The sequence below is a fragment of the Tiliqua scincoides genome, chromosome 5 (assembly GCF_035046505.1).
Source record: "Tiliqua scincoides isolate rTilSci1 chromosome 5, rTilSci1.hap2, whole genome shotgun sequence".
NCBI lineage: Eukaryota > Metazoa > Chordata > Lepidosauria > Squamata > Scincidae > Tiliqua > Tiliqua scincoides.
In genome coordinates, this window is record NC_089825.1 from 104,195,200 (window position 1) to 104,265,702 (window position 70,503).

Below are 70,503 nucleotides of genomic sequence, written 5' to 3' on the forward strand. Positions count from 1 at the left end.
AGTAGGATCCTCCATTTCTGCAGATGTTACCCCTTCATGGTGCAATCATCACACAAGTACACCCTTTGGCTGGAGCACTGTCATCAACTCAACTATGCCTTCACTATATATTTCTATATACTTTTACTATATACTATATAGACACTATATACCTTCACTTCAATATATTTTAACTTAGGGCGCAATCCTAACCCCTTATGCCAGTGCTTTCCAGAACTGGCATAGCGGTGCCAATGGGACATGTGCTGCATCTTGCAGTTGGGTGGCACTCACGGAGGCCTCATCAAAGTAAGGGAATGTTTGTTCCCTTATCTTGGAGCTGCATTGCCCTTATGTCAGTGCTGGAAAGCACTGACATAAGGGGTTATGATTGCACCCTTAGACATTTCACAAGATCAGACTTGTGGCCTCCACAACAGCAGACCTCTTCCAGGAAGGCTCTTGAGTGCCTCTTTCACATCTTTGTTTCTCAGAGAATATACAATGGGGTTAAGTACAGGGGTTACCACTGTATAAAGGAGGGAAACCAACTTGTCTTTTTCAAGAGAAGAACTTGAAGTGGGCCTGATATAACTATAAATGGCTGAAGAAAAATAAAAACTAACTACGATGAGATGAGAGGAACACGTTGAGAAAGCTTTCTTCTTTCCTTCAGTAGAGTGGATTGTGAATATGGCCCTCAGGATGAAAAAATATGAAGTTAAAGTCAACCCACAAGTGCAGACCCCAAAGATGACAGCTGCCCCAGAAGTCAGAGTCTCATTCAGGCTGGGGTCTGAGCAGGAAAGCTTCAATAGTGGGGGAAGATCACAGAAGAAGTGATTAATGATATTAGATCTGCAGAAGGACAATTGAAGCAAAAAACCAAGATGAAATGTAGAATTGGCCAGTCCAACAACCCATATGCTCATAGTTATTCCAACACACATGTCTTTCCTCATGATGATTACATACTGCAAAGGATGGCAGATAGCAGCATAACGATCGAAAGCCATAAATGTGAGGATGAGAAGTTCGGTCACTAGAGCCCAAATGAAGAGGTAGACTTGTGTAATGCAGCCGTAAAAGGAGATGCTTTTTCTGTGGGTTCCAAGATTCTGGAGCATTTTGGGTGTTGTAACTGAGATGGACAACACATTCACTAAGGACAGGTTAGTGAGCAGGAAGTACATGGGAGTGTGGAGTTTCTTGCAAGTGCATATGGCAAGGATGAGAAGCAGGTTCCCAGCTAGTGCCATAGCGTAGATGAAGGCAAATGCCCCTAAGAGCAGTGACTGTAGTCCAGGTGAACTGGTTAGGCCAACCAGTATGAATTCTGTAACTGATTGATTATTTGTTTCAGAGTGTCCAACAGTGGTGACCTAGACAAATAAATTATGTGATGGTTACTTGGTTAAGAAGAGTAGATAGATTAGGTCAGGGGTCCTCAAACTTTCAACTTTAGGGATGCTGGACCTTTAACAAGTGTATAGAAGAGAGAATTTCAGCAGGTGTAGCTTGTCATCTGTGGGATGACAAGTTGCACCTGCTGCAATTCTCTCTTCTATACACTTGTTACAGGTCCAGCATCCCTAAAGTTGAAAGTTTGAGCACCCCTGGATTAGGTCAACTGATAATCTCTAAGAAGATGAAATCTCTCTCTCTCTCTTTCTCTCTCTCTCAGGGACTAGGAGAGGGAGATAAAGGGGGTAATTTGTACCCCCTTTTGTGCTCAGGGTCAGAAGGGGGTCCCAGGAGTCAAAGATGAGACCCAGAAAGATCCTGGGATGTCACATTTTCCTATCTCACTTGAACTCACTGCCTGCATATGATACTGGGGGCACAACCACAGACAGTTGCTGCTGCAAGCCAGACAAACTGGGCCCAGGAATACAGCCATGACCCTCCTGAACACAGTGCCAAATCAGGGAGGAAATTGACCTTCTGCATTCGCTCTTTGGGTTGTGGATCTGCTAACCATGAAGGAGTGGGTTGGAGCTCAGGAATCCAGCTGCAGAGCTACAGCTGCTGCAGAAATTCATTTTGGTGCACACAGGACACTGTCCATTCTAGTGTGAGCCTAAATATGATGATGCTAATGTTCTGCCATGGATTTTCTATGTTTCAAAGATTTTAGAGGGACTTGACTTGAACTCGCTGTGTGTTTGATTTTCCACATTACTTAATCTAGCTGCCAATGCTTCATGGTGGGGTAGACCTGGGCTCCACATCAAGAAACCTGGAAGACCTGGCCTACAAAGACTATTCTGGCTGTCAGCACCCACCCCTCTCTTATTTTTCCCCTGTTCTGCTTGCCACTATTTCCCCCCTCCCCCTTTGGGAAGGGACCCAAAGAAACTTTGTAGCCCCTGATAAAATTGTTCTCAGAGGCCCTGCTCTCTCTCTATCTCTCACCAACCCACCCACCCACACACAGAGAACTGTGAGACTTTCCAAGGAAGGCAAATGAATTAATATAGAATTCATATATTGAAGGGGATTCTGCATATCCTGAAGATTCCCCAATTTTGGCATTTATTAACAAATCGTAGGATATATTATTAATTTTATTATCATGAAGAATATTAAAATAGTGATTTTCAATTTTTAAAAAAATGATCACACAATAATTTCGGGGAGCACAATGACGAAATGAATGGTTCTCTGATCGAGAGCAGTTCACAATCGAAGAAAAGATTGAAAAGAAACACCAGCAAATAGTCATTACTGAAGACACTCTGTTGGGGTAAATACAGATAGTTGCTCCTCCCATGATAAATATAAGAGAAACAGCACTTCACACGGTCACTTGTTCACCAGTCTTGTTCGCCACTTGGCAGGAGTAGTTTTTAATCATAGTGTAGTAGCCACTTTGCCATATGTTTCACTGCTAAGGAAATATATATATTTTTAAAAAAACGCACTGGTCTATTATCTAAAATGATTACATTTATCTCCAATGTTATTTTTATTTTTAATAAATCTCTTTAAACTCAGTGGGATTCAAAGAGCCTGTTCCTATATTTTGCAGAAGTTGGAGTAGAGGCAAATTAAAAAAAACTTACCAACATTCCTTTTTGTTCTGGTTAGTTTTTGCCCATATGTTTCCTCCTCTGCATATCTTTGAATAATTTTTTATATGGTATCTGGTAGCTGACAGGGACCCCATGCAACAGGTGTTTCATCAGACCGATGACTGATCCTAATTTGTCTGATGCTGTTATAGGCACCAGATGAACCAAGTTTCAAATCTTTATGGAAATAATAGTGCCACTGGGAATAAACCTTTGTGGCATCACCAGGAAGGAACTTCTTACAATTCAAGTTTCTGATTTTTTTTTTTGATGCATGTGAGATTTTAGAATCCTGATACATTATCCACTTTGATTGTCTTCTTAATTGCTTTTGTGTACTCTTTACTTCATAGTATTGCCCCATGCTCTCTACTTCCCTGAGCAGTGAGAAGTTCCAGGGACAGTACTACCAAGTGTAATTTCCTTCGGGTAAGAGAGATCACTTGAGACTTTACAGTATAGCACCTTTGCAATATTTTCTTATGTACATACATACAAGGAATGGATGTGGGGGCAAAGAAACTCTCCTTCAAAGCCATAATCTGTTATCCCATCATAACAATCAATTTTGACGCCGCTGCAGTCAGTGGTCCTGCTGAGGACAGAATTGGGCTGCCTTTGTCATATGGTGGACTAATATGCTATGAAATAGCATATGAAATATGCTGTTGTAAATGTGCATGATGGAAATGACTAGAATCACAATTGTACTTAAGCCATTTCTGCCCAAAGTTGCAAATACACAACAGGGGCCAAATTTGTATACCTGTGGGTCGGGCAAAAATGGGTTAAGAAAGGTCTACTAGCTAATAGAGAATTTCAGCAGTTTCAAAGCTAGCTTTCTAGCTAAACAGCTATCTGACGTACGGCATACTATGAGAGGGATAAGGTAAATCCACACATTGTATATGACTGAAGGAAAAGCACCTTGACTGAACTAGTTTGAGACACAAACAGGCCGGGAAATGTGAAAAAAGGCTCATCTCCCTGGCTGCCTCTCTACCTAAAATCACACACCTCTATAGGTGATGTTCATTTATCAAGGCATAGGGATAAAAGAAAATCCATGCTGGATAAGGCAAAAGACCCATCTAATCCAGAGTCCGGCTTTTGGGAAACTCTCAAGGAGGAGAGAAAGGCAGTCTTTGCACTGACTGTTATTCCCATATCACCACTGAGTCCAGACACAGCACATACTCATCATTAGATCTGATATTCCTGAATGTGTTCAATCCTCTTTTAAAACCATCCAGGCTAGTTGCCATCAAGACATCACCTGGCCATGAGTTCTATACACTAATGATATGCTACATGCAGAGGTAAAAGTAAAACCTGTGCAGTCTGCTCCAAGGAAGCAGCATGGTAACATCTCAAAATTCTTAACAAAAACTTTTCATTAAGCAAGAACACAGGTTGGGCATCCATTATCCAAAGTGCTTGGCACCAGTGTTTTGGATATAGGATTTTTCAATATTCTGGAATCCTTACATATACCTAATCAGTTATATTGGAGATGGGGCCCAAGTCTAAAGATGAAATTCATTTATTTTCATAGAGACCTTGTTCACATAGCCTGAAGGTAATTTTATACAATATTTTCTAATAATTTTGTGCAACCCGTCACATGAAGTAAGGTATGGAATTTTCCACTCGTGGTGTCCTGTTGGCTCTCAAAAAAGAATATATTGTGCACAACATTGGAAAACGACAGAAATACGGCTGGTTGGAGATTGGTAGATAAAGGTTGTGGATTGAGCAGAAGTGGATCAACTTACAATTTTACTTAAAGAGAAGTCATTGATTACATTTATGAACAACTGGAAACCACACATTGATTTTCTGCATACAAGAGAAAAAAAATGATAGAATGATTTCTGGATTTGAGGATTAGAGAGAAATGAAATAAACTATTGAGAAGAGTCTAAATAATTAACCAATAAGAGCCCAATCCTGGGCTTTTCCCAAGGTGCTGTCCCTTGGTGCCATTGGCATTTTGTGCATTATACATGTAGTATTTGTATCTTATGTATGTAGATATGGTGTTGTTTTTGTTGCTGTTTGTATTGGTTGTATTGAGTTGGTTCATTTGCTATCCTTTGTATTGATTTATAAATTAAGATGCTAAAAAAAGTTATGTGTTTTGGAATACTTTGGGTTTCAGAATTCTGGATAAGGGCTGCCCAACCTGTATTTCATATTGGTGCACCAAATAAACTCACACCACAACCTAGGAACATTACATTATTAACAAACATACATGTTAGGCTTTGTGGACTTTTTTATTTTATTTTTACCTCTGTAACTACATGTTTCTTTAATAAATATCTTGTAACTTTGAAGACATTCCCTTAGTTGTCTCTTCAACAGATTCTCGCTAATGGTGTTCTATCCACCAAGCCAAAAAGATTCCATGTTTTCCTGGCTGCTCTTGAGGGAAAATAAAGGCTACAGAGTGCTGAGTTACCCCAATCCCCTTCAAGACAACACTGTGCTCTAACTAATTACCCAAGTAAATAAGTTGAGCACCAATTCTAAAAGACCCCATAAAAAGACACACAGAGAAACATTCGCACACACTGTATTGCTACATTTTGTGATGTATTTTTGTGTAGTATTACCTACTTTTTCTAAACAGTTTTCCCATCGCTATCTTCATCTCTTTGTTTTTTAGACTGTAAATGATGGGATTTAACATGGGAGTTAAAATGCTATACTGGATTGAGGCCACCCTGTCCAGGTCCTTAAGGGAAGGGGAATTTGGCTTCATGTACTGGAAAAAAGCTGACAGATAAAACAAGCAAATGACAATGAGGTGGGAGCTGCAGGTGGAGAAGGCTTTGCTCCTTCCCTTGGCTGACTGAATCTTCAGAATGGCAGAGATGATGTAAATGTAAGAGACAAGAAGGAGCAAGATGGATGGTACACCAAAAACAAAAGTAGAAGCAAACAGAACCGTGTAATTAAAGAAGGTATCACTGCATGTCAAACTCAAGACAGTAGGAATTTCGCAGCTGTAGTGGCTGATTGTGTTGAGTCGACAGAATCGGAGGTTCAGCAAAGGCAATGTGTTGGTCACAGCATCCAAGAAGCCCATTGCCCAGGCTCCACCCACGAACTGTCTGCAAAGCTGCTGTTTCATGATGGCTGAATAACGCAGTGGATGACATATAGCAGCATAGCGATCAAAGGCCATCGCAGAGAGAATCAAAACCTCAGTACCACCAAAAAGATGAAAGAAGAAGATCTGTGAAAGGCATCCTGACACAGAGATAGTTTTCCTCTCTGCTATCAAGTTTTGCAACATTTTGGGGGCTGTGACAGAAGAGTAGCAGATGTCGACAAAGGCCAAATGGCTGAGAAAGAAGAACATAGGGAGGTGGAGGCTAGACTCAGTCCTGATGACCAGAATGATGGCTGAATTGCCTAATAATGTCACCACATAGATTATGAGAAATACCACGAACAGAAATATCTGTGCCAGTGGATCACTGGAGAGTCCCAACAGTATAAACTCTGTTATTTTGGTTTGATTCTCCATAGTGGACAGCTGAAAGATCTGTACATGCAGAATAACAAACGGAAGCATATTAAACATACTAATATTTTAGTAATATTTGTTACTAAAAATTCATTTGTCCTGTTGCATACAGCAGTGGTTCTCAAACATTTTAGCATTGGGAACCACTTTTTTAGGGTGACAATCTGCTGGGACCCACCAGAAGTGATATCTTAGCCAGACGTGACCTTATCAAGCAGGAAAATTTTTTAACAATCCTAGGCTATAATTCTATTCACACTTACCCAGGAGTAAGCGCAATTGACGATAATTATTAAAAACATATACATAGTAGCCTATCAAAAGTACAGATTTCTGACATTTGTCCAAATGCAGTCACATAGCATGGTAGCATCAAGTCTAACAGATTAAAAATAAAATTTTGAAATTAATGGGGACGCACCAGAAATTGGCTCATGACCCACCTAGTAGGGTCCTGACCCACAGTTTGAGAAACTCTGACATGCAGTTTTCAGGTTCACTGTGTTCAATGGTACTTGCACTCTACAATCCAGTCACTGAATTGTAGCCTTTGAGTAATGCTCCATAGCTTTGTGGAGCAGGGTTCCCAACTGGGCCATGATTCGGATACAGTGGCTGACACGTTCTGTTCCACGTTCCGTATTGCAGAGACCAGCACTTTAGAGGCCTTGCGGATTACTGAAGTCTATCAAAGTTCCATCCAAACTTTTTATGGGATAATGCATTAGATACATGCAAGTTGCCCGTTGCAGAAGTCATACATCTCAGCCAGCATTTCAGTGTGACAGGAGGAAATACAAGATGATTATAACTACCATCTATTCATATTATTCTGCTGTAGCTCTCAAGGGAGGGAGGAGCTGCAGCCATAAAAATATGCAGTTATACCACTAATAAGCTACACAACAATTAAACAAGAAAGAGTGCAATCCACACCCAGAGCTGGGGCAGAGAGGTATTCCCCTCTCTGCCTCAGCAGTACTATGCTGCCCCATCAGGACATGCAAGAAAATCCGGCCCGGAGTTTGAAGCGAGTAGTGTTTCATTTTTGTCATGCACAGACATGGTCTGAACTGGGAGCCGCATCCCATGCTTTGACTGCTCTCACAGCAGCCTAAGAGATTCAGCAATGTGGTAGGTCAGCCATCATGTAGGCTGGGGTTTCACAGAGCCTCAGCTTGATGGACCTGGCGAGGTGAACCCCTTCACAACGCAGTGGGATTGCAGATCTCACCCTCTGAGCTGAATCCATCCATACAAAAATCCGAGGAGAAGGTATCAAAGTCCAGCTGCAGATATTTCACTCAATCAGCTTTAAATATGTTTCTACAAACTTCCATTTTGTATTTCTCTACCTTCTATATTCAGTGTGAAATTTTTTTTAAAAAATCCACAGAATGGTCACAGAATCCTAAATAGATGTCTTCTAATACCATTTAGCAGTCGATGACCCTCTTTTACTCTTCACATCTCTTGATTCCCTTTTTAAAACATAATTGTTCTTACATTTGTACCTGTAATTCCTCCTTGTTTCCTTTGGGACATATCGGAGAAACATTCATAATTTGCCCACACTGGTTCAGCGGTATTCATGGGGGAAATACTTTGGTAATCTTTACCCTCCTTATGGGCATTTAACTTATTTGCATTTTGCAACCAATGATCCCATATAGATTTTTATTATTAGCACGATCGCCCCCTTTAAGGAGGTGATCGAAGTTTGTTATGCCTGACCAGGACACGAGAGCCCCTCCCCAAGGGGGAGGTGTAGAGGGCTGGGTTGGGCAGTTACGGTGGTCCTTTAAAAGGGGACGAGACCCAGCCCTCTTCCTCTTTGTGCACGTGGGCACTGTGGGAATAGAGTGGACCTGACCCCATTCAGCCACCTTAGGACCAGTGCAACTCCCGAGGAGGCCTCCTGCGATGGATCTCATGTGCAGCGTGTTTGATCTGTAAGGTGGGAATGGGGGTTTGGACAGGCTCTGCCCAAGGAAGGATCAGGTGCAGTCCAGGCACACTTTCCTGGGAGTAAGCCCCGGGAGTGCAGGGGGACTGGCTTTCTTGCGAGTAAGCCCCAGGGAGTTTCCCACTTTCCTGGGAGTAAGTCCCGGGAGTGCAGGGGGACTGGCTTTCTTGCGAGTAAGCCCCAGTGAGTTTCCCACTTTCCTGGGAGTAAGCCCCGGGGATGGCAGGGGGACTTGCTCCAAGCAGATATGCTTGGAGTGTGCTCTCAGTCCCTGGCCTGGTGGGCGGAGCCGCCTTCTAGCTCAGAGCCAGGACTCCCTGCTGGCCTTGCCCAGGTCTCCAGCGCACGTGGCGCTCCTGCTGCTGCTTCCTGGGAGGGTACCCACAAGGGTTGCAGGAGAGGGACGCTGTGAGCGCAGGGCTCCTGCCTGCCCAAGTAGCAGGTCGCAGTGCGCTCCACATGGGAGCAGGCTCTGCATCGCAGGAGCCCTCCCGAAGGCGCAGGTGCCTGACCATGCAGATGCAGGACTGTTGCAGCTCCCTGCATGCGGCTGGCAGGCAAGCCCAGGGCTCCCAGCGCGCTCCACGTGGAAGCAGGATCTACATGGCATGGAAGCAGGCGCCTGGCTGCACGTGGCTCGAGCTGCAGGACTGCTGCAGCTTACTGCATGCGGCTGCAGGCCAGCACAGGAGCCCTGATCCCTGTTGCATGCAGGATCACGCACATGGGGAGTCGCCATGGGAGGCGGCGCCAGCTCAGCGCCTCCACATCACCCACTTTCATGCGAGTAAGCCCCAGAGACCATAATGGGGCTTGCCTCTGAGGAGCCAGGCAGAGGTTGAAATGCTGGGGCTGCAACCCCAACCACGATTGCCAGGGAGGAAGCCCCTTAGACTATAATGGGGCTTGCTTCTGAGTAGGCATGCAGAGGCTTGGACCATAGAACTGCAGTCCTCGCCCCACTTTCCAGGGAGTAAGCCCTTTGGACTATAATGGGCCTTGCTTCTGAGGAGGCAGGCAGAGCCTTGGACTCTGGCCGTAATCCTATGCCCCATGGTCTATGGGCCTTGATTCTGGGGAGGCAGGCAGAGCCTTGGACTCTGGCAGTAATCCTACACACACTTTCTTGAGTGTAGGCCCCATGGTCTATAATGGGCCTTGATTCTGGGGAGGCAGGCAGAGCCTTGGACTCTGGCCACAGTCCTGGAAACACTTTCCTGAGAGTAGGCCCCATGGTCTATGGGCCTTGATTCTGGGGAGGCAGGCAGAGCCTTGGACTCTGGCCACAGTCCTGGAAACACTTTCCTGAGAGTAGGCCCCATGGTCTATGGGCCTTGATTCTGGGGAGGCAGGCAGAGCCTTGGACTCTGGCCACAGTCCTGGAAACACTTTCCTGAGAGTAGGCCCCATGGTCTATGGGCCTTGATTCCGGGGAGGCAGGCAGAGCCTTGGACTCTGGCCACAGTCCTGGAAACACTTTCCTGAGAGTAGGCCCCATGGTCTATGGGCCTTGATTCCGGGGAGGCAGGCAGAGCCTTGGACTCTGGCCACAGTCCTGGAAACACTTTCCTGAGAGTAGGCCCCATGGTCTATGGGCCTTGATTCCGGGGAGGCAGGCAGAGCCTTGGACTCTGACCACAGTCCTGGACACACTTTCCTGAGAGTAGGCCCCATGGTCTATGGGCCTTGATTCCGGGGAGGCAGGCAGAGCCTTGGACTCTGGCCACAGTCCTGGAAACACTTTCCTGAGAGTAGGCCCCATGGTCTATGGGCCTTGATTCCGGGGAGGCAGGCAGAGCCTTGGACTCTGGCCACAGTCCTGGACACACTTTCCTGAGAGTAGGCCCCATGGTCTATAATGGGCCTTGATTCTGGGGAGGCAGGCAGAGCCTTGGACTCTGGCCACAGTCCTGGACACACTTTCCTGAGAGTAGGCCCCATGGTCTATGGGCCTTGATTCCGGGGAGGCAGGCAGAGCCTTGGACTCTGGCCACAGTCCTGGAAACACTTTCCTGAGAGTAGGCCCCATGGTCTATGGGCCTTGCTTCTGAGGAGGCAGGCAGAGCCTTGGACTCTGGCTGCAATCCTAGACACACTTTCCTGAGAGTGGGCACCATGGTCTATGGTGGGCCTTGCTTCTGAGGAGGCAGGCGGACTCTGGCTGCAGTGCTACACACACTTTCTTGGGAGTGGGTCCCATAGTTGAGCACTTCCTTTGCTTAAAGTCTCAGTCATCAAGTTTCTAGTCCACAATGAGGATTTTTGGTGGCTTGCTGAATGGCTGGGCAGGATTCTGGGCCTTTGTCCCCAATAGACAATGAACCAACATGGTAAAGAGATTTTCTACTTTGTTAAATACATAGGGTTGCAAAAAGGTTACAAAGGCAGCAAATGCTAGAGGCATAAAAGCTTCTAGGAAACATCAGCATAGAACAGCAGAGCTGACTGGCTAACTCTATTGATCTCTGACTCTCACCTGGGTCATCTTCTTTTGTGGATCCTCAGTTACCTAAGAGGCCACATGGTCCTGGTGGGGCAGGATGTGCACCCACCACCTCTCTCACTAGAGACAAGGAACAAAAACCCTGTCCTTCAGAAGTGGGGCTGGAAGCTCGCCCTCTCAGCTCTTCCCTCCCCCCTGGAGATCTACAGCTGCATTCCATCCTTGATGGATGGGCGTCTTTCTGGCTGCCCAGGTGCTACATTATCACCTTCCATTGAATTGTAAATCCTGGCAGCTAGGACTGCAAGCCCCTTGCAAGCCTCTTCTGTGTTACTGGGTTACTGTGGTTCAGGCTTTGCAATGTTACTAGGCCTAAACTGTGCATATTCATGACAATTCTGAACAGGCACACAGAGACTCGGTCATAGGGTTGCAGTCCTTGCCCACTTTATGGGGAGTAAGCCCCTGGGGGATAATGGGGGCTTGCTTCTATTGGGGCATGCAGAGGCTTGGAGCATAGGGCTCAGATCCTGGCTCCAACTTCCAAGGAATAAGTCCCAGGAGTATAAGGGGTCTTGTATCCGGGTAGACATAGCTGGACTTAAGGCTACAATCCTGTCCACACTTTCCTGGGAGTGTATTCCATTGATTTTAATGGGACTTAATGATGAGTATACGGGCATAAAATGAGCTCCAATGAGTGCAAGCCAGTACAGATACACCAGCCCAACCACCCGCAACAATCTCCTCCCAGGCACCTGACCTCCTCCTTGTTAATACTTCATCAGTTTTGGAGGATATTTAGAGGCATATGGGGAGCCCCTGGCCATCTCGGATTGCTTACAGCATACACTCCATCTATGTGGGAGCTGCTTTGAAAGCTGCCTGGCCAGGCTTCAGCACCCAAGGAATGGGGCAGAGTGGATGGGGCATTTAATATGTGAGTGTAGCATTTAATATTATGTTTTCCCTGGGCATCAGCAGGGCATTTAGTAACTCGCTTGGTGGGCATGCCGCCCTTGCTCTTTGAGAGAGGAGATATGTGTGCCGCCCCCTACACCTTTAAGGGAAGAGTGGAGTTCTATTACCAACCTGCTTAACAGGCATGCTACCCCTTCTCCTTAGGGGAGGATGATAAGAACATAAGAACAGCCCCACTGGATCAGGCCATAGGCCCATCTAGTCCAGCTTCCTGTATCTCACAGCGGCCCACCAAATGCCCCAGGGAGCACACCAGATAACAAGAGACCTCATCCTGGTGTTCTCCCCTACATCTGGCATTCTGACTTAACCCATTCCTAAAATCAGGAGGTTGCGCATACACATCATGGCTTGTACCCCATAATGGATTTTTCCTCCAGAAACTCGTCCAATCCCCTTTTAAAGGCGTCTAGGCTAGACGCCAGCACCACATCCTGTGGCAAGGAGTTCCACAGACCGACCACGCGCTGAGTAAAGAAATATTTTCTTTTGTCTGTCCTAACCCGCCCAACACTCAATTTTAGTGGATGTCCCCTGGTTCTGGTATTATGTGAGAGTGTAAAGAGCATCTCCCTATCCACTCTGTCCATCCCCTGCATAATTTTGTATGTCTCAATCATGTCCCCCCTCAAGCGTCTCTTTTCTAGGCTGAAAAGGCCCAAACGCCGTAGCCTTTCCTCATAAGGAAGGTGCCCCAGCCCCGTAATCATCTTAGTCGCTCTCTTTTGCACCTTTTCCATTTCCACTATGTCTTTTTTGAGATGCGGCGACCAGAACTGGACACAATACTCCAGGTGTGGCCTTACCATAGATTTGTACAACGGCATTATAATACTAACCGTTTTATTCTCAATACCCTTCCTAATGATCCCAAGCATAGAATTGGCCTTCTTCACTGCCACCGCACATTGGGTCGACACTTTCATCGACCTGTCCACCACCACCCCAAGATCTCTCTCCTGATCTGTCACAGACAGCTCAGAACCCATCAGCCTATATCTAAAGTTTTGATTTTTTGCCCCAATGTGCATGACTTTACACTTACTGACATTGAAGCGCATCTGCCATTTTGCTGCCCATTCTGCCAGTCTGGAGAGATCCTTCTGGAGCTCCTCACAATCACTTCTGGTCTTTACCACTCGGAAAAGTTTGGTGTCATCTGCAAACTTAGCCACTTCACTGCTCAACCCTGTCTCCAGGTCATTTATGAAGAGGTTGAAAAGCACCGGTCCCAGGACAGATCCTTGGGGCACACCGCTTTTCACCTCTCTCCATTGTGAAAATTGCCCATTGACACCCACTCTCTGCTTCCTGGCCTCCAACCAGTTCTCAATCCACGAGAGGACCTGTCCTCTAATTCCCTGACTGTGGAGTTTTTTCAGTAGCCTTTGGTGAGGGACCGTGTCAAACGCCTTCTGAAAGTCCAGATATATGATGTCCACGGGTTCTCCCGCATCCACATGCCTGTTGACCTTTTCAAAGAATTCTATAAGGTTCGTGAGGCAAGACTTACCCTTACAGAAGCCATGCTGACTCTCCCTCAGCAAGGCCTGTTCGTCTATGTGTTTTGAGATCCTATCTTTGATGAGGCATTCCACCATCTTACCCGGTATGGATGTTAGGCTGACCGGCCTATAGTTTCCCGGGTCCCCCCTCTTTCCCTTTTTAAAAATAGGCGTGACATTTGCTATCCTCCAATCTTCTGGCACCGTGGCCGTTTTGAGGGACAAGTTGCATACCTTAGTCAAGAGATCTGCAACTTCATTCTTCAATTCCTTAATAACCCTTGGGTGGATGCCATCAGGGCCCGGTGACTTATTGATCTTTAATTTATCAATGAGGTCTGAAACTTCTTCTCTTTTAACCTCTATCTGACTTAACTCCTCAGTTAGGAGGGGCCGTTCGGGCAGCTGTATCTGCCCGAGGTCTTCTGCCGTGAAGACAGATGCAAAGAACTCATTTAATTTCTCTGCCATCTCTAAGTCTCCTTTTATCTCCCCTTTCCCTCCCTCACCATCCAGAGGGCCAACCGCTTCTCTGGCGGGTTTCCTGCTTCTAACATATTTGAAGAAGCTTTTGTTATTTCCCTTAATGTTGCTGGCCATGCGTTCCTCATAGTCTCGCTTGGCCTCCCCTATCACCTTCTTACATTTCTTTTGCCACAGTTTATGTTCCTTTTTATTCTCTTCATTAGGGCAAGACTTCCATTTACGGAAGGAAGCTTCCTTGCCCTTCACAGCTTCTCTAACTTGGCTGGTTAGCCATGCGGGCACTCTCCTGGATTTAGTGGAACCCTTCTTTCTTTGCGGTATACACCTCTGCTGGGCCTCTATTACTGTTGTTTTAAGCAGCCTCCATGCACTCTGGAGAGACTGGACTCTTTTTACCCTCCCTTTCAACCTCCTTCTAACCAGCCTCCTCATTTGAGGGAAGTCCGCCCGTCGGAAGTCAAGGGTTTTTGTTAGAGATTTGCCTGGTATTTTCCCCCCAACGTGCACGTCAAAACGGATCGCAGCATGATCACTGTTCCCCAATGGCTCAGTAACGTTTACATCTCTAACCAGGTCCTGCGTACCGCACAAAATTAAATCCAGAGTCACCTGTCCTCTGGTGGGCTCCGTGACTAGCTGCTCTAAGCCACAGTCATTTAGCACGTCAAGAAATCTGGTTTCCTTATCGTGACCAGAACACAAATTGACCCAGTCAATATGAGGATAATTGAAGTCCCCCATGATTACAACCCTGTCCTTCCTTGTCACCTCCCTGATCTGTTTCCTCATTTCAAGGTCCCCATCAGATTTCTGGTCTGGAGGATGATAGCACACCCCCAGTATTACATTGCTGCACAAGCCTGGTAATTTAACCCACAGAGATTCTACGGTGGAGTCGGACCCACCTTCAATCTCTACTTTGCTGGATTCTATCCCTTCCTTAACATAAAGGGCCACCCCACCTCCAACACGCCCCTGCCTGTCCCTCCTGTAGAGTTTATAGCCCGGGATTGCGGTATCCCACTGATTCTCCGCATTCCACCAGGTTTCCGTTATGCCCACTATGTCAATATTTTCCCTTGTCACCAGACATTCCAGTTCTCCCACCTTTGCTCATAGACTTCGGGCATTCGCATAAAAGCATTTATACACAGAATGCCCCAGGATGGGCTGCTTATTCGCTCCTTTGTCCCCGCATCCTCTCATTGTGCCAAACCGTCTATCACATCCCATCACCCTACCTTTCCCAATTTCTTCTCCTACCCTGCCTTTGTCTTGTTGTTCTCTAACCTCCCCATCCTCATCCCTATGGGATGAGGAGTCCCGAACCGGATGCCCCTCGGCTCCTGTCGGCCTTCCCCCAGGGATCAGTTTAAAAGCTGCTCTGCCACCTTTTTAATGTTATGCGCCAGCAGTCTGGTTCCATTCTGGTTCAAATGGAGCCCGTCCCTCTTGTACAGGCCCCGCTTGTCCCAAAATGTTCCCCAGTGCCTAACGAATCTAAACCCCTCCTCCCTACACCACCGTCTCATCCACGCATTGAGACCCCTGATCTCCGCCTGCCTAGCTGGCCCTGCGCGTGGAACAGGTAGCACTTCAGAGAACGCTACCTTTGAGGTCCTGGCTTTCAGCTTCATGCCTAAAAGCCTAAATTTGGCTTCTGTTATGATGATCTGTTACCAGGCTGCTTAATGGGTGTGCTTACCCGACTTTGGTGGGGTTGGTGGTGTTCGGTCAACAATGTGCTTACCAGGAGTACTACCCCTACTCCTTTCAGAGAAGGGGGGTGTTCTGGTGCAGACCCACTTAGTGGGCATAATGCCACTAAGCCTTTGGAAGAGGGGAGGAGGTTTCTGTTAACAACCCGTGTAGTCGTTTCTCCTTAGAGAGGGGTGATGTTTCGTTACCAGCCCACTTAATGGGTGCACTGTCCCGGCTCCTGGGTGAGGGGCAATGTTTGGTTACAACCCCCCTTATGGATTTGTGGCCCCTTCTTCTTTGAGAGGGGGCGTTCTATTAGCAACCGTTTAATGGGTGCTCTGCCCCCACCCGGGAAAGGGGTAATGTTCTGTCGACCAGTATTGCACGGTTCACTTCAGTGACTCTGGTGTTCTGGGCATTCCCCAATCTGTGGGGGAGCAGCGTGGAAGGGATGCCTTGCTATAACCTCTCTGCTTTCATCTTGCAGGACGCTGTGGTGGCCCAGGGCGTGTGTTAAGCTGCGGCAGCAGCAGCAGCAAGGATACCTTGCATTAACATCTCTGCTTTCAATTTGCAGGACACTGTGGTAGCCCTGTACGCGTATTAATCTGCGGCCACTCCATGGTCTTTTTGGGCCCGCAAGAGGGCGGCTGCAACCCCCCCCTCAGATCGCACTTGGGCCTCAGCCCGGCAGTGCAGGTCACTTGGTTAGCCAAGAAGGGGATGAGATGGGGCCAGCTGCTGCCCGCGTTGATGAAGTTACTGAACCGCCAACCGGACGTTTTGGGTGCTCCACCTGGGCGAGAATGACCTTTGCAGGATGTCTGGTCTGGCTCTGATGAGCAGAGCCCGTGAGGACATCAGCACCCTTATGCGTTGGCTGCCTGGTACCGCCTTGGTCTGGCCGGACCTCTTGCAGCGTTGTGGATGGCGAGTTCCAGAACACCTCGGTGCGTTTTTGGTGCGACAACCAGGCAGTGGTGGCCGTAGTGAACTCGATGTCTTCCAAATCCCCCAGGGTCATGAGGCTTGTGTGGCAGTTCATATTGCAATGCCTGCGCATTAATGCTCTTTTTGTAGCTCAGCACGTCCCAGGGGTTGAGAATTGCATCGCGGATGCTTTGTCTTGATTTCAGGAGGAACGATTTCGGGAACTCGCCCCTGGGGCGGCGCCATCCCCGGACCGCATGCCTCCTTGGCTCTGGGACCTTGGCTTACAGAAGTAAACGAGGTCATATGCACCTCTCTGGCGCCCAGCACGCAGAGGGGCTACTCAGAAGGTAACTGAGTTCGCTGATTTAAGACTGACAGCCGGCTTGCCCAGCCTGTGGCCAGCAAAGGTTGAGCGCCTGCTGCTTTTCCTTCTACACCTGCAGCGGTCAGGAAGGGCGGTTAGCTCCCTCCCGGGCTTCATGTCTGCCATAGCTTTTGTTTCAAAATCAGGGGGCTACCCCGATTTCACTCAGGACTTCAGAGTGCGGAGGATGCTGGAGGGTTTCGCTAAGAGAACACCCCCTGTCCGGGACCACAGGCGCCCCATCACGCCAGAGTTGCTCAGGGGTATCGCAGGGACCTTCACGAACCTTTGTTCATCGCCATATGAGGTTCAACTTTTCAGGGCAGCATTGCTTACAGCCTTCTTTGGTGCTTTCGCCCCAGCAAGTTCCTGGCAAAAAACAAGTCTGATAAATCAGCGCGGGCCCTCCTGAGGGCGGACCTAACCTGGGTGCCCGGAGGAGTCTCAGTTAACCTCAGGCAGTCCAAGACGGACCAAAGGGGCATTGGTTGCTCGGTGACCCTTAGGGAGGTGGTGGGAATGCCATTGTGCCCAGTTGCGGTGTTAAGGGAGTATTTTGCACTCTCGGGGGAGCGCTCAGGAGCCCTGTTCCAGCATAGGGATGGTTCTCCTCTCACGCTGTTCGTTTTGGGCAATTTTCTCACGAGCCCTGGGGGTTTTAGGGTTGCAGCCTAGGGAGTTTGGCTTACACTCCCTCCGCATTGGCACAGCCTCCGCAGCAGCTGCCTTGGGGCTGTCAGGGGAGGACATACAAAGGCTAGGCTGTTGGCGTTCGTCAACCTACAGGCGCTACGTGCGCAAATGACGCGTATAGTATCCGGGCATACCCCACCTGTGGGGCGAACAGCGAAAAGTGGATGCCTTGCAATAACATCTCTGTTTTCATCTTGCAGGGCGCTATGGTAGCCTGATACGCGTGTTAATCTGCGGCCACTCCATTATCTTTTGGGCCCGCCAGAGGGCGGCTGCTACTCCCCTCGGAGTGAATCTGGGCCTCAGCCCGGCAGTGCAGGTGGCTTGGTTAGCCAAGTGGGGCATGAGATGGGGCCAGCTGCTGCCTGCGTCGATGGAGTTCCTGAATGTGAACCCCCCACCGGACATTTTGGTGCTCCACCTGGGCAAAAATGACCTTTGCAGGATGTCCGGCCTGGCTCTGCTGAACAGAGCTCGTGAGGACATCACCACCCTTATGGGTTGGCTACCGGAGACCACTTTGGTTTGGTCAGATTTCTTGCAGCGTCGTGTGTGGAGGGGGGCTTTCTGCTGCGCTAAGGTTGAGAGGATGCGCAGGAAAGTTACCAGGAGTATTGGCAATTTGGTGTCTCGCGCTGGTGGCAGGGTGGTCCTGCATCCTGCGATTGTGTTCTCGCTGCCTGACATGTATAGGGGCGATGGAGTTCATTTGTCAGAGAGAGGCGCAGACATCTTTCTTAAGGACCTGCAGGGCGGCCTTAAGTCGCTTCTGCCCCTGTTTGGGAGCGGGGGGGTCAAGCGCTAGGCTGACCCCTCCTTGTGGCAGGTGGTGCGGGTTTGGAGGCGTGAATGGGACTCTGGCATGCACCTTCAGGCGGCTCAGGCAGGGCAGAACCCTATTTCAGTCCTCAGTGGCTTGGCGGCACGAGGACTTGGACGGGGCCCTGGCCGGGATAGCAGATCCCACCTCAGAGGCTTAGCGGCTCGAGGTGGCGCAGGCTGCGGTCCAGCTGCCTTCCCCTTAAGGTATAGACATGGACGAGACGCGCCGTCCCAGCAGCGGGGCGCGACTCAGAGTCGGGTGCATGCCCACCTGGGGGCAGAGGTTTCTGGTACCGCCCAGAGGTCCCTCCCCACACCACAAGGGGCTTTCGCTGCCTCGGATACTGCAGGTCTCAGCCTCTGCTCCTCTTGTTTATGTTAAATAAAGTGGCCCTTTCTCCCATATCTGTTGTCTCGAGTGTTCATTGGACAGTGCGGGAACAATTCATTATTATTATTTATTAGATTTGTATTCCGCCTTTCTCCCCGAAGGGCACACAAGGCAGCTAACAATCAATTTAATTATTAAAATAATGCTAATAATGCTAAATTATAATGCTCCGATTGTTCATAGATGGTGGGCAGAGGGCGGTTCCAGGGACAGGCAGGTGGGGAGCAGGAGGCGGGGTTGGGATCCGACTGTTATGCCGGATCCCAACCCTGTTTCCCGAGCAGCATGGAGCAGCTTCAAGCCACTCCGCTGTCCTCAGACTTGTGCCAGCTCAGGAGGTGGTGCAAGTCCAAGGAGACCCATAGGGGCTGCAGTGGCTTACCCAAGGATAAGGGGAAGAGTTTCCTCTTACCTCTTGTTGAGCTACTTTGGCACCCTATCTTGTGCTGGATACAACGCAAGCCTCCTTGCTTGCCTGTTCCAGCACAAGATAGGTTTGCGCTGCGCATGTGTCAGTTTGATAGCCCAATAGATATACAAGATGGAGGGGACGTCATCCAATGGTCAGAAATGCCAAAGGCCAAGGTTGCCTATCCATTTCTGCATAATCATAGTCCCAACCACCACTCTTTCTTAATCTTGGTTCACCTTCCACCTACACCTATCCATCTTTGTGGGGTTATGTGCCCCCACTGAACACTCCCCTGGAGGAGGTCTGACCAGCCCTGATGATTCCCAGACATTAAACCTTGATAGTCTCCAGATCCCTGCAGGCCTGGAGACCCAAAGAAACACCCTCCTTCTGCCTCAGAGAGTTTTTCTTCAGGTCTGTAACAGGGCTTGAGGAGGAAACGTGTCTACATGAATTTCAAGAAGCTAGACAGCATCTGGCTCAACATTCTGTATATGGTCAATGAACTGGTGCTTGTCACACCTCCAAGTTCTAACTGAGTGTCAACGCTTCTGTCTCTACGCTTCTTTTGGGGGCCCAAAACACAGTGGACTGCTTGCAAATCAAAGCATGTGAAGGTCCCTTCTGCCTGCAACCTGTCGTTGGAGACACAATTAGGTTTCCAAACTGCAGCAGTGAGCGACTGTAGTCAAAGACATATGGAAGATGTTTATCCCTTGGACAACCACCATCCACAATGTATATCCTTTCTTAGGCATAGGAAAGCAGTAGCTGCAGCAGTAGCTGCCCCAACCACAAGAAATGTAAACTAAAGACGCTGAGGTCGCTACTTCAAGCTTCAGTGCAACACTTAACAACAGACCAAAATTGGTACTGGGTCAAGATGTTCCCATCACATGTCTCATATATGTCAATGAACACTACTCTTATGTCTGCCAAAAATGTGTGAGTCAATATTGGCTTCCACTCAGTTTCCTTAGAGCAGTCACTGAGCCAGCCCTCCAATATATGTCAGTAACAATATTGCCTATTGTGTTGACATATTGAGGCTTTGGCCTCTGGGATATTATCTAATAGAGTGACATGCAGTTGGGTAGGCAAGGTAGGCAGAGCCTCAACTGACCCAGAAAAAAAGGGACCCAATAAGTTAAAAAAAATGTACCTTTTGCCTTTCCCAAAGTTGTTCTCTCTGCTGCAGCATACAGTTTGTTTAAAGCAACACACACACACACACAGAGAGAGAGAGAGAGAGAGAGAGAGAGAGAGAGAAGGAAAGCTGCCAATCAGTTCATGGTGGCTTGCAAGGGACAAAATAGGTAGGGATGCCTGTGCAATCATGGAGAGCTACATCTGCTTGCCCAATTACAAAAAAAGGCAGCACTTGTGTCATCAGTCTCTGGGGAGGCATCAAGAAGAGTTGCCTCCAGCAGGTTGGGCTGTATTCATAGCTAGCTACTGGAAAAGAAGAAAAAAAAAAGGCAGAACGGCTGACTAGCCAATCAAAAAATAGCAGGATGCCTGCATCAGCAAGCTCTGAGGAAGCAGCATGAAGAGTTGCTTCCCTTCTGTTAAAAAAAAAAAAAATGCCTGAGAGGCCTCTGTGATATGCAGAACAATCACTCTAATGGAAAGTAGGAGAAACTTTGGGCATAATTTAGAGCAGGGGTGTCCAAAGTTTTTGGCAGGAGGGCCACATCAGCTCTCTGACACTGTGTCAGGGGCCGGGGGGGGAAATTAATTTACATTTAAAATTTGAATAAATTTACATACGTTTACATAAATGAATATATTATAGATGAACTTATATGAATGAATGAAAGTCTTGCAATAGCTCAAGGCCTATAAAAGGCCTTGCACAAAGCAATGCCAGCCTTTCCTTCACTGCCACTGCTGCATCACAGATGTGAAAGAGCAAGCAGTGGAGGGAGCTCTCATCCCACAGCTCACAGGAGAGGTCAAACAGTCGCCCTCACACTGAGAGAAGTTGCGTTGGGCCAGTGCGGGCTTCAACAAATTTCCGAAGGGCCAGAGACTCATTGGAGACTGGGGACTCCCTGAGGGCCGCATTGAGAGGCCTCGAGGGCCGCAAGTGGCCCCGGGCCGGGGTTTGGGCACCCCTGATGTAGAGGAATAGTCAAGCAGTGTAATGCACTAAAACCCCTTAAAACTAGATTTTTAAGTTCACGTGTCCCCAATTCATTGTGCTGAGATCTGACAAACATGTTTTCATTTCCCTTTTGGGTCCAAATGTTTTCTTGAACAGCCCAATACTGTAGGGACATAATTGGGAAACCTGTCATTACTTCCAGTTGCTAAGCTTCGTTCTTCACCTTGCGAAGCTCCACACGGAATTTCTGAGTTGGCAGACAAAATCAAGAAAATGGGTTGACAACTGATATAAAATGTCGCTGTGACAGTTATGGGGTGAGGGACCCTGGAGAGGGAGGAAGGCAGCAATCGGAACCAAATCATTTGCCCTTCATCCAACTTAGCTTTGAGACTGCAGGAACTTCTGATGTTTTATGAGAGTCAAAGGAAAAGGTTATAATCCGAATCCAGAGATGGAAAGGATGTTCCTAATGCTGTTGTTTTTTCTGCAGCTGCCTGGGGGTGACAGCAGGAAACACGCTGAGGCGTGTAACAGAATCAATCCCTTCCAGCTGCCTTATGAGTATCACAAACCGGGAGACGTCATCCTTGGCGCGATCGTGACTCAGTTTGGCTGTGAATTTGATGACGTCTCTTTCACGGAAGATCCAAACTCAAAGAGTGAGAACGAGTTTTTGTACGGAAATAAGTTTCTTTCTTCCTGTACTTGGCTAGGATGAGGCACAGAACAGAGACACCACTAATGAGTGGCACAAGCACAGAAGATCTTCTGCTCAATCTCATTTACTATATGAACCACAGGGCCCAATCCTATCCAACTTTCTAGCACTGATGCAGCTGTGCCAATGGGATATGCACTGCGGGGGGGGGGCAGTCATGGCGGCCTCCTCAAGGTAAGGGAATGTTTGTTCCCTTACCTCGGGGCTGCATTGTGGCTGCATCAGTGCTGGAAACTTGGATAGGATTGGGCCCATAGTCCTCATAGTCCATGCTAAGAATTTAGAATACTTAAAAGAAATTGATTGATCTGTAATAGCATTAAGTTTCTTTCCTTTGTGCCCCTTCCTTTTCTTTTTGCTTTGAGCAAAGATGCACATCCACAAGAATTCACGCTTTTCCTTTGCTTTTATTATATTTCAAATTAGATTTTACCAATGAGACAGCAATGCTCAGCTATAAGGGTTACTAATATGAGAGGAGGATGAGGAGCTGACCAGGTTCCTGCATATAGCTGCAGCTCACAGTTCAGGATTTTGGACAAACCTATTTGTGGTTCTCTTCTGCAACCAAAAAGACAATTGACAAAAAAAAAATGATTCTTTCATTTGACAATTCTGCATAATTCAGAAATTCATGGATTTCAAGTGAGCGAGAAAGAGAATATTTTTGTGTAAAAATCCCACTAAAATGAACACTTAATCGAAGATGGTTTGTATTTATCCTTTACTTTGAGGATTTGTCTAAAGAAAAGTTGCAAGCAAATATGGCCTAGACATGAAGAATGCAATGTGATTCAAAGTTTGGAAAACAGGGCTATTGAAATTATTTCCTTTTCAAGTTTGCATTTTTTGTCTTCCATGTATGCTTCAATCCACTGAACTCAATTCCATACTCTCAAACCAGTCATTCATGTAGGATTCAATATCTCTCATGCACATTATTTTATTTTTCTAGTGGAAAGACAAAGGGCTACCTGCAGGTCCTGTCCTTCATATTTGCTGTCAAGGAGATCAACAAAAACCCCAAGATCTTACCCAATATCAGCCTGGGTTTCAAAATCTACGACAGTTATCTAAGCGAAAGGATGACTTATCAGAACACTCTGAACCTTCTTTCCAACCAAAAGAAAATGGTACCAAATTTTCAATGTGACAAACCCAAGAATTTGATAGCTGTCATTGGAGGTCTTGACTCAGAAACATCTCGCTATATGGCTGTCATCTTAGGCCTCTACAAGATTCCCCAGGTAGAATGAATGGATGAGCCATGAATCATTTCCATCTGAAAGAATTTTTATCCTTTTAGCATATCCCAATATCTGCCTTTATTTTTATCTATTAAAAAAAGTGAATGAGAGAGAGAGAGAGAGAGAGAGAGAGAGAGAGAGGTAGACTATACTAAAAGGAAAGGAAATCTGGAAGAGCAACAATGTTTTTCATATACATGGAGCAGGCGGCTTGATATGATTTCTTCACATCTAAAAACATCTGAAAACATCTGAAAGTGAGAAACAGTTTAATATAGGAAGAGTCTGTTTATTGATGTCCGCACAACAAATAGATTTTTTTTTGTTGCATATGATTCCAGCTAAAATTGATGCCCCAAAAAGGAATGGAGTCACTAAAAAGAAAGCATAAAACTTTTGTGGTGTGGAATTGCAAGGTTACTGTTTCTTAATTTCAAGTTAAAATGCATAGTCTGCTCTTAAATAGATGTGCCTCTCCCCCACCCCCATAGCAATTGGGAGTAAAGACAGATGTAGGAGCTGCTCTGATTGAGTTTCTCCTGATATAGTGTTCCTAAGTAAACTGACATGTTGGAGAGGGGAGTCGGCATTGTAACAAGCAATTAATGTGCACACGCACATATAGAAGAGTATAAATGTCTCATGAACACCTGCTGTTTCAGCTAAAGGTAGTAGCAATAGGGATCTTAATGGCATCAGTACAGTTTAGGATTAATTCTGTCTTTTTTTTTGGGGGGGGGGGGTTAGGTTGCTTATTGTGTATTAGCTCCAGTGATAAATCCTAGTATCCAGTTCCCTTCCTTCTACCGGATGGTCCCCAATGAAGAGCATCAGTACAGAGGGATTGTACGTTTACTTCTGCATTTTCAGTGGACGTGGGTTGGGCTTATTACAGCAGCTGATGATAATGGAGAAAGGTTTGCGCAGAGACTGGAGTCACTGCTGTCCCAGAATGGCATTTGTTTAGCCCTCAATCAGAAAGCACCAGCTATATCTCGAGCTCGAGACACATTGACGTCCTTTGAAGTCCTCCAGGCCACGGCTCGTTCAATAATGAGCTCCAACGTCAACGTATATGTTGTAAATGCAAGTCACCTGACAACATTTTTTTTGAAGTGGTTGATCTATCTGCATTCCTTATTCGAAGGTATCACAAAGTTTTCGAATGGTAAGGTGTGGATAATGACTGCCCAGTGGAATTTTGCAGCAGAGACACTTCACAGGGCAAGTGATATACAGGCCTTTGATGGGGCCTTGTCTTTTTCAATTCACACCAATGAAGTTCAAGGGTTTGCACAGTTCGTCCAGAGTTTACAGCCTAACTTTCCAAAAGGGGATGGTTTTCTCAGGATCTTCTGGGAACAGGCATTCAACTGCTCGTTTTCGAAGGCTGATCAAAGCAGAGAGGATACCAATACGTGCAGTGGGCGAGAGAAATTGGAGAGTCTTCCTGGGACTCTTTTTGAAATGAGCATGACTGGTCAAACTTACAGCATCTACAACGCAGTCTATGCCATAGCACATGCTTTGTATAAGGTGTACACATCCAGGTCCTATCTCAACTCAGTGTCTGAGAGAGGAAAACGGGATCATCTGGATGTACAACCTTGGCAGGTAACATTTCACATTGAGGATTATGCTAGTCTCCTGGCTAGTCTACTGTCTGTTATAACTTCATGAAGGGAATACTCCAGCACACACAGAAAGGCACACTGTATTCCCTTGTTCTTCAGCAGACCCAGAAATGCACACAACATCCACTTCTCATCCCAAACGTCCACATCTCTCATGAACAGATGCCACTTCTCTTCCCCAGAAGTACTACTCAGCATTTGTATACTACTTTCAGAGTGTGCAAAGCCCCAGACAATTCTTGTCTTGATGGAATCATTGCAACATACCTGTAACGTCAGCATTGTTAAGCCTGTAATGCAAAGGGTAGCCCAATCCTAGCTAGTACTGGCACAGCCAGACCTCCTGGCCTGTGCTGTATCCAGTGCAAGTTGGAAGCTGGCTAGAGGTTCTCCTTACCCTGAATATCACCCCAGTCAGCTCTATGAAGCTATTCGGATCTCTGCCAGGTGTTTAGCTGGTGGAAGTCAGAGTGGTCCCATATAAAGTTGCCTGGCCTGGGAAGGCCTGGAATATGGCAAAGGAGGCCTCTGCTGATCCTGCCCACTTCCCAGGCAGGATCTACCCCTTGTTCCACCCTCCCTGGCACCCTTAAATACCCCCTTCCCACCTCCCCACCATATCCCTGTACCACTCAATGCCTTACTTGCTTGTGCTGGTGGCCAGGGGCTCCGAATGCAGCACTGGCAGGGCATTGCAGACTGCTGTGCCAACTCTGCTTACTTGTGTGGTGTCACAACATACCTTTTGTGGAGCACTGTTGCAATTTGCATTGGACTGTGCTCTGAGGAGATGTGTGCTCTTCTGCCACAGAGATTCACCTTTACAGCATCCCAAAATGCCAATCTGGAACCGTGTGTAGGCATATGCTTCTGGATATCACCCCAGAGGCTGTGCAGGACTTTTCCAAGAAGTGGTGGCAAAAAGAAGCCTCACCAGCACTGGTGTGTCAGCAAGGAGGGTGATATAGGGTGAGTGGGAGGATTGGGGGGGGATGGGGGCATGTTGGAGGCAAGAGGGGGTGCACCCCATCATGCTTGACTTGTGCCAGATCTTATCTCTTCCCAGAGTCACTTGATATGCCCCCTTTGTCTCCTGAGACTTGTGCACCTAAAACATATCCCTCCCTTATCCCTCCCAAGCCTCTTAAGCACCTCCCCACCACCACTGCAGCATGAAGTGCAGCCTGTTTGGCTGCACGCTTGGAGGGGGGAAAGGTTTGGATTGGGCTATAGGTTTCTGAAGCAGAACCCAATCCTAACTGCCAGAAATATGATGAAATGAGAATCAGAATAGTGCAATGAGCCAAAAAGTTGAGAAACCCTGATATAGGGCGCAATGCTAACCAATATTCCAGCACTGACCCAGCTGCAATGCAGGCCCAAGGTAAGGTAACAAACAAGCCCTTACTTTGAGGAGGCACCCCTTGACTGCCTCCCACTGCAGGATGCAGCGCACACCACATTGGCAAGGCTATGTCAGGGCTGGAAAGTTGGTTAGGATTGCGCTCTTAGAGGGCTAAGGGCTAAGTTGTGAACTCATCACAAATACTAAGATTCACATGGAATAAGATTGGTTGAATCTGCTCTATAGGCTGTTCTTGGTGTTTAGTTATTTGATTTTTCTCTGTAAACCGCTTTGTGAACTTTTAGTTGAAAAGCGGTATATAAATACTGTTAATAATAATAATAGATACTTGGGAAGGAGACGCAAGACCCAATATAACAAACTTACTTTCAATAGGATTTTACGTATGAGACATTCATCTGTATAATTATATATTGTCTATTGATTCATGTTGGATACAATTAATTCCACATATAGCAGTTTGACACACAAATGAACAAAAAATAAATGAAAAAAGGATCAGACATGCACTCACAGTTAACTGTCTGTACTACTTTGTAATATGTGTGTTTGCTTGTTTCAGTTTAGCTTCACCCTTTCCTGAGGAGCATCTCATTTAACAACAGTGATGGGGACCCAGTTTTCTTTAATGAGAATGGAGAATTGGCAGCAGGATATGATATCATCAATTGGATTACTTTCCCCAACCAAAGCTTCTTACAAGTAAAGATAGGGTGGATGGATCCACAGGCTCTACAGGGCAAAGAGTTCACCATTAATGAGAAGGTCATCACATGGCATTACATGTTCAATCAGGTGAGATTTAAGTATGTGCAGGGGGGTTCGGTGGGGCGGGGGAAACATTTTCTCTGAGCGATGAATTTGGAAACTGATTTGTCTTTTTTGTAACTGCCCCTTCAAAACTCAATATGAATATCTGTTTTCTTTTTCAGAACTTGGATTCTTCTGCCCTTCTGTTGAATTTCCCCAAACCATCCAAGTTCTGACCCTTCCATTAAATTATATCCTATAGACTTTGTGCCTTCTCCATGAGTAGGAAATGCTGTTGGTGTCACTGCTGCTCTTGTGTATTCTTCCACATAATACTTTGTAGTTAAGATACAGGGTGACCAGATATAATGGAGAACAGAGTGCCTGTAGCTTTAACCATTGTATAGAAGAAGGAATTTTGCCAGCTGCCGCTTTTTAAACTCTTCCATGTTGAGCTGCACCTGCCCAAATCCTCTTTCTATACAATGGTTAAAGGTATAGGCACTCTGTCCTCCACTGTATCTGATCACCCTGTTAAGATATGAGAGTCAGACTTTTTCTTCTCTCCTTTGAACAGGTGCTGCCCCTTGCTGTCTGTAATGACAACTGCCAACTAGGTTACAGAAGAAACACCAAGGAGGGTCAGCCATTTTGTTGCTACGATTGTGTTAAGTGTGCAGACGGGAAGATTTCAGACCAGAAAGGTATGAGATATTAGTGTTGTTGAGATATTCCAAAAGTGGAGAAAGTGGTCAAGGGCTCAGTCCTATCTAACTTTCCAGCGCTGGTGCAGCCGCAATGCAGCCTGGAGGTAAGGGAACCAACATTCTCTGCGACTGCCTCCCCAGTCACAACCCACTGACACCACTACACCGGCTCTGGAAAATTGGATAGGATTGGCCCCTAATGGTGCTGAGCAGGAAGGAGACCTGTTCTTCTGGCCAACTAGCATTCAAAGTATTGTGTTCTTGGCAACCTGAGGCTCCTGAATCATCCCATCACCCTGGAAATGGTCTGACTAATGCTTGCTAAGGAGTAGGAAATCTCTTCTCTTGGGTCACCAATATTTAACAAAGAATACTGGAGTCAAGGGATACTATGGAGGGACATGAATGCACATGTGTTACCTAAACAAACATGGGGCATACCTAAACACTGATGAAGAAGCAGCTTCATGTGCACACTGCTATGGTTAATGACAATTTGCACCTGGTAGCTGGGTGACCTCTGACTGCCTACTATGTGAATAATGTGGGGTACAATCCTACTATGCACTGGAACAGGCAAGCCAGGAGGCTTGCACTGTATCCAGTGCAGGATAGGGGCCAAAAGCAGCTCGGCCAGTGGCAAAGGGAAACTTTTCCCCTTACTTCTGGGAAAGGCGCTCTTTCCCCTGTAGGTCTCCTCAGACTTGTGCTACCTCTTGGCGCCTCCTGCTCCCTGCCACCCACCCCCAGCGCTGCCCACCACCCGCCCTCCCCCTGCCCAGGAATGCCTCCTTCCCGCCCCCTCCCTGCCTACCTTAGAGGTTTTCATCAGCCCAGCCGGGCTAACACAAGCCTTGGTGCCTCCGTTGGTGTGGAGGCTTGTTCCAGCCTCTGCAGGCCGGCACGCCTCTGCACACTGGCCTAGCCGACTCCTGAGGAGGTGCAAACGTGCCTTACAGCACATTTGCAACCCTCCTGGGCCGATGCAAAGGACTCACATTGGCCCAAGTCAAGGGCTGGATTTCTCCCATAGTTGCTCTACCTTTCAGGCATGAATGTGTTGCAACTAGGGATGGCAGGGACTAGGGAGATGGTCTCTATAGAAATGACATCTTGTCATGGTGTGAAGTGGAAAATGGAGTTCCTTTCCTAAGCTAGTGATTCTCATCTTACTCTCAGTGAGAGACTCGTTGAACACATGCTGTAATTTCAATAAAAAACTACTGCTTATGGTGATCAAATTCAGGGTCTTGCAAGACTAGAGAGTGAGCTACTGATAAATTGATGATCCAACAGTGATTCAACTGCAATGAATTTAATTGCTTTCACAGACTTGTATTTCCACTTTTCCATAACTACGATTTCAATATTTTCAGAGTGACATGATTCCTGGAATGAACAAGCGAGACTGGGGATGAATACACTAATTTCATGGGTTTAGGATGATATATACAGACATGCTGAGAAAGCCTAATCCAGGGGTATCATACAGAGGGCTGAAGTTATCATTCAGGGCACCTGCTGAGGGCCGGATATGATGTCATTAAGCAGAAAGTGACATCATTAAGCAGCTGATGGCCAGAAATCAGCACTTTGTTCTCACAAAAAACTCATTAACTGCAAATGACAGAAGAGAAAATACCAAACCTTGATCATATTTCAAGATATGGGGGTGCCCAATTTTCATGTAGGCTACTTTTCAGCAGTTAGCACCTCAGCACTACTCAGCAGCTGAGAGCCTGAGGGCTGGATAAAAAGCTTCCAGGGGCCTCATCCGGCCCCCGGGTCTTATGTTTGACACCCCTTGCCTAATCATTTGCTTTTTTTTCAGACATGGATGATTGCTTCAAATGCCCAGAAGATCAATTTCCAAACCAGAACCAGGATCAGTGTCTTCCCAAGCTAGTCAACTTCCTTTCATTCTTAGAAACTTTGGGAATGATTTTGGTTTTCTTAGCTCTCTGTTTTTCTCTGCTCACAGCTTTGGTGCTGGTTATCTTCATTAAGAATCACAATACTCCAATCGTCAAAGCCAACAATCGGGATCTCACCTACTCTCTCCTCCTCTCCTTATTGCTTTGCTTCCTCTGCTCCTTACTGTTCATTGGTCGCCCTCAGAGAGTGACATGCTGTTTACGTCAAACATCTTTTGGTGTCATCTTCTCAGTGGCTGTTTCTTGTGTCTTGGCCAAAACCATCACTGTGGTTCTGGCTTTCACGGCCATCAAACCAGAATCCAGGATGAGGAAGTGGGTGGGGAGAAGGATGGCCAACTTCATTGTTTTTTCCTGTTCTGTCATTCAAACCAGCATTTGTGCTGTATGGCTAGGAACTACTCCTCCATTCCTACATTTGGACATGCACTCTGTGACTGAAGAAATCATAGTGGAATGCAACGAAGGGTCGCTCACCATGTTTTATTGTGTTTTGGGCTATCTGGGATTTCTGGCTACTGTCAGCTTCATTTTGGCTTTCCTATCCAGGAAGTTGCCTGACAGTTTCAATGAGGCCAAATTTATTACTTTCAGCATGTTGGTCTTTTGCAGTGTTTGGCTGACTTTTGTCCCATCTTACCTGAGCACCAAGGGCAAATCTGTGGTGGCTGTGGAGATCTTCTCCATTATAACTTCTAGTGCTGGGTTACTGATTTTTATTTTCTTCCCCAAATGCTACATCATTATTGTAAAACCTGAGCTGAACAACAAGGAGCATCTAATTAGGAAAAAGTAGTAAGTGTGTTCCTGATGCTTGTCTTTCCCCTCTTTCTCAGTTGTGATGCTTACCATAAAAGGCAAAACTCTGAAATCACAGACACTTTTTTCCCAGTTAATGTTACCTTTATGCTTTGTTTTAGGTCATTGATGCATATATCATATTAGGTTTAATTCTTTATTGCTGTTAGAAATTCTTGCAAGTTCAAAAATAATAATCAGGAAACAGCCATTTCTGTACTGTTGATATGTTTGATTGAAATATTGTGTTAATATTTTAGTGAAATAACAGCGGTCTAGTCAAGCAACCAGGCAGTCCAATACACCATTAACTCCCTATGCGGTGATGTAGTAGTGCCAAAGCAATATCTGATACGTCCCAATGGGCATTTTTGGTTCTGGAGGCCAGAATATTTGTTCCTTTGCCCTGGCCTCTGCCACCCACATGGGTCTATCTGGACCTGTGGCATCTATATAACTGGCACAAGTCTGAGTGACCATGTGAAGAACAATTGGACTCAGGAAGGGGGTATGGATGTGTTCGATGCTGCTGCCAAACCCAATTTTCCACCCCCAGATCCACCCCCTACTCATCCCTTCCACCCTCAATCCTTTTTAACCTACTAGCACTGTGCTGTACTAGTGGTATTCCTGGAGAGGGGGCAAAACACTAAGTATTTTTAGGAGCAGTGTCGCTTGAGTAAAGCACCCCCCTTGGGCTCCTCCTGCATCCAATGATCATCCATTCCTTCCTTCCTATCACAGATGGGCAAAAAACCTGCTCCTGCCTCCCCCCACCTATTCATTGCAAGAAGAAAATATTAAGTCTTTTCCTGCCTCCCAGCTGGAACCTTCCTGCTGCTCACCAGGTCTGACTGTGGTTCCATGAGGTTTTTCATGCTGCAAAAACAGTAATCGAACACACCCAGAGACAGGCAGACTCAAGTCAGCACACGTGGGGTCAAGTGCTGAATCAGGGGGGTACTGACCTGACTGTTTTTCAGAGTCTTCCATGCACACGTCTCACGGATCACTGAGTCACCAAAAAATGTGCATTTTCATGACTCGAGTCCAAGGCACTGACTTGAGTTCCCATCCCTGATCTTTTCCACATTGGCAGGGAGCAGAGGATTACTGGCAAGGCGACTCCCAGATAAGGGTAGTTTGATAAGAGTAGTCTTGGGCCCCTTCCCCATCATTCATGGCTAAGAGGGAGCAAGCATCAACTGAAGTTTGCCAGACTAGAACTGAACCCCATGTTGCACTCTCCAGACCTGTCCACAGTCCTAATAAGGCTGAGACCAGGGGGTGGTGGACCTGCCATCCCACTCCAACCCAAGCCTCATTGGTTTTCACAAGTATTGGACTTGGGTGTCCCAAGCAGCCCCCTGCCATTCCAAAGAGGCTCTCCAGACCCAGCATCCTCACCCATTTCCGCTGACAGCTCCAGGTCTTCACTCACTACCTGTGCTTCCATTGTTGCTTTGACAGCTACCCCCTTGATATTCTCAATCATAAAGGGTCCAGTACAGAGAATAGGACAGGCTGGATTTGGTCAATATGTTGTTAGCACTCTGTTGAAAAGAGCAGCTTGCCAGAGCCATTTTGAGTTGAAAAGTAATTGGCCATCACCAATTGATGCTCGTGCAAATATCAGAAAACCCCAGCTGGATCAGCCACAGCAACAAGTCTAGTTTCTCATCGTATTCCTAACATGGGAATACGATGAGAATCCCCATGGGATGCCAGCAAGCAGGAGAAAAAGGCATCTGTCTTTCTCACTGTTGCTACAATGAAGTAGACATTCAAAGACATAACTGTTAGTGTACCTCATGGAGCACTAGCAGCAAATTGCCCCTGCCAACAACAGGCTATGGCTATAATAAATAATAATAATAAAACTTTATTTTTATCCCGCCCTTCTCCCAAAAAGGGACCCAGGGCGGCTAACAACATATAAAACAAATTAAAACATAATTTCACAAACAGATAAAAACATATTAAAAAACACATTAGCAGAACCCATAAAAACAGTAGTCAGAAGAGTCAGAATAAAAGAGCATAAAACAGCAGTTCTTAGAGGAATCGGGCCTGTAAAAAAGCAACTAAAAGATATATAAAAGATGTTAAAAAGGCCGTAACGTCAGAAGGCTTGGTTAAACAACAAGGTCTTCAGGCCTCGCCGAAAGGTCTCGAGGGAGGGAGCCATTCTCAAGTCAAGGGGAAGGGAGTTCCACAACGTTGGTGCCACTACTGAGAAGGCCCTATTTCTTGCCGCCGCCCCACGTACCTCCTTAGGCGGCGGCACTTGTAAAAAGGCCTTCTCTGATGACCTGAGAGGACAAGCCGGATTGTATGGGAGTAGGCAATCTCTAAGATAACCTGGCCCAGGGCAGCATAGGGCTTTAAAGGTCAAAACCAGCACCTTGAATTGGGTCCGGAAACGAATGGGCAGCCAATGTAGCCCCCGGAGAAGCGGGCTGACAGAGTCAAACCGCCTAGCTCCAGTGACCACACGGGCCGCCGCATTCTGCACTAATTGCAGTTTCCGAACCGTCTTCAGGGGCAGCCCCACATAAAGCGTGTTACAATAATCTAACCTCGATGTCACCGTAGCATGGATCACCGTGGCCAGGTCTGCACGATCCAAGTACGGACGCAGCTGGCACACCAGCCGAAGCTGAGTGAAGGCCCCACTAGCTACAGCCGCCACCTGGGAATCCAGGAGCAGCTGCAAGTCCAGGTGGACCCCCAAGCTGCGGACCTGCTCCTTCAGAGGGAGTGCAACCCCATTCAGAGCAAGCTGATAATCCAGCACCTGCATCAAGGATTTCCGAACCAGGAGAGCCTCTGTCTTATCCGGATTTAATTTCAGCTTGTTAGCCCCCATCCAGATCCTCACTGCTTCCAGACAGCGCTCCAGGCCCTCAACCAACCTATCAGCCAATTGACTTAAACAGCCTGGGGAGGTGGGAACGGAGCTCTCCTTAAGCGTATGTGTGCTTGGGGGGCTCAGTCTGTTCCCAGCCAGCAACCCTGCCTGCCCACCCTCTAGCTGCTCTGAGATTAGCTGGCTGCTCTTTGAGGGCTGGGCAGGAATTTTTTGCTACCATCCAAATTGGCCATTGGTTGGTAGTTTTTTTTGTCAACCCCAGACTGGCATTGGGGCTGGTGAGGGTTTTTTTTAGTTAGGTTTAGGGAAGTCATTTGGCCACTAGCATCAGAAATCTGGGATGGGGTAGGCAGAGTATTTTTCTCGGCATCCCATCTGGGGCAGCAAGGTTGGGGGTTAGCCAGGACTGTTCCAATGATAACTGAATGACTCAAGGAGGCTGGCTGGCAAGCCCCTGGCCGAGCTGGCTAGTCCTGGCAGGAGAATTCTGCGGGTGTAGCAGTTCCACTGCCTTTATCCTTTGGGGGCTAAGTTGAAAGGCAAGTTCAGTAATTAATTGAGCAATGCCTAGAGTCGGTTGGATGCCCTATGAGATCATGGGACCAAGGCAGCTAGGACCATTTCCTTCACTTAGTACCCAGCACTTGGGAGGTTCAGGGTTTTTCCCTCACAGTTACCCTGTTGCAAAATTTATTGTTAACTGAATAAAGTGACCCATTTAAACTCCAAAAAAATAGTCTGTTGTCGTTATTTGAGGGGTTCTGGGGAATTACTGCAGTTCAACCCAGAGGGAGTACATACCCATCATCAGACCTTTCCATGCCTTGGTTCAATTCCCTTTTAAAGCTATCCAAGATAATGGGCACCACCACAAACTCATTAGGAGCTGCATGGAGAGGTATACGTAAAACCTGCATAATTTGTTCCAACGGAGCAGCACAATAACATTTAAAAATCATTAACAAAGGTTTTCATAATGCAGAAAGAACACGGCACATAAAGAAATCACATACACCATACTGCATCTTTTTTTAAGAATGCTTCTTTAAGCAGATGTGTACAATTAGCTACTTTTTCCAAACAGTTTACCTAAAGCAATTTTCATATCTTTGCTTTTTAGACTGTATATGATGGCGTTTAACATGGGAGTTAAAACACTATACTGGATTGAGGCCACCCTGTCCAGATCCTTAAGGGATGGAGAACTTGGCTTTACATACCGGAAAAAAACTGATAGATAAAATAGGCAAATGACAATGAGGTGGGAGCTGCAGGTGGAGAAGGCTTTGCTCCTTCCCTTGGCTGACTGAATCTTCAGAATGGCAGAGATGATATAAACATAAGACACAAGAGGGAGCAAGAAAGAGGTTCCACCAAAAACAAAGCTGGAAGTAAAAAGAACTACATAATTGAAGAAGGTATCACTGCATGTCAAACTCAAGAGGGAAGGAATTTCGCAGCTGTAGTGGCTGATTGTGTTGAGTCTACAGAATCTGAGGTTCAGCAAAGGTAATGTGTTGACCACAGCATCCAAGAAGCCCATTGCCCAGGCTCCTCCCACCATCTGTCTGCAAAGCTGCTGTTTCATGATGGCTGAATACCGCAGTGGGTGACATATAGCGACATAGCGATCATAGGCCATCGCGGAGAGAATAAAAACCTCAGTACCAATAAAAAGGATAAAGAAGAAGATCTGTGCAAGACACCCTGACACGGAAATAGTTTTCTGCTTTGCTATCAAGTTTTGCAACATTTTGGGGACTGTGACAGAAGAATAGCAGATGTCAACGAAGGCCAGATGACTGAGAAAGAAGAACATGGGGGTGTGGAGGCTGGCCTCATTCCTGATGACCAGAATGATGGCTGAATTGCCTAATAATGTCCCAGCATATATTATTAGAAACACCAAGAACAGAAAAATCTGCACCTGTGGATTGTTGGAGAGTCCTAATAGTATAAACTCTGTTATTCTGGTTTGATTCTCCATGATGAAGTACACAACTGCTGTGAAACCTGTATATGCAAGAAAACAAATAGAAGTAGTTTAATAATTGTGTACAATGTATTATGAAAAAAATGCATGTGATTCAATTCTGCATAAGTTCACTCATAAGTCAGTGCCATTCTACTTATAAATCAGTGTTATCCTATTGTCTGAATGACAGCCTTTGAGAAATTCTCCATATTCATGGCTGTGTGCTGCAGAAGTCCCAACTGGGTCATCATTCTGGCATAATGTGCAATGTATTTTGTTGCATATTCCATGTTGCACACAGTAGCATTTCCAGATTCTTGAAGGCTATTACAGTTTCATTGAAATATTTTGTGGCAAAGAAAGGAAGATAAAGAATCGTTGGAATGGGAGAGACTCTGGAGGAGAATTCCACTTCCCAGTCTTGCTAAATAGTGAATGGAAAGTAGCTGTTTATAAGCATGCAGAACAATGTGAAAAAATATGTGCTTGCTTGCAATTTGGGAATTTCATACATATCGGTTTCCATTCTGATGTAAGGAAATGATAACTATGACCTATCCTTATTCTGCCTTCCTTCATGGATGAGAGAGGAATAGCATCCATAAAAACATGCAATTTCACCACTAACACAATAAACTATGTACTAATTAAACAGATTGCAACCCATGCCTCAGATTTCCTTGTAATGGACCCTTCCCTCTCTGCCCCAAACATAATACAGAGGGCAGCACCTAAGAACGTCAGTCCATGAGTTGATGGTTGAAATGAAGTGAGTGATCATTGACTTAACCAAGCATGGACTAGCTAGAGGCTTCTACCAATGCTTTGACTGCTCTCACAGCAGCCTAAGAATTTCAGCTGCTGTGGTATTCTAAATAGCATTCATACCTGGGTGTTACAGTTTTACTGACCTGGAAAGGTGAACCACCTAAAATACTGTAGGACTGTGGATCTCACCTTCTTAGCTGAATCCATCAATACAATATGTGAGAAGGCACCAAAGTTCAGTTGCATGGATTTTACTCATTCTTCTTTGAATGCATTTCTGCAAACATCCGCCTTGTATCAACATCTACATCTGCAAACATGTTAGAGATAATTGGGCAAAACACAGAGATAGCAGAAGCGCAAACCGGCAGCTGCAGTGTGTGGTGCTCAGAGCACAGGGAAAAACGCCAAAAAAAAGAGGCAAGACCCAGGGAAGTACCAACACCAGAGTCTATTTACAGGCAGTATTTGCAGATAGAAGGCAGTTCCAGAAATCAACAAGCAGAGGCAGTCCAGCAAACAGTCCAAGTAGTCAGTAAATCAGGTATCCATCCAGCAGAGATTCATGCAGCAACTCACTCCTACAACTCACACAGTGGAGTGTGCTTGTTGGCCATTTATACTCCTGTCAGCCAATGGGAAAGGCCATGACCTCATCCCTGAGGAATGTCATTGCATCATCCTGGGTGGGGATTGCATTAGCTTTTCCCATCTCTCCTTGTTCTGTGCAATGACTCAGCACTTTGCCCTGATTGGTCCTTGCCCCATTGTCTGACAGGTATGCTTACTTTGCTTATACACAGCAGCAGTCTGGTAGGCCTGCCTTATCCAGCCACCAAATTGCCTTGCTGTATGGGGCACATACTGTAACAGCCTTCCATAGTCTCTATGATAAATAAATCATGGAAAGCTCACAGCAGGCTAAATATTTTCGCTAACTCCTTTTCAGTTGCTTAAACTTTTTCTCACCCTCGAGGGACCTGATTGCATCATTTTAAACATAATTGTTCTTGCCATTCCACCAGTAATTGCCTTTAGGACAAATCATTCCTAGTATGCCAACACTAGTTCAGTGGTATTCATGTGGGAAATTCTATGGTAATCCTCACGCTCTTTACAGGCACTTGTAAAGTGCTATATACTTGTTTTCAGACCCAGAAACTCAAATGGACTGCCCCTGCCCAGCAATAAACATATGAGATGGAGGGGAGGGGCTTGGGTTAAGCCAGTCCACTTTATTGACTATCACAGTGATTTTCAACCTTTTTTTGGCTTGTGGCACACTGACAAGGTGCTAAAATTGTCAAGGGACACCATTAGTTTTTTGACTATTGACAAGGCACACCATACTGTTGGTGGGGGCTCACATCCTCCAATGGCTCTACTAATAAATGACCTTCCCCAAACTCCCATGGCACACCTGCAGACCATTTGCGGCACACCAGTGTGCCACAGCACACTGGTTGAAAATGGCTCGACTATCAGTTAGAAATACCTGCAGCAGGTGGAGACTAAACTACAGCCCGTTTCTGCAGCCTATTCACATGCAGGCTCTCCTCCTCTCATCCATTCTTGCAGGCTTTCCACGTGGAGTCCACTCACTTCTTTTAAATTCCTGTGGTTGCGTGAGAGCTCTGAAGAGCACCGCAGATCGCGCAACCACTATGAAGGTCCAGTGAGAGCTCTGCAAAAGTCTGCAGGCCTCAATCTTTGGAAGATTGGGAGGATCCCTGCAGGCGGATGAGTCTCCAAGAGCTAGACAGATGGTCTCCACAGGCTGGATGTAGCCCACAGGCCATACTTTGGGGACCCATGATCTAGACCAGTGGTGTTCAAAGTTGTGACTGCTGCATGCCCGGAATGCGGTCCCTGACCGGACCACATCCGAGCATTCTGCTCAGGCACCGTGTGAAGTCCCCCTTGATTCGGGGACAGGTACACTCTGGGCAGATGCGCCTGCATGGACATCCTGTCGTGCGGCCTTCTGGGAGACTGGGCAGACAATGTGACTGCCCAGAGTGTCCCTGTCCCAATTGAAGAGGACTTCATGCAGCACCCGAGTGGAACTGAAAGGTCTGCTCACCGGGTGGATGGCTCCACATGAATGCTGGATCTGGCCCCCGGGCCACAGTTTGTGTGGTTCTGATCTAGGCTAAAATCTAAAGAGATCTGGTTGATTGCATGGAAGCGGGATAGTTTTAGTTATTTAGAATGGGAGTGGGATTGTTTTATTTCCATGGGTACTGTGTGGAAACGAGAGTCAGGGAGACTCACAGTTGTTTTGAGATACTGCCACAGGATAGACTACAGGATATAGACTATAATTCTAGCATATAAGAGTTTGAGCCCAAACAAACTGAAGCTGTGTGAAAAATTGCAGAGGCAGAGGAAACACCAGCCTGAATGGTTGAATCCCCAATAGATGGGGTGGGATTGATACCACTGAGCCACCGCCCCCTTCTGTGACAATGTCCCAGCAGGGTGGGTGGTCTGATCTCTTTTGGAAAGGCTGCCTTGAAAAGGCCATTCCAGGGTAATAACCTGTAACCAGGCTCCAATTGCTGTTTATGCCACTCTAAGAAGGGATCCATAGCGTCCCTCATGTACAATTGCCCATCGTACAACAGCCAAGAGGCACCATCAAACTCCAGACATAGCTGCTGAATACTGTTGAGACATTTCATCAAAGCAGCAGTTCTGGCAGGCGGACACTGAAACACAACATCCATATAAACTATAGAGTAGTGGTTCTCAAACTGGTCTGCTGCGACCCATCAGTTTACGTAATGATTCCCCTGTCCCTTTAAGGGGTGGGGTAAGGGGAGGGAGGCAGGCATGCGATCCTGTATGGGGGGGCCAGGAGGGGTGCTTTGCACTTACTTTAAGAAGGTAGGGCTTCAGCACACTGCAGGAGATGTGGGGAGCCCTGCGCAGCCCTGCACAGTACTCCCTGAGGTTCGGAACATTCACTAAAAGTGGGCAAAAAGCACTTCCGTTTTGCAGGAGGTGCTTTGCGCCCACTTTTAGTGAACGTTCCAAGCCCCCTCACTCCCCCTTAGCAATGCGATCCTGGGAATCACGTTGCTGCCTCCCTCCCCTTCCCCCACCCCTTAAAGGGACAGGGGAAACATTACACAAACTGGTGGGGTGCAACCCACCAGTTTGAGAACCACTGCTCTATAGTTTATATGGATGTTGTGTTTCAGTGTCCGCCTGCCAGAGCTGCTGCTTTGATGAAATGCAAAGGGGCTGCCTTAGCCCCTCCCCTGCAAGAACTTACTGAGAGAGTAAAGCTACCTCAAAGTTTGAGAACCACTGCTATAAAGAATAAAAGTCAAGTGGTGCAGCTCCTAACAATTTAGTGCTTGCAGTCTAATCACAGGCCAGCTCCCCTATTATGTCTGCTGGTTCTAGCTCCTTGTGAAGAATACTAAAAATATCAACATACTCACATTTCCATATCGTTTCCATAATGACAGTGAACAGATTATTGGCAGTGAGACTCATTGGCAAGGCAACTTCCTGGTAAGTGTAGTTGTGGGCCCTTCCCCAACATCTATGGTCAAAGGGGGCAGGTGCCCACTGAATACTGACCAACTTGGTCTAAATGTAATGTCACACCCTGCCACACCTGTTTTAAGTTCCAGTAAGGCTGAGAGCAGCAGGGTTGTTACGTGAAAATCCCTTTTTGCCTTTTAGTTGTGATTTTCTCTCTATCTTGTTATGTTACTATGGACTAAAATATCATGCAGGCTAAACTTCACACAGGCCACATTTCCAAGACTCATCAAGTCACAAGGCTCATGGTTACACAACTTCCACCTCCCTTTGGTCACACATTATGGGAGGAAGTCTGGCATCTTAAATCATTGTTTAAGTGTCTCCTATTCATTGTATTGTTTTAACCCAGTCACTGTTTAAGTACTGTTCTTGTGTTGCTGATTGTGTAAGCTCCCCCATCTAGGACACAACCACCACCTCCCCACGGTCACACATTATGGGAGGAAGCCAGCCATTGACCCCATTGAATTTTGCTGATAACAGATCCTTTCAATGTTTTACACACTCCAAGTACCCTGCTGGGTGGTAGTAATGAAGCTACCAGCACTGTCTGCAAACCCCCTTTTTAAGAGAGGGTTTCCTCTCACATGCTCTCTCTCTGGCTCTCTCTCCAAGGACCAACACATCTGTGTTGTGTCAGAGGGTCCTCTTCACAGGACTCTCCCCCCCCCCAACTGCTCTACAGGACAGGTAACTATCTTGCGCATGGAACTCTTTCCAATCTCTCCCCCCTTTTTTCTCCACTTCTATTCCCATCTTTAGTTAGCAGCTGGGATTGGCAGATCAGGGACCCCTAAAATCCTTCCCTACAACCTTTCCTTTTTTCTAATTTCCTTGGATGCACCAAATACTCTTTACATGCAACCACCATGAAAGCTAGGTACACTAGATTCAAGTATTAGGACCAAGAAACATATACTTATCATTTTTTTCCATGTGCATTATGTTTACTTTTGTGCTTTTGTAATAAAACTATAATCTTTTATTAAAAGTTATCTTTCTCTCAGTCTCCTCTTTAAGCAACAGGGAATTTCTCTGCATTACGCTGTCTTGTTATCCAGCCTGCGATCCTAAGGTTCCAATAAGGACAGTATAATAATTCCCCTAAACAAACAGCCCTTTTGGTAACAGGGTGGACCTGCCTTCCCACTCCAACCCAAGTCTTGCTAGTTTTCACAGGTACAATTACCCCCTGCTGACTGGGCAAAGAGGCACTCTCTCAATCCTTGCTCCTTATATATTTAGCAGGGGAGATTAACAACCACTTTTCATCCCAATGCTACGTCTTTTCTAGAAGTTGTTTACTGGTGTTTCTTCTGTATCTTGTAAGATTGTGAACCATTGTGGGTTAGACAGTCATTATTTGATTGCCTCTGTAAACTGCTCTGTGAACTTTTTTTGTTGAAAAGTAGTATATAAATATTCATATTAATCAATCAATTTTTGGACCCAAGTGTCTCAGAGAGCAGCTCCCCAGATTCCACAGAGGGTCTCCAGACCCAGCGGCTCAGCCATTCCAGCTGCCAGGTCTAGGTTTTCACTCCAGCTGCCAGGTCTTCATTCACTTCATGTGCCTCCAATGTTACTTTGACAGCTATCCTCCTGACATTACCCCCACACCCGCAAATAAAGACACGAGACTTCGGCTTGGATGAAAATAGGGCCACTTTATTAAACTTCAACTGCAGCAGGGCAATAACTCTGAACATCAATCGTGCGGGGCCATATGGGGGAAGCGGTCCTAGCCACCTGCCTCCCCTTACGTTCTCATTGGGCGTACCACCTGGCTTGAGGCCCCAGCTGTCAATTGCCAGCTTAGGCCTTTCACCGCCACCCCCAAAGGGGCAAGGCAGCCGGACTTCAGGTTAGCCGGCAGAGCCACGCCATCCTGTCAGTCCAGGCCAGGGGTCTGCCTGCCTGCCTCCTGGAGCCGGTCAGGCATCATGGGAGCGGTTCAGACTTACCCCTAACCCTGCTGCCTTGGATAGACACTGAGCCAAGTCCCTACCTACCCAGCCCTGCACGTACCCTGCCCACACTGGGAGTGACCAACCCAGGTTAACCTAAACCGCACCGCCTGTTCGCCAGTCTGAGGTAGGGGAAAAAATGGCCAACCAAGGTCCAATCAGGCTGACCGCAAAAAATTCCTACCCGGCCCTATAAAGCGACCAGCTAGTCCCAGACTGGTTAATAGGGCGGGCGGGCGGGGTTGCCGCTCAGGAACGCACTGAGCCTGAGGCGGAGCAAGCTCTCCGCACCAGAGCTCTAGTCCCACCTGCCCAGCCGCGAGAACCAATCGCGGCTCAAGCCTCAGCCTCAGTGCACAAGGCGGGGCGGGGGCAATCAGCTGCTAGCGTCTGATTGGCGCTAACCACTGTTCTCATAAGATTCTCAGTCTTATACAGTCCAATATAGAGGCAACGACAAGCCAGATTTGGTCAACATGCATTTAACATTCTGTAGAAAAGAGCAGATTTGAAAAATATGATTCTCCCATAGGGGGAGAAAGGCAGGAAAAAATGTGATGAAATAAAATAAATAAATAAATAAATAAATAAATAAATAAATAAATAAATAAATAAATGGCAAGAAAATGACTCCTTCTCCACTCACACTCACAGCCCCCTCCGAGCTACTTTTCGTAAACAAGTCATAAGCACATAAGAGAACCCCAGCTGGATCAGGCCACAGTATATAGTCTAGCATCCTGTTTCCCACAGTGGGCTAGCAGCTGCCTCTGTGACACCCACTAGCCAGAGAAAACAATATATGTCTTTCCCACCATTTGTTCCCTGATGTTGATATTTATAGACTCACAGCCCAATCCTGAAAATGCTGAAAAAGACTGCCACTGCATCCTGCACGCCTTGTGCAGCCACTGGTGGCACCTTGGGAGAAGGGGACTTTCATTCCCTTCCCCCGTGTAAACGCAGTAGCCCCGCAATGGGGCTACTTGATTCACCGCCAACCAAAAGGTCAATGGTGAATCAAGTGCCTCCATGTCAGGTCGTGAGCCCAACCTGGAGGCTTTGGATGTGGTGGAATTTTGCTCCACCAGTCCCATCTCCCTCCCTCCCCACTCCCTCCCCCAGCACGCCTCCTCCATGCCCTCTCCCCGCCTCCCTGGAACACCTCCTCCCTGCCCTCCGCCCGCCTCCACCTCCCCAGAATGCCTCCTCCCCACCTCCTCCCCTGCTCCCTTGGGCAGGAGGTCTGGTCTAGAGGGTAGAGCCTCCATCTGCCTGAAGATAACATCCACAAGGTTGCCAGTTCGAGGCCACCGGCACCGTGCGACCTTGAAGCAGCTGACAAGCTGAAGCCGAGCTATTCCATCTGCTCTGAGCGTGGGAGGATGGAGACCAGAATGTGAAGCCAGATCGGAATGAAACACCTGAATGTAGTGGTTCTTGAAAGAAAGAACCTTCTTTCAAATTGTAAAAATCCCTATTTAATAAGGGATTTAAATAAAGCCTGCCTATGTAAACCGCCTTGAATAAAGTCTTGAATAAAGACCAAGAAAGGCGGTATATAAATACCTGTTGTTGTTGTTGTTGTTGTTGTTGTTGTTGTTGTTGTTGTTGTTGTTGTTGTTGTTGTTATTATTCTGCTTACCTCTCTGCTGCTCAGCAGTCCATGTGTCCGCTGAGCGGTGGAGATTGGGTGCCCGCCCGGCGCGAGCACCTACCACTGGCACTCGCCCAGTAGTAGGGACTGCAAACGTGCCTTATGGCACGTTTGCCACAGTGCATGCGGGTGGTGAGCCAGTGCGCAGAGCTCAGGATTGGGCTCTTATTGCAGCTCAACCCATAGGTAGTGCAGACCAATCATTAGATCTGTCCTCCATGACTTTGTCCAATCTGAGGGGATATGCTAGTCCAAATAACTGAAGACCTGTCATATGTAAGAAGGAACAAATTTGTTCTCAGTTGCCTATGAGTGAAACTTGATTCAATGGGTATAAACTGCAAGAGGGGAGATTCTGCTTGAACATTAGGAAGAAATTCTTAATGGTGAGGACTGTTTGGCAGATCTTACTAGAGATCTTCAAGCAGCGGTTCAAGAGGCACCTGCCAGAGATGATCTAGGAGGTTGTTTTGTATCCTGTAAGCAGCTTTCAACTATATGTTCTTAGCCAGTGCTTTTTTTGTAAAAAGGAAGGAAGGAAGGAAGGAAGGAAGGAAGGAAGGTGCAGGAACTCACAACTTGTTAATCTTTTATTTATTTATTTATTTATTTATTTATTTATTTATTTATTTATTTATTTTTAAACCATTTTTTATTGGAGAAATAAAATATTTTTTATGTGCTTCCCCCCAAAGATGAACTTACTTCTGAGTAGACATGCATAGGATTGAGCTGTCAATCTCCACATCCTCTGCCCCCTAGCTACTTTTTCTACACAGGGGGAAAAATACTGTACAGGTGCACTTGTAGCATGTAGTATGTAGTGTGGCACTACTTTGAGGAGAGGAAGCAGTGATTGGATTCCAAAAAATGGCTTACATGAGTTCCATGTAGTAAAATTACTCTAAGCAACTGTGGGAGTAAGAACAAAAAAGGAATTCTTACGCGAGAGGGGTCCTTAGGTGCACACAGAAACAGCTACAAGTGATTAAATATGGTTTAATTCAGGTATCAGAATACACTGTGTCTTTGGGAAGGCGCTTGGCATGCAATTATATGTCCACTGCTGCCCTGAGCAGCTGCTGTGCATTGCTGGAGAGGAGCTGCAAATGCTGGCTGGCGGAGGGCATGCTTGTGGGGGAAGGATGAGGAGGATCTCTGGCAAGGCTGGACAGCACATTGTACACACATAGAATCCCATTTCACCTGCCCTTAGCATGTGAAAACGGGTGCAGATAGATATCTCTGCCAGGATTAAGAGCCCAATCCTAGGTATGTCTACTCTGAAGTAAGTCTCATTCTAGTCAATGGAGCTTACTCCCAGGAAAGTGCCTAGTATTGCAGCCTAAGAGCCCAATCCTATGCATGTCTATTCAGAAGTCCACTTTAGTGAATGGGGCTTACTGTGCATAGGATGCCAGCCTTAGAGTCAATCCTGTGCCTGTCTACTCAGAAGTAAGTTCCATTATAGTGAATGGGGCTTACTGTGGATAGGATGGCAGCCTCAGGGCCCAATCCTCTGCCTGTCTCCTCAGAAGTCAGTCCCAGTAGAGGCAGTGGGGCTTCCTCTCAGGAAGGTGTGGAGAGGACTGCAGCCTCAGAGCACCTCCTCTGCCTGTCTACTCAGGCTGCAAGGCTGTGACACTTTCCCAGGAGCAAGCCCCATTGAGCACAATGAGACTTACTTCTGAGTAGACATGCCTAGGCTCGTGCTGCAGATTGGCACCAGCCAGCTTCCTTCCCCCCCTCCTCTGCCAAGCCAGTACCTGGGCGTTCCGTGGGTGCCGCCGCCCGTCTCCCTGGCTGTCCATCCTCCTTGGCGTCGGCGTGTGTCTCCTTTGCCCTCCACTGGCTTGGAAGCTGCGGGGCGGGGAAGCAGAGCGCGGGGGGAGAGGAGGTGGGCTGGGCTCAGGTGAGAGCTTGGAGATGGGGGCAGGAGGGGGTCGTTGTGTGGTGAGGCAGGGGCCAGGCGCCTACCTACCCTGCACCCCCAGCATATGCCTCTGTTTTGCTCCCCCCCTCCTGGAATGCCTCCAAAGGGGAGGGACCCCTGCAAAAAGGTGCTGGAACTCCATCCCCCCGCGTTCCATTAGAAAAAAGCCCTGTTCTTAGCTATCGGCCACCACCACAAACTAATTATGAGCTGAATGGAGAAGAAAAGGTGATAACCTGTATGGTTTGCTCCAAAGAAACTTCACAAACCCCCCCCCCACACACACACAGAGAGAGAGAGAGAGAGAGAGAGAGAGAGAGAGAGAGCACATTCATTTTAGCTGCTTCTTTTAATGGATGAGTTTTTTAATGAGTTTTTCAAAAGATATTTTCATCTCATTGTTTTTTAGACTGTATATGATGGGGTTTAGCATGGGAGTTAACACACTGTACTGAATGGAGGCCACTCTGTCCAGCTCCTTAAGAGACAGAGAACTGGGTCTCAGATATCGGAAAAAAGCAGACAGATAAAACAAGGAAATGACAATGAGGTGAGAGCTGCAGGTGGAGAAGGCTTTGCTCCTTCCCTTGGCTGACTGAATCTTCAGAATGGCAGAGATGATGTACACATAAGAGATAAGACATGGCAAGAAGGAGGTTACACCGATGAAAACACTAGAAGCATACATAATTACATAATTGAAGAAAGTATCACTGCATGTCAAACTCAAGGGAGAAGGAATTTCGCAGCTGTAGTGGTCGATTGTGTTGAGTCTACAGAATCTGAGGTTCAGCAAAGGCAATGTGTTGGTCAAAGCATCCAAGAAGCCCATGGCCCAGGCTCCTCCCACCAACTGCCTGCAAAGCTGCTGTTTCATGATGGCTGAATACCGCAGAGGGTGACATATAGCGACATAGCGATCATAGGCCATCACGGAGAGAATAAAAACCTCAGTACCAATAAAATGGACGAAGAAGAAGATCTGTGCAAGACACCCTGACACAGAAATGGTTTTCTGCTTTGCTATCAAGTTTTGCAACATTTTGGGGACTGTGACAGAAGAATAGCAGATGTCAACGAAGGCCAGATGACTGAGAAAGAAGAACATGGGTGTGTGGAGGCTGGCCTCATTCCTGATGACCAGAATGATGGCTGAATTGCCGAATAATGTCCCAGCATAGATTATCAGAAACACCAAGAACAGAAAGATGTTCACCTGTGGATCGTTGGAGAGTCCCAACAGTACGAATTCTGTTATTACGGTTTGATTCTCCATGGTGATGTACCGAAAATCTCTAAGATCTGTACATGGGGAAAAAGAAAAAGTAGAAACATAGAGCGTAGTTATATTTTAGTCCAGTATAGTATGAAAAATTTCACCTGCTATCCAGTTCCTCACAGGTTCGCAGATAAAATCAGGGTCATTGTGTTCAGTCATACCGACTTTCTACTATCTGTTCAGTGTAACACAGCCTTAGAGCAGTGGTGGACTTCCCCAACTCCGCACCCAGGGCAAAGGTCTGCTATGGCACCCACCTTCGATAGACTGCCTCCCCACATGCAAATCCACCCTCCCACTCACCTGGAGGGAAACCGAACCTCATGTGGCTCCAGGACTGACCAGGGAAGCCATCTGAGACTTCCCTGTAGTCTTAAACTGTGCTTCTGGCAAACCAGTAGCACAGTTTTTGATTGTGTCAGGAGCCTCAGTAAGGCTTCTGCGCAGTCCTAGAGGCACACAAAGCTCCGCACCTAGGGCATTTGCCCTTTTCAGATAATGGCAGATCCACTACTACCTTAGAGTAATTCATCATATCAAGGTTTGTGTAATGCATGATTCCCAATGGGATCAACATTTTCTAGCATACTGCATGATGCATTTTGTTTCACATTTTGCATTTTGTTTCACAGGCCTTGCTGAGGGAGAGTCAGCATGGCTTCTGTAAGGGTAAGTCTTGCCTCACAAACCTTATAGAATTCTTTGAAAAGGTCAACAGGCATGTGGATGCGGGAGAACCCGTGGACATTATATATCTAGACTTTCAGAAGGCGTTTGACATGGTCCCTCACCAAAGGCTACTGAAAAAACTCCACAGTCAGGGAATTAGAGGACAGGTCCTCTCGTGGATTGAGAACTGGTTGGAGGCTAGGAAGCAGAGAGTGGGTGTCAATGGGCAATTTTCACAATGGAGAGAGGTGAAAAGCAGTGTGCCCCAAGGATCTGTCCTGGGACCGGTGCTTTTCAACCTCTTCATAAATGACCTGGAGACAGGGTTGAGCAGTGAAGTGGCAAAGTTTGCAGATGACACCAAACTTTTCCGAGTGGTAAAGACTGGAAGTGATTGTGAGGAGCTCCAGAAGGATCTCTCCAGACTGGCAGAATGGGCAGCAAAATGGCAGATGCGCTTCAATGTCAGTAAGTGTAAAGTCATGCACATTGGGGCAAAAAATCAAAACTTTAGATATAGGCTGATGGGTTCTGAGCTGTCTGTGACAGATCAGGAGAGAGATCTTGGGGTGATGGTGGACAGGTCGATGAAAGTGTCGACCCAATGTGCGGCGGCAGTGAAGAAGGCCAATTCTATGCTTGGGATCATTAGGAAGGGTATTGAGAACAAAACGGCTAGTATTATAATGCCATTGTACAAATCGATGGTAAGGCCACACCTGGAGTATTGTGTCCAGTTCTGGTCGCCGCATCTCAAAAAAGACATAGTGGAAATGGAAAAGGTGCAAAAGAGAGTGACTAAGATGATTACGGGGCTGGGGCACCTTCCTTATGAGGAAAGGCTACGGCGTTTGGGCCTCTTCAGCCTAGAAAAGAGACGCTTGAGGGGGGACATGATTGAGTGTTGACATTTTGACATACAAAATTATGCAGGTGATGGACAGAGTGGATAGGGAGATGCTCTTTACACTCTCACATAATACCAGAACCAGGGGACATCCACTAAAATTGAGTGTTGGGCGGGTTAGGACAGACAAAAGAAAATATTTCTTTACTCAGCGCGTGGTCGGTCTGTGGAACTCCTTGCCACAGGATGTGGTGCTGGCGTCTAGCCTAGACGCCTTTAAAAGGGGATTGGACGAGTTTCTGGAGGAAAAATCCATTATGGGGTACAAGCCATGATGTGTATGCGCAACCTCCTGATTTTAGGAATGGGTTAAGTCAGAATGCCAGATGTAGGGGAGAGCACCAGGATGAGGTCTCTTGTTATCTGGTGTGCTCCCTGGGGCATTTGGTGGGCCGCTGTGAGATACAGGAAGCTGGACTAGATGGGCCTATGGCCTGATCCAGTGGGGCTCTTCTTATATTCTTATGTTCTTATGTTCTTATGTTCTTACATTACATGTCGTATCTATCAGTTCTGGCTAGGCTGTGCAGATTATTGAAGACTATCAAAGTTGTACCCAAAAATTTAGTGGGAAAAGGAGGATAAAGATTCAGTGAAAAGGGAGTGAAGCAGAACTACACTTCCTGGTTTTGCTAAACCGTGGTTGGAAAGTCGTTTTTTAAAAGCAGGCAGGAACAGGTGGAAAGCTATATGCTCAGCCTAACTGCTTATTACTTATAAATAAATAATAAATTACATACCTATAAAAAATGCATCCGATGCATTTTGAGGAATTCCTACATGCCAGTGACCATTTCAGTGTGATAAGAAGGAAATCTAAGATGATTGTAATGATGATCTATTTCTTATTATTCTGCTTTCAGGTGAGAGAGAAATTGCATCCATAAAAATACACAGTTACACCACGAATCAGTTACTAAACAAGTGAGGGCCCAATCCTATCCAACTTTCCAGCTCCAGTGTAGCCACAATGCAGCCCCCTGATAAGGGAACAAATGTTCCCATACCTTAAGAAGGGCGCAGTGACTGCCCCTCCACCACAGAATGCAGCACACACCCCATTGGCACAACTGCACCAGCACTGGGAAATTGGATAGAATTGGGCCCTAAGTGAATAACACTGCAATCCATACCTGCACTTTACTGTTATGGATGTTTCAGTCTGTCCTCTTGCAGTAATATAGATGACCAAATGAGAAAATCAGGCCAGCAGTTTGAAGTAAAAAGCACTTCTTATTTCACATTATCAAGTGTGTGCCTAGCTGGAAGTCTCTTCAAATGGTTTGTTGCTCTCCCAGAAGCCTAAGAAGTACAGCAATATGGTCTTCTAAATTTCAGGTATGCCAGGGTTTTACAAAGTCTCAGCGCTACAGACCTGGAGAGGGGAACTCCATATCAAACTGTGGGATTGCAGATCAAATCCTCTTAGCTAAATATATCTTTACAAATTCTGATGAGATGGCACCAAAGTCCAGGTGCATGGATTTCATTCACTCAGCTTTGAATGTAGTTCTGCAAACAACCATCCATAGAAACCTATCCTGTCTTCTATAGTCAGTGTGAAAAAAGAATCCCCTGCATGATCACAGACACCTCAAGAGACTGCTGCTAACTCCACTTACCAGTCAATGAGATTTCTTCAGCCCTTGAGCCTCTGAATTCCCCCTTTTCTACCATAATTATAACTCAACTTGTGCCTGTAGTACCTTTCATTTCCTTTGGGACATAGCTGATAAACATCCTTTTGCTGGTTCAATGGTATTCATGTGGGAAATACTATTGCCATCTTTCCACTTCTTACATTTATTTGCATACTTGCAATTTGCAAACCATGAACCCAAACTGATTTCCTTGCAACCACATGGAACCAGTGTAAAGATGTAACTGGCAATACTGGGGAGACATCATGACAATGGCATACGTATTCCATTCACTCATGACTTTGAAGCATGAGGCCTTCTAAATTATCTCAGTTGTTCACAGAATAGAGGTGGAAGATTCATAAGAACCATCACTCACACACTGGCAAAATTCATCACAAACATCTCTGCACAGCCCCCACAATGTCACTGTTTTCAACAAGAAGACCGGACTCTACTACCAGGCAATACATAAGATACATGGAGCATGCACATACATGGAAAACCGACTATGTGTGCAGGGATTGAGTGCAATGGCTCACAGCACAGCTCCAGGAAACAGCATGAAATGAGAAGAAGTGCTATTGGTCCAGAACGATGTAGCTTTTATTGTAGGAGTTGTAGTACAATAACTGGAAACTGGAATCAAAACAGATAATGCAATACAGGACTTATGAACCCTCATTCACACCAAAATCAGTGGTGTCTTGATCAGAGAAAAATTACTTAAAAGAAGAAGGGGGTGCTGAGTGGGACAAAAATGGAGGGAAAAGATTCAGCTCCTCGGCAAACCATATAACATTTTGTTCTTATGTGATGAAGCTTGTCTTTCCAGTCATCCAGTTACTGTTAATCAAAGTCTTACTTGTCTGCAAAGTATTGACCCTTGTAGTCTTTCATAGATAATTTCAGGGAACCATCCATAGGAAGCCTGGATCTATTCTCTAGGTCTCCTCTTTAATGGTAAAAGATGGTCTAAAGAGACTAAGGGCCCAATTCTATCCAACTTTCCAGTTTGATGGAGCTGCAATGAAGCCCCCATGTAAGGGAACAAATATTCCCTTACCTTGAAGAGGCCTCAGTGACAGCCCTCCAACAGCAAGATGCAGCACATACCTCATTGGCACGGCTGCATCAGAACAGGAAAATTGGATAGGATTGGGCCCTCAGACGTCAGCAGACACACACAAAAATATTGACACCAAAGAGGAAGGATAGCTTCTCATAAATTTGACTGAGTAAGAGATATAGAAGATAGAGGGTGTTTGTGGACTGCCAAAGGCTATGGTGATAGATATTTTAAAGAGTTAACCTAACTTCTCTCAAGTGAGAAAAAACAACCAAAATTAGAGCCAAAACCAGGACTAGTGTTTATGTGAAAAACAGGATAGGAAAGTCATTATGTCAAGTTGACCTGTACAAAAGAACATGCACGTCATAGTGTTCCCAAGAAGGAAAATTCCAGGGTCTTGTGTAACCAAAGTTGTGGGACATAAACTCTGCCTTAGAAGAGTAAAGTGACTTCCTACTTAGGGCTGGACCCATGTACCAAACTGTCATGGAATGCCCAATAAGGAGGTGGAAATGACATGCAATATCACATGGGTCAGTTGTTTATTACAGAGTATAAGTGAAAAGTTCTGGGTGTGGTTCCCTGAGAAACAAAGGAACCACCAAGGGGTAAATTTCTGTGCCCAGCCTGAATCTGAATCTGTTTCTAATCTGTAAATAGCTGTAAATAAAAGCCAACATTTTGAAATCTAAAGGCTTTATGACTGTTTAGTATTGCGTCAGAGAACAAATCCTAAAAGTTATTTCCATCAATGGTTACCAAACAATTTCTGGATATTTGCAGGTTAGGCAAACACTCTCACCCACCACCCTTCCTAAATCTTGATATGTTTTCCTTCACATTTATCAGTCTTAATTCGCTGATGAGATAGTAGAACTATGCTGACTGAAAAAGAGGCTGCTTCTTGGTCATCACACCAGAAATAAACTATGTTGTCCCTAAATTCCCTTGCCCATATGTGCATGGTGACCCGAAGCAGCAGAAACTCCAATGAACCCCCAGCCCCCGCTATAATAATTCTGAGACCACTGAGCTGTGCACCACCAATTCTCAAAGTGTACCACTGCAATGGAATGCACCTGGAGCTCTACCTCCAAGAGGCAGTTGACATGCCAACATGACACCACGTTGATGCAAAATAAAAAAGAGTTGATGTCTTCCCTCCTATCAGCAGTAACCCGAATATAATGGTGTAGCAGAGCGAGACTGACCAGGGCATCCCAAATATGCCTTAGAAAGAACTTCGAGGTGCAACAAATCCATAACCAAAACTGAGGTGTCCAATGATGATGGACAAGGAAAGGTCCCACCTTCCTAGAAAGCTTGGCTCAGTGCCTAATCCTACTTAATGTCCCTGCTGATGCATCACTGCCACTGGAGGGCACACTGGATCCTGCAGAGATGGCAGTCCTGGAGAGCTCCTCCAGGTAAGGGAAAATTTGTTCCCTTGCATGAGGATAACTCTTCAATGCCCCACTGGGTCTGCTTGCAGCAATATAGCCAGCACAAGTCCAAATGTACCTGGGAAGATGAATCAAGGCTAGGAAGGGGAATAGGATATTGGCTGTGCTACTGCTGCATATACAGCCTCATGGCCTAGATACAAGCTCTTCCCTCAAGTGTCTGCCCCATTCCTTCCCCTTCCCACCCTGTTTGGTCTCCCGAATGCCTTTCATTTGCTTACCAACCCCAGACCATTTTCATAGACTGTGTGGCTGTGCCCACTATCTGCTTGCAGTGGAAGCTGACTGTGCTGAATGGGTGTCACCTTTCACAGCCACCATAAAGCATGATGTTCTGTTCATCATTGGCAACCTTCAGTCTCGGAAGACTCTGGTATCGCGCTCTGAATGGCGGTTCTGGAACAGCGTCTAGTGTGGCTGAAAAGGCCGATTCGGGAGTGACAATTCCTTCCACACTGGGAGCAAGTGTAGTCTGTCCCTGGTCTGTCTCCCTGACTATGCGCCTTCCTTCTTTATTGGAACATGGAATATCATAGGGCTATCAATCATCTTCCACTCTGGAATTAAGATACAGGGCTTCTGTCCAAATACAGGGTAATATTGTAAGTTGACAGTGGAGAGAGCAGGAGAAAAGTGAGTTAAATAGAATTTTAGATGAAGTTGGTGGTTGTTGTTTAGGGAGTGGTAGAGTTACAGCTCTGTTGGACCTACTATGACTATTGGCTTAATCCAATAGCTGGTGTACACCAGCAGTGTTTTGGCTGCATAAACAACTTCATGGCTATCACAAGTGTAACTATACCAGTGTGACTGTGTGTAGCCTGGCTCTGCCACAAGTTTGTGTGATGACAGGGAGAGGAGGCCCACCAATGCCAGTAAGTTTGCACAGGGGTCAGGAAGGAGGCAGGGAGGGGATAGAACAGGGTGGGAGATGGGCAGAAGGGGTGGGGAGGAGGGTGGTTTGGGACAAGGAAGGGAGAGAATCCAAATCCTTTTTCTAAGCCTGATTGGCTGTCATGAGTCAATGAGCACTTGGGCCAGCTTTAGTGCTGACACAGGTCTGAGTTGACCCATGTCAGCTGCTGGGGTTTACCCTGGGGCAAGGGAACAAATATTCCCTTCTGCCAAGGAGGCCTCAACATGCTGAACCTCTCCTGTGGTTCACCTCAGGGGAAGCCAAATTGGTGCCACTACATAGCTGCTCAGGGAGTTGAATAAGGTTGTGCTGTATACATGCAAGTTGCAATGACTCATGGCACAGCTGAAAGAAATTCTATGAAATGAGAAGTCATAAAAATACTGGTACAAAACAATACAGCTTTTATGGGAGAGTGGTAGTAAAATAATTAGGAAGCAGAAATAAAAAATAAGGTAATACAATATTTGTAGGTCTGCATTCATATCAGGATCAGTGGTTTCTAGATAGAAGAGAGAAAGAGGAAATACTTAAAAGAAGAAGGGGAGTACATAACATTGCAAAATGTGGGTTGGGGAGAAAGGAGATGTTAACATTATGTGTGGACTTACCCACAGGAATAGCACAAGATTGGGGTCTGAAGTGGCTCAAGGGGAATCAAGAGGAAACTCTTTCCCTTACCCCTGGGTAAGCCACCACAGCCACAATGGGTCTCCTCAGACGTGTGCCACCTTTGGAGGTAGCATAAGTCAGAGGAAAGTGGAGCAGAGCAGCCTGCAGCCGCTCCGTGCTACTTGGGGAATGGGGTTGAGATCTGGCATAACTGCCACCAGCCCCACCTCCCACTCCCCATCTGCCTACCCCCTGGAGCGCCCTCCACCTGCCGTCTCCCACCCTGGAACACCTCCCTCCTGCCTCATCCTCGCCTCCTCTCCATCCGCCCCAGACCCTTCTGTCAACCGAGCTTGGCTGACACAACCCTCCCTGCCTGAGTTGGCGCAGAGGCTGGATTCAGCCTCCGCAGGTCAGCGCAAGTCCTGTGCCGGTTCGTCCGATTCGTGAGGAGGCGCTAATGTGCTTCACAGAACGTTTTTGACCCTCCTGGGCCAGAGGGGGAAGGCATCAACTGAAGTCTGCCAAACTAGGTCTGAACCCAGTGTTGCGCACTGGCAGACCTGTCAACAGTTCTGATAAGACTGAGACTAGGAGGGTGGATCTGTCATCCCACTCCAACCCAAGCTTTACTGGTTTTAACAGATATAGGACTTGGGTGTTCCAGACAGCAACCCCCCCACCCCACCATTCCGCATAAGGTCCCTTGCCAGTTCCAACTCTTCACTCACTATCTGTGCTTCCATTATTGCTTCCACAGCTGCCCCCTTGACTTTCTCCACGAAATGTGGTCCCCTACAGAGAAGACAAAAAGTAGATTTGGTCTACGTGCATTTTGCACTCTGTTGAAAAGAGCAGCATGGCAGTGCTTTTTTCAGTTGAGAAACAACTGGCTCCTTCTCTACTCACAATCACAGACACAGCATCTAGTCCAGCACCTACTCTTCCCCACAGTGTCCTAGCAACTGTTTCAGGGATGCCAGCAAGAAGGAGAAAAAGGCATATATCTTTCTCACCATTAGATCCCTAATGTAGATATTCAAAGACTTGCTGTTGCTCAACCCAGATCAAAGCATATACCCCTCATCAGTCCAGTCCTCCATGACTTCGTCCAGTCCTCCTTAAAGACATCCAAGTTAATGGCTATTACCATAAAGTACTTATGAGCTGCATGGAGAAGTAAAGATAAATCCTGTGTAGTGTGCACCACTGAAGCAACACAGTAACATTTAGGAATCGTTAATACAGATTTGCATAATGCAGAAAGGAAGGGGATTTCAACACACACACATACACACACACCCATATTCCAACTTGTAAAAAATGCATTTTAACCTACTTACAAAACGCACATGCATCACATCTTTTGGGGTACATGTTTAAACAGATGTGTAGTGTTACCTCCTTCTTTTCATCTCATTATTTTTAAGACTGTATACAATGGGGTTTCGCATGGGAGTTAAAACACTATACTGGATTGAGGCCACCCTGTCTAGGACAGAGAGAGAGAGAGAGAGAGAGAGAGAGAGAGAGAGAGAGAGAGAGAGAGAGAGAGAGAGAGCGCATCCATTTTAGCTGCTTCTTTTAATGGAAGAGTTTTTTAATGAGTTTTCCCAAAGATGTTTTCATCTCATTGTTTTTTAGACTGTAAATGATGGGGTTTAGCACAGGAGTTAAAACACTGTACTGGATGGAGGCCACTCTGTCCAGATCCTTAAGGGACAGAGAACTTGGTTTCATGTACCGGAAAAAAGATGACAGATAAAACAAGGAAATGACAATGAGGTGGGAGCTGCAGGTGGAGAAGGCTTTGCTCCTTCCCTTGGCTGACTGAATCTTCAGAAGGGAAGAGATGATATAAACATAAGACACAAGAGGGAGCAAGAAAGAGGTTCCACCAAAAACAAAGCTGGAAGCAAAAAGAACTGCATAATTGAAGAAGGTATCACTGCAAGTCAAACTCAAGAGGGAAGGAATTTCGCAGCTGTAGTGGCTGATTGTGTTGAGTCTACAGAATCTGAGGTTCAGCAAAGGCAATGTGTTGATCACGGCATCCAAGAAGCCCATTGCCCAGGCTCCTCCCACCAGCTGTTTGCAAAGCTGCTGTTTCATGATGGCTGAATACCGCAGTGGGTGACATATAGCGACATAGCGATCATAGGCCATCGCAGACAGAATAAAAATCTCAGCAACAGCAGAATGGATGAAGAAGAAGATCTGTGCAAGACATCCTGACACAGAAATAGTTTTCTGCTTTGCTATTAGGTTTTCCAACAGTTTGGGGACCGTGACAGAAGAACAGCAGATGTCGACAAAGGCCAGGTGACTGAGGAAGAAGAACATGGGGGTGTGGAGGCTAACTTCAGTACTGATGACCAGAATGATGGCTGAATTGCCCAATAAAGTCACCACATAGATTATGAGAAATACCAAGAATAGGAAGATCTGCACTTGTGGATCATTGGAGAGTCCCAGCAGTATAAACTCTGTTATTATGGTTTGATTCTCCATGGTGATGTACTGAAGAACTCTAACATCTCTACATGGAGAAAAAAGAAGAAGCACGAAGTATATTAATATCTTAATACAGTTTATTATGAAAAATAGCATGTGTTATCCAGTTCCACTCAGGTTCACACATAAATCAATGTCACTGCATTCAGTTGTATCTGCATTCTTACTGTTCATTGTAATGCAGCGTTAGAATAATTCCACATATCAATGTTTTTGTTTTGCATGATTCCCAATCAATCACAGCAATGTTTGCGTATTGCATGATTGTGTGGGTCATGACTGTATCATAATACATGATGCATTTTGTTTTACATTACGTATTGTATACACCAATTCTGTCTAGGCTTTGCAGATTCTTGAAGTCTATCAAAGTTGCATCCTTAAATCTTTGGAATGGTCACCACCTCTCAGTCCAGCCTCACAGGGTTGTTTCAAGGATAAGAGAGGGGGAGAGAAGCCATGTACACTGTCCTGAAGCTATGTGTACTTCCTCCTTGGGGAAAGGGTGAGATACACATGTGAAAAAACAGTGTACATGAAAATACACAATTACACCACTAATAAACTACTAAACAAATAAGCAAATAAGAGTATAATACACAAACAGAGCTTTCTTGTTTCTGCACCAGCCACATGCACACACAAATGGCCATATACAAGGAAATCTGCCCAGCATTTTGAAGTATAAAACTCTTAATTTCTTATATGCCAGGTTTTTACAGAGCCTCAGCACTATGAATCTGGAGTGGTGAACGACATCACAAATTGTGGTACTGGGGATCATAGGAACATCATCCGCTGGATTAGGCCAAAAGCCCCATCTAGTCCAGTTTTCTGTATCTCACAGTGGCCCACCAGAAGCCTCAGGGAGACCTGTATCCAACTGTGGACCTGGCCTGTGTGCTGCCTAGCAGCACAGGACTGCAACCGGCTGCCTCCCCTGCCACATGCTGCCCCCCAGAGGAGAGACTGACCCAGCCGTACGGAGCCTCGCACAATATTTCTGGGTGCTCCGAAAGCCTTCTGAGGCTTCCAAAGTGCAGTTAAGTAGTATTTTTGGTTTTCCAAGGAAAACAGGAAGTACTGTTTAAGGGCACTCCGATGGCCTCAGAAGGCTTCCCGAATGCCCAGGAATGCAGCAGGGGGCTTTGCTGGCCTGCAGAATGTCTCTGGAGGGCAGGTGGATGCAGCAGTGGCGGTACACATGGCAGTGCTGGCCCCACACTGCCCACCGGTGTAGCACCTAGGGTTTTTGCCCCCCCCACCACAATTGCCTGCATCCTACCCTCTTACCTGAATACATCTTTCCAAATGAGAATGTCACCAGAGTCTTCGTGCATGGATTTCACTCATTCAGTTTTGAACGTTATCTCTGCAAACACCCATCCTATAGTTCCTGTCTTCTATAGTCAAGGTTGAAAATAACCTTTGTCATGATCACAGAAGCCTAAAGACACTTCTGCTAATTCCACTTACCAGCCAATGAAGCCTTTGGATTTTCCTTTTTACAACATAATTATACCTCAACCTTCTACTTGTAGTATCTCATAATTTCCTTTGGGATTTATCAACTGGGATTTATTTTTTTTATTTTTTATCCCAATATTTATCTATTGGGATTTATTTTTAATATGCTCACACAAGTTCAGTGGTATTCCTGTGGGAAATACTATTGCCATCATTACACTTCTTACACAAATTTACATACTTGCAATTTGAAAACAGTGAACTGAAATTGATTTGTTTGCAAATTCACTGTACCAGTACAAAGGTGTTACTAGATATACTAGATAGGCATCATGACAATGGCCTATCTGTTCCATTCATCCATGACTGTGAAACAGAGGCCTTCTAAATAGTCCCCATCTTGGTTGTTCATCCAGGCATCATGCCTGGATGAAGACATCCAGGCAAGATGCCATCACTACTTCCTGTGGCAAAGAGTTCCACAAACTAATTACACGCTGGATAAAGAAATATCTTCTTCTGTCTGTCCTAACTCTCCCAACACTCAACACTGACCAGGTGCAGTGGCACATTGCACAGCTCAACAGAACAACACGAGATAACAAGAAATCCCAAGATATTGGTGTAAAACAATATAGTTTTTATTGTGGTAGTAATTGTACAATAACCAGAAACTGGAATCAAAACAGATAATGCAAGCTGTACTTGAGACTTGTAATACCTGGTAGACCCTCCTTCACACCATAATCAGTGGTTTCTTGATCAGAGAAAATCTATTTAAAAGAAGTTAGGTGTGCCAGTTGGCACAAAAATGGTGGAGGAAAGACATATGTTACCATCTTAGGAAAATGAGAGGAGTTACCCATTGGAACAGAGTTAAAGAATCTAGGCTTATATGGTAGTAGGAGAAGAAAGAAAGAATGAAAAGACCAAGAGAGATAAGAGTGAAAGAAGTAGAAATATCCCAGGATTCCAGTAGTGATATGAGACTGGCTAAACTACATTCTGTTTGGCCTGAACTTGGGCTATAGGTAGAGGTGGGTGAAGACAGTTTTAGTTTAGTGGTTCTGGCTCCCTGTGGAGAAGGCTAAAGACATTCATGTACTTGAATTTCCATACCTCTTCCGTAATGGCACAGAGCAAATGAGCCTTATTGGCAAGAAGACTTCCCTTAATAGTAGTTCTGAACCCCTCCCCTGGCATCTGTGTACACGGAAGGATGAACACCAACTGAACACTGCCAAGCTAGCCTGAAAACAATGAACCACCCTCCCAGATCTGCCCACTGACCTGATCAGACCAAGGTGGTAGGCCTGCTGGTTTTAAGGATAGGACTTAAGTGCCACAAGGAGCAGCCCCCAACCATTTCACAGAGGGATCGGAAATGTAGCATATTCACCCTTTCCAGCTGCCAGAGGTTTTCAATCACTGCCTATGTGTCTGTGTCCTGCCAAACACTTCTTGGATGCCCACAAAGGATGTCTTTCCTGGCATCCCTCCCCTGCAGCTGGTAGACAAATATCACAACTGAGACAAGGAATAGTGTACACCCATCTAATAGACCTATCGTCCATGGCATTACAATACATTCCACAGACTAATGATAAGCTGAATGGAGATGTAATGGTAAACAACTATGTCATTTACTCCAAGGAAAGCTGCCCAGGACCATTTCAGAATCATTAACAAAGATCATCACTGAGCAAGAAAACAGGTCACTTACAAAAAGCACACTTAGTACATCTTAAATACGTAGATGTACTATTTAAGTAAAAAAGTAAAAACTACTTTTTCCAAATAGTCTTCCCAAAGATTTTTTCATCTCGTTATTTTTTAGACTGTATATGACAGGGTTTAGCATAGGGGTTAAAACACTGTACTGGATTGAGGCCACCCTGTCTAGGTCCCTAAGGGATGGAGAACTGGGTCTCAGATATCGGAAAAAAGCTGACAGATAAAGCAGGCAAATGACAATGAGGTGGGAGCTGCAGGTGGAGAAGGCTTTGCTCCTTCCCTTGGCTGACTGAATCTTCAGAATGGCAGAGATGATGTACACATAAGAGATAAGAGATGGCAAGAAGGAGGTTACACCAATGAAAAAGCTAGAAGCATACATAACTACATAATTGAAGAAAGTATCACTGCATGTCAAACTCAAGGGAGAAGGAATTTCGCAGCTGTAGTGGCTGATTGTGTTGAGTCTACAGAATCTGAGGTTCAGCAAAGGCAATGTGTTGGTCAAAGCATCCAAGAAGCCCATGGCCCAGGCTCCTGCCACCAGCTGCTTGCAAAGCTGCTCTTGCATGATGGCTGAATACCGCAGAGGGTGACATAGCGATCATAGGCCATCGCAGAGAGAATAAAAACCTCAGTAGCAGCAGACTGGACGAAGAAGAAGATCTGTGCAAGGCACCCTGACACAGAGATAGTTTTCCGCTTTGCTATCAAGTTTTGCAACATTTTGGGAACCGTAACTGAAGAGTACCAGATGTCGATGAAGGCTAGATGACTGAGGAAGAAGAACATGGGGGTGTGGAGGCTGGCCTCAGTCCTGATGACCAGAATGATGGCTGAATTGCCTAATAAAGTCACCACATAGATTATGAGAAATACCAAGAATAGGAAGATCTGCAGTTGTGGATCATTGGAAAGTCCCAGCAGTATAAACTCTGTTATTATGGTTTGATTCTCCATGGTGATGTGCTGAGCAGCTGCATGATCTGTACATGAAAAAACAAGCAGAAGCATATTAAGTTTATTAATATTTTAATACAATATATTATGAAACACCATACCTGCTATTCTGTTCTACCCAAGTTCACGCATAAATCAGTGTCACTGCATTCAGTGTACTTTCTTTCTACATACTGTAAATTGAAATGCAGCCTTAGCATAATTTTACATTTCTGTGGCTGTGTAATGTTCTGGTGTTCCCAACTGGGTCATGTTTCTTGCTTATGGCATGACATAGGGCCCAATGCTATCCAAGAATTGTGTTAATGGACCTTGTGAGTGATTAGCAGAAAGTCTGAACTGCTGCCGTGGCAGCCATTCTGATGGGGTGCAGGTTGGTACAGTCAACTCAAACAATGGACAACCCCTGCATATGTCAGCTGCTCACCCAGCACCCATCAGAGCTGGTAGATGGCCACAGGAGGAGATTTAGGGGATGATCATCAGGGAGGAAACAGGCAGGAATGCATGAGGCAGGAAACAGGACGGGCAGAGGTTGTTTATGGGGTAGATCTCAGTGGCAGCCATACATGCTGAGATCCTTTTTGCTGGCCCAACACACCCCATGAAGTTCCTTTGATTTGCAACAACTATATAGGTAGTATGAGTTTAGGAAGACTCATTGAAGGCCAGATAAAAGATAAGTAAAATTTTTTACTTACCTCTCCTGGACTGTTTGGTTCCCTCTTCACCAACACAGCATACAATGTGTGCTCCATGCAGTCAGTGGCACTGCATGCTATAGGATGAGAGGGATAGGACTGGGTCTGGGTTTTGTCAGTCTTTCTATGGGGTATGTAACAGCATTGAATAGGCCTTGCAGATTCTTGATATCTATTAAAGTTTCATCCAAATATTTTGTGGAGAAGGAGGAGAAAGCAGTCTTGGAAAAGGAGAGGTTCTGAAGCTGAATTCCACTTCCCACTTTTGCTAAAATGTATGAGGAAGTAGAACATAGGAAGAGCCCTGCTGGATCAGGCCGAAGGCTCATCTAGTCCAGCTTCCTGTATCTCACAGTGGCCCACCAGACGCCTTAGGGAGCACACAAGACAAGAAGAGACCTGCATCTTGGTGCCCTCCCTTGCATCTGGTGTTGAGTAGCATATGTAAAAATATATCCTCAGCTGCAATTGGAGACATATAATTTACCCTTTCTATGTGACAGGAAGGAAGTATAAGGTCATTTTAACTATGATCAGTCTATTTATTCTAATTTTTAATGTTTAATCATGAATTCTGGATGTTCAAGGAGCTCACCACTAAACCAAGAACAATAACCTACACAACAATTGAGCAAATAATACTGCAACCCATACCCAGCACTTTATTGTTATGTATGCTTCTTCTCTGCTCCAGTACACAAAATCAGACTCGCACTTTGAAATGCTTCATTTTTCTCATTACTATCGCTGGAAGCCACTTCAAATGCTGTGACTTCTTTCAGAGCTGCCTAAGGCATACGGCAATGCGGTATTCTAACTTGATGGAAGTCTCAGCTTGATGAACCTGGTGAGGTGAGCCACTCATAACACCGTGGGATTGCTGATCTCACCCTAGCAGCTGCATCCATCCATCCAAAAACTGAGGAGACGGCACCAAAGCCAATATGGACAGACTCATTCATTCAGCTTCGAATGCATTTTGGCAAACATCCATCTTGTATTTCTCTGTCCTTCTGTATGTTCATTGTGAAAAACAGTCTACAAAATAAACACAGAAGGCTGAAGAAACTTCTGCTAACTGAACCAGTTGATTAAGTGTTTTCGGTCCTTGAGCCTTTTGATTCCCCCTTTTAAAACATAATTGTCCTCCAGATGTTCCATCAAATTCATCACTTCCTTAGGGACATGCTTGATAAACATTCTTAACATGCACACACAGGTTCAGTGGTATTCATGTGGGAAAATACTATGGCAATTGTTACAATTGTTTTTAGGCTCACGGAGCCTCGTGCTGAATAAAGAAATATTTTTGTTGGTCTGTCCTAAATTTCCCAACAATTTCAGTGGATGTCCCCTGGTTCTGGTGTTGTGTGAGAGGGAAAATAACATCCCCCTATCCGCTTTATCCATCCCCTGCATAATCTCCTCTTGGCCTCCGCTTCTCAGCCTCTTCTCATGTCTCTCATCTGTCTCCACTGGTTTCTTTCTTTCCCAGTCCTTCTCTACTCCCCTTCTTCTTTTTCCACCTTCTCTCCCTCTGAGCTCTGTCCCCACCTCTGCTCCAGCCCAGCAGGCTCCTACAGGAAGATATTTTACTATTCTTTGAATGTGTTGGAAGTGCAGTTGTGTGCCACTGTGTGGCTGACACCAATTGCAGCCCACCTGTCACTTGGTGGTTGAAAGGCAGCAAGCTGAAATTAAATCCGGATAAGACAGAGGCTCTCCTGGTTTGGAAATCCTCGATGCAGGTGCTGGACTATCGGCTTGCGCTGAATGGGGTTGCGCTCCCTCTGAAGGAGCAGGTCTGCAGCTTGGGGGTCCACCTGGACTCGCAGCTGCTCCTGGATTCCCAGGTGGCGGTTGTGTCTAGGGGGGCCTTCGATCAGCTTCGGCTGGTGCGCCAGCTGCAGCCGTACTTGGGTTGTGCAGACCTGGCCACAGTGATCCATGCCACGGTGACATTGAGGTTATATTATTGTAACGCGCTTTATGTGGGGCTGCCCCTGAAGACGGTTCGGAAACTGCAATTAGTGCAGAATGCGGCGGCCCATGTGGTTACTGGAGCTAGGCTGTTTGACTGTCAGCCTGCTTCTCCGGGGGCTACATTGGCTGCCCATTCGTTTCCGGGCCCAATTCAAGGTGCTGGTTTTGACCTTTAAAACCCTATACTGCTCTGGGCCAGGGTATCTTAGAGATCGCCTACTTCTGTACAATCCAGCTCGTCCTCTTAGGTCATCAGAGAAGGCCTTCTTACAAGTGCCGCCGCCTAAGGAGGTATGTGGGGTGGCGGCAAGAAATAGGGCCTTCTCAGTAGTGGCACCAACATTATGGAACTCCCTTCCCCTTGACTTGAGTATGGCTCCCTCTCTTGAGACTTTTCAGCGAGGCCTGAAGACCCTTTTGTTTAAACAAGACTTCTAAGTTCATGGCTTTTTTAACATCTTTTCTACATCTTTTAGTATTTTTTTTGCTGGCCTGTTTTCTTATGATCTGCTGCTATATGCTCTTTTTACCTGACTTTTTATCTGACTACTGTTTTTATCATTTATGTCAATGTGTTATTATATTTTTATCTGTTTGCTAAATCATGTTTTAATCTGTTTTTAACCATTGTAAGCCACCCTGGGTCCCTTTGGGGAGAAGGGCAGGGTATAAATAAAGTTATTATTATTATTATTATTATTATTATTATTATTATTATTATTATTATTATTATTATTAAAGGCAAGCCTGCAGCCTGTTGGGTCAGAAAAGTTGAAAGGGGACCCAGGAGACAAGAATTGGTCAAATCTGGGAGGAAACTGGCCTGCTAGAGAAGTTCTTTGGAGTGTGGATCTGCTTACTATGAAGGAGTGTATAGGAGCTCAGAAACACAGCTGTGAGATTACAGCTGCTGCAGAAGTCAGTTTTGGTGCACACAGGACACTTTTCAATCTAGTATGGGCTGAAATGCGATGATGCTAATTTTCTGAAGTGATTTTCTATATTTTAGAGAGAGGAGTGTGTTTGGTTTTCTGCATCACTGTATCTAGCTGCTGATTCTGTGTGGGCAGGTACACCTGGGATCCACAGTGGTCAGCTTGGTGGACCTGGGCTCCAAAGGTTATTCTGGCTGTCATCATGCTCCCCTCACTCTGTTCTGTCGGCTTCCCCTTTGAGAAGGGACTCAAAAGAAACTTTGTACCCCCTGATAAAGTTCCTCTCAGAGGCCCTGACAGTGTACTCCATAGTAAAGCAGAGTTTACTATCGTTTGCTCCAGATCTTACTCCATACCTCTAAACCTTTTTGAATTAATAACCCCACAGAAAAAGTAAGAAGAGTCAATCACATCTTCCAAGCAAAGCAAGTTCACACAGTTCTCCTCCCTGCAGTTGGGGTAAGTCAGTTCTCATGACAACCTGTCATGTGCCTGGGTGGAGAGAAGTTGAATGGACCATAATATACTAGTTGACAACCTCTGTTCTCTTTTGAGTGATCCATTAACACAGTGTACTGGATAAGTTATGTGGTGTTCTCTGATGAACCATCTAATAAGACAAAAAGCACTGAAAAAAAACTCACTCTTTTCATTCAATAATTATGTAATACAAGAATTTCCATTTTAATCCAGAGCACAGTTGTCCATTTTATGCAGCAACACTGTTGCTAACTTTGATAGAAGGCCAACTTGAGAAGTCACAAGATTGTGTGATGCACAAGTGTTGCTTTGCAGGAATAAAGACTCTGGAGGAATATGATGTTGAAAGTGTCTGTTCAAATATGTGTCAAACTGATTCCTGGTCAAATGGGAATGACTGGACTGCTGTAATTCCTCCATGCCTTTCTTGAATTGGACTAGAAGAGTCAATCAATCATATGGATGTTGGTTGCATAGATGTGCTCTATATTTTCGCTCGCTTGTCTCCTGTGTGTGGACCTTCCAAGAGGTTAGGGGTTAGGGCGGAAGCAGCCAGAGGCTGCTCAGACTGTCATCTAGCTGGAGCAAACAGTGGCCACACTACAAGAATGTTGTATTGCAGGCAAGGGGGAGTGCTTCACACAAGGCAAGAATTAAGAGGGCTTGCAGGCCAGGCTGTGTCTGCCTCTGTCCAAGAAAAGTACCAGTGTCTAAATAGTCAGAAACTCCTCCTAACTGCAGCAAATAGAACACGTGATAGTAGTTTTCTCAGTGCTCTATTCTTGTTCCATATTCAATTATGACTTCCACCTTCCTTTTTTGGTTTGGAAAGAGTTGAAAATGTTGATTTGCAGATATGTTAAAGTCCCCGTTTCACTCTCCTGACTCTGCCTCAGATTACAAAGAGATCTGAGAGTTCCCCCCCCAATTGTTCTTCTGACCTCTTCCTCACTTTTCCTCCAGCATCCATCCCTCCTTCCTTCCTTCCTTCCTTCCTTCCTTCCTTCCTTAAGGTTCTGCCTCTCATCCTCCCTTGCACATCCTTACTCTCATTCTCCCTCACAGTTTCTGACCATCTACCTCATTCCTTTCAATTTTCCAGCATCTCTCTCTTATTCTTGATCACACTTTTCTACTGCTTGGCTTTTATTCCTTTTCTCCCTCTTTTCCAACATCCTTCCTTTTTACCACCATAATTCCTTTTTATTCCTCCTTCTCTCTTCACATTTGGCCTTAATTTGAACTAAATTGAGCCACACTGAGAACTCTTCTTTCAGCATTTTCTTTCCTACATTAGCAGGCTCAATATGCCACCACCTACCTATGCTTTATTCCTTTTGTCGTATACTACAGAACTCTCCCCTTCGCCTCCCCTCCCCACTTTATTGGGCTGAAGCAGTCTGGTGCCACATGACTCTTTTTTTTGCCTTCCTTTCTGTCTTTCATTATTAGGCTTACCTAATTATTAGGCTTACCTGTGTCTTCCCCTCTAATTCCCTTCCCCCCCCCCCCATGTTCCCAGAATCAAACTGGCAACACTGAAAGTTCACTCCTGGGCTTCACACACCGGCAATTCCAAACTCAGCACACTGGTGCGGACTGTTGCAAATGTGCCATTAGTCACGTTTGTGAGCCCTTAGTGCCGGCCCAGCGCTTGAGCTAGTCCAGTGCCAGATGGCCAGTGGTGGACCTCTCCAGCCCCACACCTGGGGCAAAGGTCCATGATGGTGCCCCTCTGCAAGCTGTCGCCAACACCCCCGCACAAAAAGCCGCTGCCCCCCATTCACCTGAGGTTCACAGAGCCTCATACAACCTCTACCTGCATCGGGGAAGCCTCTCTGAGTTTCCCTGATGCTTTAAACTAACCAGAAGCACAGTTTCTGACCCTGTCGGGAGCCTCTGAGGCTTCTGCAGGGTCCCAGCAGCTTGCACCTGGGGTTTTTGCCCCATTGGACCTAATGACAGGTTTGCAACTGCAGAAGATGCTGGGCTTGCCATTGGGAAGCTGGTGCTCTGCTTCTCAGAGGTTGCCCGGATTGCTGGGCAGGATAGAGGTGAGTGGGGGCCTGGGGGGAGGTGGGGAGGAGGTGTTCCAGGGTGGGGGGAGGGCGGGGAGAGGACGAGGAAGAGACGTGGCAGGGGGATGGAGCTGGATAGGAGGGGATGGGACTGGTGGAGCTCAGCTCTGCCGGATCCAGAGCCCTGTAACAGGCCGTGCGACCCGACACAGAGGATCTTTATTTTGAGCCAGCCCAAAGGTTGCTGCAGAATTGAGTAGCCCTATTGTGGAGCTACTTTCCTTACTTGGGGGAAGAGGACGAATGTCCCCTTCTCCTGAGGAGCTGCTGCTGGCTGCCCAGCATACTTAGGAAAAGCCATTTTGGCTTCGGTTTGGGCTCTGAGCTCTTTTTTCTTCCTTCTCTTCTTTTTACATTATTAGTCTCTATTTGGCCACTAATTACACAGGCCTACAAAACTGAGGGTCAGAAAAGTTTTCCCCAAACTTTATGGTGGTTTGTTATGAATTTGGGGTGCCGATTTCAAAAATGGCATCCGTTTTGCCCTACCACGTCTAGTTTTGGAGATTTAGTATAGCCTCATTAGTGAATGGTTCAAGCAGCTTCCTCATGAGGAAGCTGTTTGAACCATTCACTAAAGAGGCTATGCTGTGTCTCCAAAACTAGACGTGATAGGGCAAAACGGATGCCATTTTTGGAATCGGTACCCTAAATATACCCAGGAATTGGTGTAATGTTTAAGGAAGCAAAATGTGTGTTGGTTTGTGTAATTGCTAAATCTGTCAATGGCATAACAGTGTCCTTATCCAATTCTCCTGTAGGTGTCTGGCCTTATGCCCTCCTTTGGACTATGAATGTTCAGGGGACATGCAACCCTGAGGCACTGTTAAGGGTAAGTCCTATGTGGTGCATCACAAGCTTCCAGCACTGTGTAATCTGGTATGGGGATTTCCCCCTCATGTTCATTATTTCTCTGCAGCTGCCAACCAGTGACTTGGAATCTGAAAGAATGCCCACTTTGCTTAGAAGCTGGAACATCTTGGGAGTTGCTTTCGCGCAAGTAAGGCTAGATTCAGCCTCTATGGGCCGGCGTGTGTCCCTGCGCTGGCCCAGCTGACTTCAGAGGAAGTGCAAACGTACTTTAAGGCCCATTTCCAACCCTCCTGAGCCCGCACAAGGGACTTGCGATGACGCAAGGCACAGTTAGGATTGTGTCAGAAGTCTTTAATTTAACCCAGTAAGAAAATTAATGAAAAAGAATGAAACGAAAGCAGAAAAAAAAATTAAATAAGTTTTGATTCTTACTGAAACCAGTCTGGCCACCTTCTTCCTTGCATTGTACTCTTCTCTTTGGTTGCTAAATGTGATGCCCTTCATGAGTGCATTTGGGCTAAACCACAAACCTATCAAAATTCAGTCATGCCTGGAATGGCTCCAATGGAGAGGGGAGGGGATGCTTACATCTCACATTGAGGTATCTGCAAAACTTATCATTTTGCCCGCCTCCCCTCCATGAACACCACTGCAAATTGGTGTTTGGCTCCCATCTTTCTGCCCATTTTTGTCTCTACTGCTCCACCTTCTTATTTGGCATATCGTAAATTTCTTTCTTTCTTTCTTTCTTTCTTTCTTTCTTTCTTTCTTTCTTTCTTTCTTTCTTTCTTTCTTTCTTTCTTTCGTTCGTTCGTTCGTTCGTTCGTTCGTTGCCTGACTGACTGACTGACTGAAAATTATTACCACCTTGTTTAAAAAAGAATAACTGTTTTGCATCATGTTGTCTGTGTGAATTGGTTCCCAGAACACTCGAGTTTGTTGGGGTCACAGCAATACATGATCTTTTTTCATACTATGAGGAGATTACTAGCATAGTTCAGAGAGTCTGAACTGCATAGGAGCCGTTTCATGCAAATAACTTTCCATACAGAAGGACACATACATGGGTTGTTTATCTCAGCAGAAGCCACAACTCCTGTGAAATATCTGAAACATGTGAATTCATCACTTCTAGCCACAAAGTGAATATCATTGACGTTTTCTGATAAATAGGAACCAATGCAGTTAGCGAAATGAAGAAACATATTTATTCAATTGATCAGAGCCAAAACTAACAGCACAACCTTATGTATATCTGCTTAGAAGTAAATTCCTCTGTGGCCAATGGGGATTATTCCAAGGAATGTGTGCATAGTTTTGCATGTGTAAGATTAATTGGCTCTAATACATTTATACTCTTCTAAACTGAACAACAAAACTGAGAAAGATAACTCAATGAATTTACCTAATGGTAACCATAGTTACTGAACTACTGAATAATCAGTATTTTTACTTTACTTTAGGAGGCACTGTTGCCACTTTTTGTGTGCTTTGAGGCATGTTTGGAAATTCATGAATGGACAAAATGTTTGAAGAACAAACCTCTGCTAGGCTTCAACCAAGTCTGATTAACCAACAGGTTACCAAAATGGAGATTAAGGCTGCAATCCTAACCACACTTTCCTGAGAGTAAACCCCACTGAACAAAATAGAACTCACTCACTCACTACTCAGAGCGAGTAGACCTGGTTAGGATTGTGCCCTAATTGTATCTATTCCCACCAAAGACACTTCAGTGCATTGTGGCCTAATCAGAACAAAATTAACCTTTTTTGCCCAGTCCACAGGTGTGCATGTTTGGTTCCCGTTGTGTATATGCAACATTGGGCAGAAATGGCTTAATTCCAGTACATTCATAACAGATCTAATCTGGAGAAATACAATTCTGAAAGATAACATTGACTGTTTAATAATCAATCAATTTATTGAACATGAATAATCAATGCTTTGCCTCATTAGCCTCTTAATAGCTTCCTTCACCTCTTTGGTCTTCAGGCTATAGATAATGGGATTTAACATGGGTGTAGAAATGCTGTATTGAATGGAAAGGAGTTCATCCAGTACTACTGAAGAGGCTGAACTGGGCCTAAGGTATCGAATGTAGCCAGTCCCGTAAAGCAAAACCACAATGATGAGGTGGGAACTACAAGTGGAAAAGGTTTTCCTCCTACCTTCTGCTGAGTTAATCTTCAAGATGGTAGAGATGATGTTGATGTAAGACACAAGAGTAAGGAAAAATGTGAATCCCCCTAATGCACCACCCGTAGCAAAGAAAATAATTTTATTCACGAACGTTTCTGTGCAGGACAAGGCAAGCAGAGATGGAAGTTCACAACTATAGTGCCTGATAATGTTTGGACCACAGAATGTTAGCCTCAATATAGGAAGTGTGTTCATTATGGCATAGAAGAATGCCATTGCCCATACAGCTCCCACCAGCTGTTTACAGAAAGTAGTGTTCATGGTTTCTATATAATGCAGTGGGCTGCATATGGCTGCATATCGGTCATAAGACATAACTGTAAGAATACTAATTTCAGCAAATCCCGTCAAAAGAATGAAAAACATCTGGGTGATACAGTTATTGTATGAAATTGTCTGACTGTCAAAGAAATTCACAAGTATCTTGGGTACCGTGACTGAAGAATAGAAGATATCAAGGAATGCCAGTTGACTCAAGAAGAAATACATGGGGCTTTGAAGATGACCATCATTCTTTATCACCACCATGATGATGATATTTCCCATCAGTGTTATTGCGTAAATCAATGAAAACAAAAACAGGAGAAAAATTTGTACTGGTAGATTTTTTGAAAATCCCAAAAGAATAAAATGAGTCATGGAGGTCTGGTTTTCCATATTCTTTTTCGAGCAAACAATTTAATCTGTTTAAAAAAGATATATATATGAATTAAAAGTTATTGTAAAGGCCATTGGAAGCCCAACAGAATTGTGTTAATGCCATAGAGTGCAATCCTAAGTGCTTATTTGGTCA

The 70,503-nt window shown here is 45.8% G+C and overlaps 7 protein-coding genes and 1 pseudogene across 7 annotated transcripts; 1 reads left to right on the forward strand and 7 right to left on the reverse strand.

The window, feature by feature from the left end:
* Positions 1-395: 395 nt before the first annotated feature.
* On the reverse strand, positions 396-3,050 carry LOC136652805 (olfactory receptor 13G1-like). The gene is made up of 2 exons (XM_066629729.1): positions 3,045-3,050; positions 396-1,361 (listed from the first exon to the last, which is right to left on the reverse strand). The coding sequence occupies exons 1-2, from the start codon at positions 3,048-3,050 to the stop codon at positions 396-398; spliced, it is 972 nt and encodes a 323-aa protein (XP_066485826.1).
* Positions 3,051-5,667: 2,617 nt separating this feature from the next.
* LOC136652806 (olfactory receptor 8S1-like) lies at positions 5,668-6,603 on the reverse strand. The gene has a single exon (XM_066629730.1). The coding sequence runs from the start codon at positions 6,589-6,591 to the stop codon at positions 5,668-5,670; it is 924 nt and encodes a 307-aa protein (XP_066485827.1). The 5' UTR covers positions 6,592-6,603.
* A 10,482-nt stretch (positions 6,604-17,085) lies between these two features.
* LOC136652808 (vomeronasal type-2 receptor 26-like) lies at positions 17,086-30,550 on the forward strand. Its single transcript, XM_066629732.1, has 7 exons — positions 17,086-17,277; positions 21,889-22,073; positions 23,072-23,363; positions 24,234-24,977; positions 26,931-27,158; positions 27,691-27,817; positions 29,652-30,550. Exons 1-7 carry the CDS (start codon positions 17,086-17,088, stop codon positions 30,548-30,550), a joined length of 2,667 nt encoding a protein of 888 aa, XP_066485829.1.
* A 3,937-nt stretch (positions 30,551-34,487) lies between these two features.
* Positions 34,488-35,417, reverse strand: LOC136652809 (olfactory receptor 5V1-like). Its single transcript, XM_066629733.1, has one exon. It carries the CDS (start codon positions 35,409-35,411, stop codon positions 34,488-34,490), a length of 924 nt encoding a protein of 307 aa, XP_066485830.1. The 5' UTR covers positions 35,412-35,417.
* A 10,217-nt stretch (positions 35,418-45,634) lies between these two features.
* Positions 45,635-46,561, reverse strand: LOC136654230 (olfactory receptor 5V1-like). Its single transcript, XM_066631170.1, has one exon. The coding sequence runs from the start codon at positions 46,559-46,561 to the stop codon at positions 45,635-45,637; it is 927 nt and encodes a 308-aa protein (XP_066487267.1).
* Positions 46,562-55,427: 8,866 nt separating this feature from the next.
* On the reverse strand, positions 55,428-56,366 carry LOC136652810 (olfactory receptor 8S1-like). The gene has a single exon (XM_066629734.1). The coding sequence runs from the start codon at positions 56,352-56,354 to the stop codon at positions 55,428-55,430; it is 927 nt and encodes a 308-aa protein (XP_066485831.1). The 5' UTR covers positions 56,355-56,366.
* Positions 56,367-59,589: 3,223 nt separating this feature from the next.
* On the reverse strand, positions 59,590-60,518 carry LOC136652811 (olfactory receptor 5G9-like; annotated as a pseudogene).
* A 4,545-nt stretch (positions 60,519-65,063) lies between these two features.
* LOC136652812 (olfactory receptor 1G1-like) lies at positions 65,064-70,367 on the reverse strand. Its single transcript, XM_066629735.1, has 2 exons — positions 69,460-70,367; positions 65,064-65,121 (listed from the first exon to the last, which is right to left on the reverse strand). The coding sequence occupies exons 1-2, from the start codon at positions 70,365-70,367 to the stop codon at positions 65,064-65,066; spliced, it is 966 nt and encodes a 321-aa protein (XP_066485832.1).
* Positions 70,368-70,503: the final 136 nt, after the last annotated feature.

What these genes read in the sequence shown, in the direction of transcription:
- LOC136652806 (XM_066629730.1), bottom strand. Translation starts at nt 6,591, where the DNA reads ATGGAGAATCAAACCAAAATAACAGAGTTTATACTGTTGGGACTCTCC.
- LOC136652808 (XM_066629732.1), top strand. Translation starts at nt 17,086, where the DNA reads ATGTCTGCCATAGCTTTTGTTTCAAAATCAGGGGGCTACCCCGATTTC. An exon ending in AAGAGTGAGAACGAGTTTTT is followed by an intron (nt 22,074 to 23,071) that starts GTACGGAAATAA and finishes TTATTTTTCTAG; the next exon opens with TGGAAAGACAAAGGGCTACC. An exon ending in GAAGATTTCAGACCAGAAAG is followed by an intron (nt 27,818 to 29,651) that starts GTATGAGATATT and finishes CTTTTTTTTCAG; the next exon opens with ACATGGATGATTGCTTCAAA.
- LOC136652809 (XM_066629733.1), bottom strand. Translation starts at nt 35,411, where the DNA reads ATGGAGAATCAAACCAGAATAACAGAGTTTATACTATTAGGACTCTCC.
- LOC136654230 (XM_066631170.1), bottom strand. Translation starts at nt 46,561, where the DNA reads ATGGAGAATCAAACCGTAATAACAGAATTCGTACTGTTGGGACTCTCC.
- LOC136652810 (XM_066629734.1), bottom strand. Translation starts at nt 56,354, where the DNA reads ATGGAGAATCAAACCATAATAACAGAGTTTATACTGCTGGGACTCTCC.
- LOC136652812 (XM_066629735.1), bottom strand. Translation starts at nt 70,367, where the DNA reads ATGGAAAACCAGACCTCCATGACTCATTTTATTCTTTTGGGATTTTCA. An exon ending in GCTATTAAGAGGCTAATGAG is followed by an intron (nt 65,122 to 69,459) that starts GCAAAGCATTGA and finishes CACACACAGGAG; the next exon opens with ACAAGCGAGCGAAAATATAG.